Source organism: Ascaphus truei, chromosome 3 (assembly GCF_040206685.1).
Source record: "Ascaphus truei isolate aAscTru1 chromosome 3, aAscTru1.hap1, whole genome shotgun sequence".
NCBI lineage: Eukaryota > Metazoa > Chordata > Amphibia > Anura > Ascaphidae > Ascaphus > Ascaphus truei.
This window is the reverse complement of record NC_134485.1, coordinates 332,611,684-332,683,772: the sequence shown is the minus strand read 5'-3', so window position 1 is coordinate 332,683,772 and position 72,089 is coordinate 332,611,684. Positions and strand designations below refer to the sequence as shown.

The 72,089-nt window shown below is 45.4% G+C and overlaps 1 protein-coding gene across 4 annotated transcripts; it reads right to left on the bottom strand.

Annotated features, from left to right (window-relative positions):
• Positions 1-14,705: 14,705 nt before the first annotated feature.
• LOC142489915 (inhibin beta E chain-like) lies at positions 14,706-51,218 on the bottom strand. 4 transcript variants are annotated; one of them, XM_075591522.1, is made up of 3 exons: positions 51,089-51,218; positions 44,010-44,369; positions 14,706-16,384 (listed from the first exon to the last, which is right to left on the bottom strand). In XM_075591522.1, the coding sequence occupies exons 2-3, from the start codon at positions 44,359-44,361 to the stop codon at positions 15,651-15,653; spliced, it is 1,086 nt and encodes a 361-aa protein (XP_075447637.1). In that variant the 5' UTR covers positions 44,362-44,369; positions 51,089-51,218; the 3' UTR covers positions 14,706-15,650. The 4 variants fall into 4 exon arrangements, with proteins under 4 accessions (XP_075447637.1, XP_075447635.1, XP_075447633.1 ...); XM_075591520.1 differs by lacking the exon at positions 51,089-51,218 and adding an exon at positions 44,876-44,951; XM_075591518.1 differs by lacking the exon at positions 51,089-51,218 and adding an exon at positions 44,791-44,924.
• Positions 51,219-72,089: the final 20,871 nt, after the last annotated feature.

Here is a 72,089-nt window from a genome sequence, read left to right as displayed (position 1 = left end):
GCCCCGTAGAGCTTACAATCTATGTTTTTGGTGCCTGACGCACAGGGAAATAAAGTGACTTGCCCAAGGTCACAAGGAGCAGACACCAGGAATTGAACCAGGTTTCCCTGCTTCAAATTCAGTGCCAGAGTCAGTGTCTTTACTCACTGAGCCTCTCCTGTAACCCATAATGCATAATTGTCACGGGAGACGAGACAATTATACCTTTATACTGGGATCATATCACTGAGCAAAACCAAGAAGTAAAACAAATTGCGATTTATTCCTTTGAAACAGACATACACACAGTGGATTACAATTATGCAGACGAAAACAAACTTACTGGGTGTCTGGGGGAACAAAATAGACTTTCCTAGCCCTTTATAGTCCTTAAAACAAAGTTTGCAGTTGACCGGGACTTGTCTCGAAGTGTCCTGAAACTCAAATCTGCATGAAGTTCCACACGCCACCGCTGGATAAACTCCGCAGCGTTGAAATAGGTTGACTGCGAGTAAGTCCCAAACCACCTAGAACAAATCGGCATGTAGTTCCAGCCGTGATCGCTATGTTCGATTTATAGAACCTGGCCGCAAAAAGTCGTGATTTAGAAAATATTTCAGCTCAAAATCCTGGAAGCCGCCTCGCTGCTATTTCTCACAGAGCATCTTTTGGTGGTTTTGAATTTGCCGCTGCTGTCTTGGTGCTTAGAATATCCTGAGCCGATAGTTGCTAGGTTTCTTATAGGATTTCAGTCCCATTCACAGAATACCTCAACCAATAATCGCGTGGGAATATTTCCACCAGCCTATCAGCGATTTGCCGATACCCTGAAGCTGGGTGGGCACAGATCTCAATTCTGCAAAGGTGCATGCGCCAACCTGGAACCTCTGCCACTTAGCATATTGAACCCCCCACTGGGCCAGGCTCCTCAATAGTCTGGAGCCGGACAAATGGTCGCCGGATAGCCCTTATTCATATCAGGACATGGATACTCAAGCATAACTCCGGTACTCCGCCCGCCCTAACACCTTGGCATCTCTGAGACTTTCAAGTCTGGGACTCCAGCAGACTCAGTGGCACCAAGCCTGGTGGCCATCTGGTCTCTCGGAACCAGGGACTTGGAAATTCCCCAGTTCATATACAGTGCATAAAACATAGAACTGGGGAATTTATACACCAAGTTAATAAAAATATCACAAAATTCTTCTAAGTCCATCGTCCCTTAGGATCTACTGAAAAGACATGCATGCTCATTTTCAGAGCTCCATGACCTTCCTATAATAAGTTAGCTAAAAAGTTGCTTCAAATAACGCTTAGGTTAAGTTTCAGAGTTGCTTCTAAGGCCTCGGACATGGTGATAAGAAGAGCGCTGAGCAGCGCTGATGCTCATGCTCTCCTGCTCAAGCAGGAGCTTTTATGTGTCCCTGCATGAGCGTCAGCGTGCGCACTTGTGAGCCCGGTGGGAGCCGGGCGGGAGGCGGGAGGCAGGAGGCAGGGCTAGCCCGCCGACATCACGGACTGCCATTGGCTTTTGGCAGTCACGTGACTGGCCTTGCGCTTCCCTCAGTGGGAAAACTTAAATGTGTCTGTCAGCTGCAATTCCACATGCCTCCGCACGCCTGCGAAAGCGTGCGGAAGCGCCGTCTAAAGTCGTGCTGATAGGGATAATGTTTCCCCTCAGCGCGGCTCACCACGGTCTTTTTGACCATGGCCCTGGCCTAATGTACCGAAGCTGGACTTATAAATAATTTCACTCTCACAACCTCATGGATGGTTGGAGACACTCCGAAACTCCGGGCCTGGTGTGCGGGGCACATACTGGGGGGGACTCCCACTAAACAAGGGACTATACCGGGGATACGCGTATCCCTATGTCCCCTTTTACATTTCTAGTCTGTGCTGAAGCAGGGCATCCTGGCGGTAAGTCACGTAACTAAACGTAAATCTATATTGTCGCATATTTTCCATACAGTGCATGGCAGTACATATACAACAGACAGGCCCACGTGCTGACACTCTAGGACCTCAAAACATGGATCAGGGGCAACCAAGTGGGTTGACCTTTATAAGTGAGCCTGGTTACCCCCTCACCATCACACTAATGATATTGCTAAATTATGTGCGGCATGTCCTGAATGCCAGCTAACCAGCCAGAAGGGACAAAAACCAATCCCCTTGGTTGCTCTACACTTGGTCTCAGTTCCCTTTGAGAGGATTGGAGTAGACTTGGTAGGACCTCTAGCGCCTACTGCAAAGGCACACAGGTTTATTCTGGTAATAGTTGACTATGCAACAAGATATCCTGAGGTGTTCCCCCTGGGGACAGCAACTGCGAAGCAAGTAGCCAACAAATTGTTGTAGCTGTTCTCACCGGTTGGATTCCCCAGGTTATGTTGACAGACCAAGGTACAAATTGTATGGCTAAATTGATGCAGGATATCTTAAAATTACTAGAGGTCAAGTCAGTTCAGATATTGGTCTACCCTCCACAGACTGACGGATTGGTGGAAAGGTTTAACCGAATTCTAAAAGGTATGTTGAGAAAATTTGTTGATTCAGAAAAGAGAGCTTGGGATGAACTTCTCCCCTTTATGCTGTTTGCATTGTGGGAAGTTCCCTAGGCCTCCATGGTATTCTCTCCATTTGAACTCTTGTATGGCCGCCAACCCCGGGGTATCCTAGACCTCCTAAAGGAGTCCTGGGACGAACAGCGGTCCCTTTCTAAGAATACCCTGCAATATGTGTTGGACCTTAGGAAGCGCCTAAATGTGGTTGGACATTTTGCTAGGGAGAATCTTAGATCAGCCCAAGACAGTAAGGAGAGACATTACAACCAAAATGCTTGCATGAGTGTGTTTCACCTGGGGGACCAGGTGATGTTGCTATTACCCAGTCGTGAGAGCAACAACCTAGCAAAATGGCAGGGCCCATTTGAAGTACTCCACCGCACGGGTGATGTGGTTTACGAGACCTCTCAACCAGGGTCCAGGAAGGGTAAATGTAACGCGTAGCTCACCAAAAATGAAGCGCGACCGCGGTGCTGAGGTAGGGAATTGGTTAACGCCGACCCACAGCCACGCGGGCGCGCGTAGGATGTAGAGTAGTCGTTCAAGCTAGGTCAGAGTTATAGATTGGAGAATGTATAAGTACTTGCCAGGTCTGGAGTGGAGAGTTGCGGATCTTCGGAGTGAGTAGCCAAGTTCGGGATTGGAGAGTAGCAGATCGTCGGGGTATGTAGCCAAGTTCAGGATAGGAGAGTATCGGATCGTTGGAGTACTTAGCCAAGGTCAGGACTGGAGACAGGAGAATGGTCATTCGTAGCCAGATCAGGAGAGGAGAGGTGCGGAATCCAAGAGACAAGCAGGGTCAGGCAACAAGAGGTAACAAACAAGACAAGGTCACAGGAACTAGAATGCAGCAAGGCACAGTGTCACAATAGACTATGCTCAGCAAAGACTAAATGCAGCACAAAGATATATAAAGGAGAAGCCTCCAATAGCCAGCCAGGGCGGAACCAAGAAGAAGGCCTCAATAGGCTGCTGGTGCACGGAGCCGTGCCCTAGGATGCAGCCTAATCAGGGATGGGGGCAGAACCGATCGTGTGCCGACTCGCGCGTGTCACGGAGGTCAGAGGGCGGAGACTGTGGCGCGAATCACTCCCACGCTGGTCCTGGACATCATTAGAGCGAACGGGGCGGTACCGATCTGCGCCGATCCGCGCTCGTCATAGAGGTCAGGGGGCGGAGCCGAGGCACGCGTCACTTCCACGCCGGTCCTGTCCATCACTAGATCGGGGAGGCTGGATGAACGCACCCATCGTGCATCAGTGCGGGGGGCGGAGACAGAATCCACAGACGGGGAATCAGACCGAGCAAGATGCGCGTGCAGTGGGACCACGAGACTGCGCATCCCGAGTGTCTGCCACGGAAGGGCCGCTGAGTGGAGGAGACGGTCCGCGACCGCCAGGATGGCGAATCCTCACAGTAAACAAATTTACCATGTGAACTTGCTGAAACCCTGGAAGGCTCTGTTCATCCACCCGATGGAAGAGGAAACGTACCTGGGTCCTCAGCCCCCACAGGGAAACACCTTTGGTGACGATCATATCCCTTTGGGTAGCCAGTTGTCCTCTGAACAGAAAGGGGACTTGTTAGAAATATTTAAACATTTCACTAATGTTTTTTCTGATTTACCAGGGCAAACAAATTTAGTTTCATAGAGACAACATCTGGGGTAAATGTACGTTCTCCTCCTTATAGGTTTCCTGAAAGCCTTAAGGCCTTGGTAGAGGAGGTAGAAGAAATGTTAAATTTGGGCGTGATTGAGGAATCATGCAGTGAGTGGTGTAGTCCAATATTCATGGTGCCTAAACCAGATGAGAAGGTAATATTTTGTGTGGACCTCCGAAAGGTCAATACGGTATCCAAGTTTCATGCATATCCGATGCCAGGGGTGGTCGAGTTAATTGATGCCCTTGGTACAGCAGAGTATATATCCACACTGGACCTAACAAAAGGATACTGACAAATACCTTTACAGGAGGAGTCCAAATGTAAAACCGCCTTTGCCACTCCCATAGGTTTATTCCAGTTTGTGACAATGCCATTTGGACATCATGGAGCCCCAGCCATGTTCCATAGACTCATGGATAAAGTGCTGAGATCTCATAGGGCTTATGCCGCAGCTGACCTAGATGACATTGTCATATATAGTAAACACGGGCGGGCCCATCTAAATAGGCTTGAAAGCGTTCCTCAGATCTCTAAGAGAGGCAGGGCTCACAGCCAACCCTAAGAAATGTGCCTTAGGTAAGGCGCAAACCAAATACTTAGGTTATGCAGTGGGAGGTGGAAAAGTAAGGCCACTAGCTGACAAGGTAGCTGCCCTGAAAGAAGTTCCGACTTCCCCGAACAAAAACGCAGGTGCGTTCTCTGTTGGGTTTAGCAGGGTACTATTGGCGGTTCATTCCTAACTATTCTGTAGTTGGGGCACCATTAACAGACCTCTAAAAAAAGTGTGCCCCTACACAAGAGGTATGGTCTAGGAAATTACAGCGAGCCTTTGAAGAGGTAAAAGGGTGTCTATCTGAGGGTCCTGTCCTTAGAAGCCAAGACTTTAATAGGCCTTTTATCATGTAGACCGATGCATCAGAGATAGGACTAGGAACAGTGCTGTCACAACAGTTTGAGGGGGTAGAACATCCAATCCTTTTCTGAGTAGGAAATTGTTCCAGAGTGAAAAAAACTACTCAGTGATTGAGAAGGAGTGCCTCACAGTAAAGTGGGTAATTGAGACCTTGAGGCATTACCTGGCAGGAGTTCATTTTACCTTGGTGACAGACTATGCTCCATTAAATTGTTTACATTCAATGAAAGACTCCAATGCTAGGTTGACCAGGTAGTATATGGCCCCCCAACCCTTCTCGTTTGAGATTCAGCACAGGCCTGGAAAGGAAAATGCAAACGCTGATCTCTTCTCTAGAGAGGGGCGGCTGGTCGGGCTTCAGCCGTGCGTGGCCATAGCCACACACACTATCAGGGGAGGAATATAACAGAGTGACTAGAAAACACCAGCCCTATGTGTAGGTCTGTAGTACAGCAGTGACCGGATTAACTTTCACCTTGGAAAAGGTTGGCTTAATTGGCAGGTCCCAGTAGCCTCATTAAGGAGCTTTAAAAACCCAGGCTTTACAGACATACAAGGTATATCTAAACCAGTAAGACACACTGGAACACTGGAAGAAAAACTACTTGCTATAAGGGCTGTTGCTGTAATATATCTGTGCTTATTTACTACTCTGGACTTTGAACAGCCCTTGTTGGGAAAAGGCAAAGCCCTGCTAAGGACTTATGTTTCTATTTGTTTATGTTTGCTGAAAAGAAGCTGTATTCTTTTTGTATGCCATATTTTTTAGGCTAAATAAACAAGCCAATTCAGAAACCCACGTGTTGTTGCATTGATCCTGCAACAGGATTATTTTCTGGATTTGGATTTCTTGTTCACTGAACTTTACTGAAACTGGTATGGGACATTTTTTCTAATACCCAATTTATTTAATTTGCACTATCACTTTTTACTTGGAGTCATTAGACTGGATATACCTGACACATCACTTTAACACCACACTTTCTACTGTGCAACTACACATTTGTAGCACACTGGTTCAGCGCTACTTTTTGTGTATATACAGTATACGTGTGGGGGTTTTTTTTTAAAGTCTTGGAAATGTAATACCTAAGGGGAAGATTTCCGGCGCATAAGGATTACGCATTACTAACCAAACAGTATGTGTGTATATATATATATATATATATATATAGAACAGACGACAGAGAAGCCCAATGCTACATCCAACATGACAGAAATACACAGTAAAATACTTATATATTCTCTTGAAATAGGGTCATTTAGTTTAACCCTTTGGCCAAAGCGTTGTAAGCTTGCGAGCCACGTCAAGGCAGACACCTGTTCGCAAGTCCTAACACTACCAGATAAAATACTAATATACCTCTATTAGGATTAAAATTCTCATTTACCTCTATTAGGAGGGAGAAAGACCACAGTGGGTCTATATCCAGCAGAATGAGGAACCTGCAAACAAGGGAAGTGGGGAGGGGCGGGCTTAAAACCTGGGAAGGAGGAGCCACTAACCTCCACCAGCTGGAACAGCTGAGAATGGGTTAACAAAACACAGAACCCCAGCAAGCTCTTTTTGGAAACCCCTGAGCCCCCACAAAATATATATATGTATATGTGTCAAAATGCAGTGCTATTGAGCGTGGCATATGTATAGAACAGACGACAGAGAAGCCCAATGCTACATCCAACATGACAGAAATACACAGTAAAATACTTATATATTCTCTTGAAATAGGGTAATTTAGTTTAACCCTCTGGCCAAAGCGTTGTAAGCTTGCGAGCCACGTCAAGGCAGACACCTGTTCACAAGTCCTAACACTACCAGATAAAATACTAATATACCTCTATTAGGATTAAAATTCTCATTTACCTCTATTAGGAGGGAGAAAGACAACAGTGGGTCTATATCCAGCAGAATGAGGAACCTGCAAACAAGGGAAGTGGGGAGGGGCGGGCTTAAAACCTGGGAAGGAGGATATATATATATGCACACACAAATCCAGCAAGCTCAAACGCCCACACCCACCTAATCTTGACTATATGTAATGTCACAGAGTGCCACTGGGCTGTGGCAAGTGAATATAACAAAAGACAAGGGGTGCCCAGTGCTACATCCAAATGACAAAACATACATGGTATAATTACAAGAAATAATGCTTCAGTACTAATATTAATGCTAATACTAATAATAATAAAATATGTTTTTTTAGTTAGATATTTTGGCCAAAGCATCATAAATACACAACAATATAGGAAGCGCTCTAACTAAATAAAGTCCAAACTTGAAAAAAATAAAAATGTGGTGCAGCATGAAAAGTCGAAATTGTTCCCAATTCCCAGCAGCAACAGATGTCCAGGATAATCAGCACACCTCTTGGGAAGAAAAAAGAGAAAAAAGAGCACAATAGGGAAGCAAGTTCACAACACAGTGCTAAGATTATAGCTGGTGAGATATGCACTTACATTGCAGTGCCTGTCTCAGGCATGTAATGGTATCTTTACGCGTAGGGTTGCCGGGAGGACCAGTTTCATTGAGGCACCAGGAACCGGAAGTGACACAGAATGCCGAGCAGTGCGGCGAGTGACTGTCGCGGACACCGGAGGTTGCGGAACCACATGAACTGGTCTGTGCCCATATTTTAAACCTAGCATACAAACGGGTGAATCATCTGATTAACCCTCCAGGCGCTCAGAGTATAGCAAAGTCCTGCTGGTGAAAGATAAGATAAATCTTCTAGACCCAGGCCAAACACAACCTTAGTATAGTGAGATGAAGCGTGTAATCATTCCCCCCAGCCGGCTCGCCGTGAGCACTATGAGGTTGGGACATGGGAAACTCACGTGTAAATCCTTGTTGTAGAGCCTGTGCGGGTCTTCCCAGTATGGTGTGTCTGCTTCTCCCGGCCGAAGTCAGGGTGTCTCCGCTCGTGTTCTGGCCTCTTCACCGCCAACCCGATACCCGCGGACGCGGAGGGTGGTCACCTGACCGGCGGCTTGGATAGTACTTCCTGATGACGTCACGGTAGACTCGGTGCAGGAAACCGCAAGCCAGCAGGAACTCAGCGTGCAGACGCTTGATGCAGCAATATGAATGAACTTCTCCAAGAGAGAAAGATGCGTCGCACAGCACAAGTCCTCTTGACGCGTTTCAGCCTGGAAGGCCTTTGTCAAAAGAGTGATTCGCTTGCATCACAAGACATCCAGTTATACACCAGCAAACCTATGACAGCTGTTCAAATTAATCAGCACAATGAGTATCAGGTGTTTAGTATAATAATCATTGATCACTTCAATATGGAACATAGAATCCGCATAGTCAACATAGATGTCAGATGAAAAAAGTTAAAACACAAAAATACATATAAAATGACCAGTCATTGTGACCAAAAACATAAACATATACATACATCAAGACGTTTCTTATTGGTATATAAATGACAGGTCAATGAAACATAAAATCTATACTCCTTGGGCTTATATAAAGCAAAAATCATTCATTTATATTTCATCATAGACCCAGATGAGTAATATTGGAGAATCAGAAGGCTGTGACAGGATGGTTCAAATATATATTTGATGCAAGCGAATCCCTCTTTTGACAAAGGCCTTCCAGGCTGAAACGCGTCAAGAGGACTCGCTTGCACCTTGTGCAATAAAGCTTACTTTTTAACCCACATCAGCCTTCATCTACTTTTGTGCTGTGCGACGCATCTTTCTCTCTTGGAGAAGTTCATTCATATTTTAAACCTGTTGTGTTATTCCTGATTTATATATAAACGGAATTTTAAAGAAGTGCTCTGAGAAATCGTGATGACTTCATGGTGGTGAGGACCTGAGACATGCCTGAGACAGGCACTGCAATGTAAGTGCATATCTCACCAGCTATAATCTTAGCACTGTGTTGTGAACTTGCTTCACTATTGTGCTCTTTTTTTCTCTTTTTTCTTAGCACGAGGTGCACTGATTATCTTGGACATCCAAAGCATCATAAGCCTGCACACCAAATCGTCAAGGTAAACCATAATAAGTGCAAGTCCTACACTACACTGCATTCTGTTCCCTATACCTCTATGAGGGGGAAGAACCATAATAGATTCCTTACCTGCAGAAAAATGAGAAGATCCACCATTAAAAAGGGGGAGGTGACGTGAGCTCTGGGGGAGGTGCCACAACCTCCATACAACTGATTCCTGTCATTATATATATATATATATTACAGTGTTCGACAAACCTATACATTTGCACGCCTCGGGCGAGTGGATTTAACATCATGGCGAGCGCCAGTTGGCCCAAGCAGGACACGTGTGGTACTAGGTGGCAAGTAGATTTTTTTTGTTCGGCGAGTAGATTTTTTGGTGATTTGTCGACCACTGTATATATATATATATATATATAAATATATATATATATATATATATATATATATATATATATATATATATATATATATATACTTGATTAGGATATTGGTAGATTGGTTTACCTTTGAGTTAATGTATAAAGGGCATCCCACAGACATGGTACCTATGGACTTTTAGACTTTAGAGGGTCTGCTTTTTATTGATATTATAATTGTAATTTTTGGTACAGTGATTATATAGAGAGATACAGTATGTAGTTAAATCTTTTTCTGAAATAATTTTTGGGATAAATATTTCTGGATATACCCTGATGAAGTCAAGTCCATTGGCGAAACGCGTTGGAAGGAAATACTGTTGAGCTGATACAGTGAGGGACTGACGAGCGCATGGATGGGGGGTTGAAGAGGAGTCTGGAATGCAAATCTCACGTGGAACACAGAGTGTGGAAGTCCATACCCAGGAGAGGAGCCAGCTGGAATGCAGCGAGAGTTCACACAGTGTGCTAGACAAGTGGAGAACAGCTAATCATCACACTACAGACCAAAAATTAGAGGGTAGAGAGACAACATTCCTCCTGAAAAAGCGCTGCTATTTATGCGCATACAAAGAGTTTGTCTGTGAGTGGAACCATTACTATTGTTCTTCTATTATAATCTATTTTTAGATATATTACACTATTTTTGTCTTTATTTCTCTCCCCTTCTTCATATTGTGCTATTTTGGGGGATATACAAGTCCCTGGATGCACATTTAGTATCTACAACCCGATGAACAAGGATAATGAACCACAGAACTGGAGCACGCGACAGCCGATGACCAAGGGACCTGTAATTGTCTATGAGCAAGTGGATGTGTAATAGTAGAGTATTGGATGTGATGTGCCCCCAGGTTTTAGATGCTGGGGTCATTACATCAGTTCGACCTGTATTTCTAACTGATTGGGGTATGATTTTATATATTTCCTGTTTTTTGGAAGCTTTACAATTTATAGATACATTTTTAGATTTCATTGGAGTTATTTACTGAAATAACCCTGCTGCAAAAATGGAGCAAATTCAGTTAACCAGATTTACAAAATGAATATCTTCAATTGCTTTAAATTGGCATCTTTTTCTTCGACGAGTATGGTGCTATTTTGCACTGGTTGTAAACCTGTTGTGCCCCAGAGAGACTTTAGAAAATATAACTCTATGGGGTATATGAATTAAAGCAAACGTGGAGCAAGTCAGGGGCAAAACAATTGCACCATACAGTATGTAGCAAAGAGTTACTAACCCCCCTGTGGAGACGTCATGTGTTGGAGACACCATATGCACCTAGGCGCTTTTCACCAATCGGCTTCATCGGGGTGCTTATCCATTCCATATATTTAGTGGAGCAGGACATTCTACTTAGTATCCATACAGTATATATCAAGAAACCGAATCCCATTGATTTCAATTGAATTTTTGTTCTTTGATACATAGAGGTATATGTATCAAGGCAAAAGTGGGGCCCTTCTGGGGCACAAAACTGCACCATACCTTGTATGTATCAAATAATTTTTGTTTTACTTTCTTTGATGCATCTGAAATAATAATTTTGCACACAGATTTGCCCCAATTTTCCCTTGATACATATGCCCCACATAGAGCAACGGTTTTGCCCCCAAATTGCTCCAATGTTGCCTTTATACATACAGTACTGTATGCCTCTTTGGGTTTTGGATTTAATACAGGCACAATGGACATGTTGGCACACAATACCAGCGCATTGCTTATGCTCTGCTCATATCTCTCAGTAAATTTCACTCTCTCGGCATACAGTATAGCTTTATTCAAAACAGTGTACAGCTATTATTCCACTCTAGTGATACTAAAGCAATTTACTGAATGAGTCTCTCTGCATCTTTGTCTTTTTCAGCCAGTCTCAATAACTCTTGGCCACCCCTGCTAAATCCATTTTATTCTGCTTTAACCAAACAGTGCCCTCTTTGCAGGGTAGGAAACGTTTCAGCCGCTTCCTTGTTTGCACAATTCTGAATTGGCTCTGAATTTTGAAGAAGGCTCTTTTCTCACACACACCAGTCTAGTTTTCCTGAATATCTGTAAATTAGGAGACAGTCAGATGTTATATCTTCCCTATGCATGTGCCTTCACTTTCATTCTGACAACAGTATGCATCTCTCTATGCAATATAATTACTTTGGTGTTCTTAGTGGGTCTCTCTTACATGGTGTATGTGCTTCTTTACACTTCTATGCTATCATGCCCTTATAAAAGTCTGTGCTAAACAGATCTGGGGATTTATATGGTGTATATTCAGTGTAGAATTGCTCATACATACAGGGCCACCAACAGGGGGGGGAGAGCCAGGACAAGTTTCCCGGGCCTGGTGGCTGCTAGGAGCCCAGCCAGCACTACAACTATGGGCCCGGCCTCTGGCCAGGCCCGATTGCCAGTGCTCTCCCTCAGGTGCAGGCCTCTTCTTCACTCTGTCCCACGCCGAGCTTCCAACGCTGGCATCTGGCGTCAGTGTGCCGGAAGTAAGCTGTGCCCCAGCTTCCGGTGCACGCCGGGCATGAGAGAGAGGCCCAGCGAACCCTGACATCGGAAACTCAGCGTGGGACAGAGTGAGGAAGAGGACCCAACATGCAGGGCCGCCTGGCCTGACCATCCACAAGGTAAGTCTGAATATTTTATATGTATTGGGAGGTTGGGGGTATTTTTTATATGTATTGGGGGGTATTTTATATGTATTGTAGAGGGGTGGGGGTGTATTTTATATGCATTGGGGGGTGGGTGTATTTCTATATATATATCAGGTGGGTGGGGGTTGTATTTTTATATGTATTTGGGGCGGTGAGTGTATTTTTTTATATGTATTGGGGGTGTGTGTTTTTATATGTATTCGGTGGGGTGTATTTTTTATATGTATTGCGGGGTTGGGGGTATTTTTTATATGTATTGGGGGTATTTTTATATGTATTGTAGAGGGGTGGGGGTGTATTTTATATGCATTGGGGGTGGGTGTATTTCTATATATATATCAGGTGGGTGGGGGGTGTATTTTTATATGTATTTGGGGCGGTGGGTGTATTTTTTATATGTATTGGGGGTGTGTGTTTTTATATGTATTCGGTGGGGTGTATTTTTTATATGTATTGGGGGGCGGGTGTATTTTTTATATGTATTGGTGGGGGGATTTTTTATATGTATTCGGTCGGTGGGGGTGTATTTTTTATATGTATTGGGGGTGGGGGTGGATTTTTATATGCATTTGGGAGGTGGGTGTATTTTTTATATGTATTGGGGGGCGGGGGTATATTTTATATGTATTGGTGGGGGGATTTTTTATATGTTTTGGGGGTGGGTGTATTTTTTATATGTATTGGGGAGGCGGGGGTATTTTTTATATGTATTGGTGGGGGGATTTTTTATATGTTTTGGGGGTGGGTGTATTTTTTATATGTATTGGTGGGGTGGGGGTATTTTTTATATGTGTTGTGGGTGTATTTTTAATATGTATTGAAGGGGGGGTGGGGTGTATTTTTAATATGTATTGGGGGTGGGCAATATGAATTTAGGGGAGTGGGTTCTTTTGGTATGTATTTTGTGGGGGGAAGGAGTGAGAGTGGGGTAGTTGACGGAAGGTGGGGGCGAGTGAGTGAGGAAAAGAGGGAGTAAGAGTGAGACACAAGGGAGAAAATACATGCGAGGCTGGAGGGGGAGAGTGAGAGGGGGTGAGTGAGGAAGCGGGAGTGAGACGCAGGGGAGAGAAATACATGGGAAGAAGGGGGGAAATAGAGGGGACTCGTGAGGTGTGAAATTGGAGGGCGGGGGACTCGCAATATTGCCGGGGGGGGGGCGGGGGACGTAACTCTAGTCCTGGGCTCCGGGGAAATCTGTCTGCGGCCCTGCATACATATATATCCATCTCCTAGCTGTAGCTGTAAACTGGAGCAAAACTGGACAAAATACTACATTTATGGTGGTATTTTTTTTTTGCTACAGTTCTACAACTGGCAGAATTTGATAGATAGCCCCTAAAGTAGCAACAATCAGGGCTATATATCAATATCCAAAACTTCCCATTTTGCCATTAAATGTACAGGTTTCAGTGATTTATTTAATTTAAAATGTTTAACTTATATGACATGATGTATATGTTAATGTATTCAAATATGTTACTTTTTTTGCTTTATCACAAGATTCAGAGAGTTATTTAGAGAAAAAGTAGGGAGGGCTAGGGGAGAAATGATTATATGTAATGTTACAATGGTATGCATTCATTTGCTGGCTGGAACTGTTCCTGACTTGTTAAAGATGTCCCTTACATTTGATGCAGACACTGAAGGACTGAGTAACTAATTCGCTGCATGACGTGAATATAGCTTGTGTGCATGGCCCCCAATGTTGTGACACTTGGGTACACGTGCATATTTAAATCTGCTGTTGTTTTCAAACACATTTCTGTCACAGACTTATTTTAGCTGCAAAGGATTGCAAGATAAAAAATCAGTTTGCAAAACAAAATACATCAGACATCTGAGAAAAACACAGACGCACAAAGACCAGAGCTCTTTGGAATACAGAATAGTCAACTGCAAACAAGTATCTGCCCTACAGAAAGTAAAGTACTCATAATCAAATACAGTTAATTGTGAAATGAACAAAGGATTACAAAAGTATAAAATCCACTGCAAAATACAGAATGCTGTTAACAACATATGGAAATGAGCACTAGAGAATCCATTACAAAACGCTGTCAAGTAATTTCTTACAGGCACCAAATCTACCCAAACAAGAATACATTGTGAAATTGAACGAATTAGGGTTGGTTGAATAATCAGAACTGTAAAGTAATTCATATATTTTGCAAAGGAGCAGATAGTCGGAAATATCACACTATTTTAATTTGTTCTGAATATGTGCACAATGCAGTGAAACAGCATTGTACACATTATTATTCTATGATTGCATAAGCTTAATGTTATTCTCATTGCTAAATACCAATGGGATATGCAAAATGCAATGCATAGTTTTAATTGATCAGTCTGATTAATGAAATGCAGAGAGGATGTATTTGTGGTTAAGGCACGGGCATCTGGCATCCACCGGTGCAAAAAATTGATGTGCGCTCAAACATAGACTGGTAATAGTACAGTTATTGGTTATGGAGTACACATTTTTCACTCATTGTGATAAACTTTTAACACCAAAACATAAGACCTCAGATGTAACTAAATGATGACAGGGTTAATTTTATTTACTGAGAGCAGCATATGCTTGGATGTACATGCATGGGACGGAGTTGTTGTGCCGTTACAACTGCTTATGTGTTATAACTGCAGGTGTCAACACAAGAAAATAAGAGTGTGTGTTATCACAGATTCTGTCCTACTATTAAAATTCTACCAATGAACACTTTGCCCGTGAGAATGTCACTTCTATTATGACTAAGCTCTATTACTGTATGACCCTCTCCAATCCCCTACTATCTTAGTTTTTCTCATCAATACATTATTTGCATATATGGGCTTGTAGCTAGATTTACTAACCAATATCTGCACAAACATTTTTGCCTATGCAATAATTTGCACAGGCAAAAAGTATTGCGTGGGTTTGTGAATCAAGCCACTTGATCAGATCTAAACAATTTAATCTGAAAGCTCCAGCACAGAGGGGAAGAATGCCTGTGAGCTATAATACAGTAATTATCTCAGCTCAGCGATGTAGAGGCTGTAAATAGGAGGTCAATGTTTTGTATAATGGTGTGTAGCCACATTGCAGGATGCTTGAAAACAATCTTAACTCCTTTTCTAGCTGTTCTTGTAATAATACTTTTACTTTAAAACTGTGATTGATTCAAGATTTGTGTTGCTATACTGATAATGGTTTAGATCCTCTGGCTCACCTGCATTTCCCTGTTAAGCAGACAACACTTGTCTAATTGACACGATAATTATAGGCCACAGTGACTTTGAAGAACATTTACACTGTTTTCAAGATCAGTTCATCAGAGTAAAATAGTCATACTAGTCTTTCATACTACAGAACTTGAAAATAGTTTCTGGTGTTTTGAGTGTCAATGTGGCCCTCAAGTGTCCATAAAGAAGAAGATAGATGGTTGCCACAGGAAGCAGGACACTTGGAAGGACCCTAACCATCACAAGTTGTAGAGGACCGGGCTCTAGGTGCAACCACAGCTTTCCACTATCATGTCAGGAATGTCTGTCTTGACAATGGTGTTGTAAAGATCAAAGTAGAGCACGGACAGAGGCCTTCGCTTGATGGGGATACAGCAGGAGCTAAGGCTAGCATACACATTGTTGGCCTTGATGAGGCTGAAGATAGCTGTATGGCTGGATGCAGCAATACCGGGTACTCTGGCCAGGTGAACAGGACACCTGCCTTCACAGAGGTTCATGTTGTAACCATCTGGACTAATAATCCAGTCACTCCAGCCAATCTCCTTGAAATCAATATAAAAGTCCTTTCGACAGCACATGTTCGAATCACTGCTACATTCTGTGCTGCGTCTGTGGATGCGAGGACTTTCTTTTTGGTCACGAGCTCTTACAACCAAGAACGGACGCTGGGCATCACTGATATTGGCCATCAAAGGTGGATCCTGGCAATCAAAACACTCCAGCTCTAGATATATATTTTCTTCACCATCACCAAGAGCTCTCCTGGTGAGTGAGGGCAGGGGAAATGTGTACCAATTGTTCCTTACGACTTCCACTTGAACTATGCCTTTTGACGACTGCTCCCTGGACAGAAATGTGGTTACTGTAATGGTTACCTTCCTGCCACGAGTTGCCTGAAGATAGAGCCAGACATCTGCATGATGGATCTCCCGGTGTTTTTCTTCTTTAGCAGAGAGATGGAAGTGAAGGAAGGTTCGAGAAGCCTGGGAGCTATCTGCACACAAAGCAATTAATAGGATGATGACAGGAATTTACATCAACGATTATAGAGCTAAAAACTGATATTGTGGGGGTGGAGCAGACTATATCTCTGAGGTTATTTACAGATGTTTGCCTGACTTACTGTCTCTGGAGCTGACAGTGAAGGCTGTGGCTACATGTGGGGGGGGGGGGGCATTCTTCCAAACGGAACCTCCCAAGGAGGGGTTTCCCACTGCCAGCGAGAACATTAAGTCTGGCTACATCGGTATACCCTCAGCCTACCTGCATTCTCCTCACTCCTTTTCATGACCTCCTTCAGTACTTCTCCAGCACTTTCCCTTTGGGTGGTCCCTCTTTGCTAAGGTTTAATTCCCGTTAGGTATAACCAAGTCCAATATCAGTTACTACCATTAGCCTGTAAATATTAGATATAACAGTATTACTCTGTTACCTCCCTTTTAAAAGGGGCCCCCAGAGTAGACAATTGCCCCTTGGGTCCCTACAATCTCTGGGGTAATTGTACGTTCACTGGAGGTTAACTGTATATTAGAGCCAGCTCTGTATGTCTTCACCACCTCTGATACTGGAACCAGCATCAGAGGACAGAGAGCCAGCTCTGACACAGGGGAACCCTCATCAGAGGACAAAGAGCCAGCTCTGACACAGGGGAACCAGCATCAGAGGACCGGGAGCCAGCGCTGATCTGCATATGTATTATGGTCACAAAAGTTAGAATGAAATCACTTGTTTTTTTTCATAATCGGATGCCTCTTGTCAGGGGTTGACCCTGTCTAGCTGGCCACTGGCTAATAATGGGTTACCATTTTACAAAGTCATAATTTGTGTATTTCATGTATTTGTATCACCTAGTCTAGGTTGGCTAGTTTTAATTTGCCTTTGTAGATAGTGACCATTATACAGTATACTGTACATAGGAAAGATATGGCAAACGCCAGCCTCGGTGATAAAAATCAGCCAGGTATTGGAGCTTGGGGAAGAGCACATGAATAAGTAATTTTGCAATAATGATTTACTTGTATTCTCATTTGCATATGCCACATATATTCATATATTCTCTGTAAAAGGCCCCTTATCACTGCTTTATTGCTGACGATGTGGCTTTACTAAATATGACCTTAATATCCCCTGATATCATCAAATTGTTTCAAATATTGACCTATAGTGAATCTAGTGTTAGCCCAGCATACTGTACAGGCATACCCCGCATTAACGTACGCAATGGGACTGGAGCATGTATGTAAAGCGAAAATGTACTTAAAGTGAAGCACAACCTTTTTTCCACTTATGGATGCATGTACTGTACTGCAATCGTCATATACGTGCAGAACTGATGTAATAACACATATGTAACAGGCTCTATAGTCTCCCTGCTTGCGCACAGCTTTGGTACAAGTACGGAGCCGGTATTGCTGTTCAGGACGTGCTGATAGGCGCATGCGCAAGCTGTCGTTTGCCCATTAGGCGATATGTCCTTACTCGCGAGTGTACTTAAAGTGAGTGTCCTTAAACCGGGGTATGCCTGTACATTAGAGGCTGTAGGAAGGATTTGTATAAAGCATTTAGCTTATGGTCCTGACCCCAGTTCCACTGCATGGTTTCAATGTCATTTAACTCCTCTGCTGCTCAGCAGGACATTGCTCTTGCCGAGATCAAGTGATAACATGAGTCTGAGTAAACACCTTTTTTTGCACATTGTCACATAACAGTTACTGTAGTTGTGCGATATTTCTGAAGATGCCATCTCCTGGAAATAACGAATATCTATTTATACCTATTTTCTACAGAAGCTTTAGACTGCTAAAAGTTGTATATATTTTTTTTTTACCATTGGTGCATTCGTTTAAATGAATAACATTTTAATAACATTACGTTGATACTATCCAGCATTGTGAAATTAATTTTGGGGCTACAGTATATGCAAAAAATGACAACATAATAAGCATTATTAACGTTGGTAAATTTGTCTTAGCCTTGCAAGTGACCCTTTTGGTACATGAAGCATCAAAAGTGCAAAGGAAAACAGCTCTGAGCAAGGACAGCTATAAAACACAATGTAGTGACTCGGGAACTAACTACAGATACAGCCAGTATTATTTTACCCACTGATAATGCATAATAGTGTGTTATAATGCAGAATAGTGTGTTATAATGCAGAATATCACAGCGTTTCCATAGAATTCATAGTAGTTAACGCAGAATATCCCACTATAATACGCCAGTTGAAGCAATAACCCTTGCTACGTCTGTACATTACACAACTACATATTATTAATGAGGTAATGATTATAAACTGTCCTATCACTAGTCCTAAGTCTTTATGCAATCCCTTCTGATACTTACCTTTTAACCCAACAAATGCTCCCTGTCTTAGGCTCCCTGTGTCTTTATGGTCCCTATTCAATATGTTGTGAAACTGCCTTCCCCGGCTAGAGAGGAGATCATCTCAATTGAAATGAATGGGAGTAACATCTCCAGCACAGGGAGGTATCATTACAGCATGTTAAATAAAGGCCTACATGCTTTCCTTGTACCTTCTCATGATCCTCTACTGCCCCACTCCATACTCTGCTGGCGGGAGGATACCTTAAAGCAGGGGTGTGCAAACTTTTGCAGCTGCGCCCCCCCTGCCTGCTCGCGCCCCCCTTACTGTACCTCAGTTCCCGGCGTCAAATGATGCCACGGGGTCATGTGACGTCACGTGACACGCGGAGTCATTTGATACCGCGTTGCCATGGCGACGCGTCAACAGCTGTCTGAATCTCGTTAAGTAATAGGTTGCCGGGGCCTCACGCGATCCCCCGGCATTTAATTTAAATGCAGGGGAAGAGCGCGGGGCCTCTGCAACCACTGCGCCTTCCTAGAAACATCTCTCACCCCCAATTTGCGCACCCCTGCCTTAAAGAACTCCCTCCTAAGGCTAGGTCCCGGCTGCAGACGGGTCACAGCCCCTTACCTACTCAGTAGCAGGCCCCGGTGACTCTTCGCTTCCTGGCCCTCTTCGTGCTGTGACGCGTCAGCCAGCAGGGGATAGAGCTGGATTGTGTTCCCGTGCGGCGACGCGGTCACATGGTGCACCAGGGAGCCAATCGGAGGCTGGATCCGCATCAGCCAACCGAAAAAATGTTTTTGTACTTACAATCATGTATATTGTGTGACAAGGTGAAGCTGATGGAATCTGCTACACAGCTTGTGATTAATGTGTGACCAGGAGGGTACCTGAAATAATTGCTGTGTCTTTTTGAAACGCTATTAAACGGATCTTGAACAGTAAAGCAGACATTGAAGAAGTGAGGCGAGATGTTACATGCCCGAGTGCTTTATTGCAAATCCAATCTGGGATGCTGAAAGGGATTGTGGCCGGGCAGATAAGCATCTGAAGTAGGGTTTGGACTTTTCTCAACACAAAAAGGAGAATAAAGATTATGTAACTCAAAGTCCTTGTTACATTAGGACTGGTACAGGGGAGTACACCATTAAAACACATGGTGTCATGGCTCTGCCCCCACCTTGGCCACACCCACCTGTCCTGTTTTGGCCACGCCCCCCACGCCTGAGAACTCTGCCAGGTGCGCGCAGCAGCCTCCAGCGGGGCCTTAAACCAAATAAAACTATCTCCAGTAACATTTAAGTGGGCTCAGCTGGGTTATTGATTCCTTTTTGACCCACTGCTGACACTGATATTGTTCATTTATTCTTTAAAGTTAGAATTTGGAGAGCTTTGTTTTCTTTAGGGACAGAAAACACCTGATTGACACTTCCCCATTCAGAGGCCCCTATGAAATTCAACTGGGATCGCACATTGAAAGCAACAACTTTTGTGCTGATGAAAGGAAAGACCTGGTTGGGCCATTTGAAACCATGGGGTCATCATTGGACTCCCAGGAGGCCACAGGCAACCTGACCGTCATTCAGAGATGCTTGACCAGTCTGTCTCATAATGAAATGCCCACCAGAGTGATTGTGATTTATAGTTCAAATCTGTTCACTGCAACTGTGGGTTTGCTGAAACTATTCCCTTAGTCAGGTTTATATGGAGCTAGCCTACGTTTATAAAATTAACATTTTATTCCTGACAAATGTTATTTTGTTTACAAATGTTCACAAAATCTATTTTGTTGACAGAATGTTCTAAGATATTTTACTAAATCCATTTTCTCAACAAAATCTATCTTGTCAACAGTATACTGTCACGGCCCCTTTTATTCTGAAACATCTCCGATTTTGTTTGGGTATTTTTTTCGAATGCCACGCACTTCACCGCATTCATGCCGAGCCAGCGCTAATACAATGCACGCGGCCGCGGCTTTAAATACCGGAAAATGCCGCATCAAACACTGCATCTGCCCGCGGTTTTAAAGTTGCGCTGAAACGGCCGCACGAGGCTAAAGGCGGCCGCCACTGTAACTGGGTAATGAGTCATTTCATATCTATTGTTGTCATATACATTTTGACATTTAGGATATTTCCTAAAAAAACAAAACAGTTTTCTTAAAGCTGCAGTTCAGTCTTTTTTTTTTTTTTTTTATTAATTTTTTTACTTCAATAGTTTCATGTGGGCAATCTCTAATTACCTAAAGAACTGCATAGCTGCCGGTCAATTCGTTCTCCGTCTATTGATCGGAAAAGTTTGGCGACATCTTTAAATATGGGGAATGTAAATCATTGCTATAGAAACAAGCATGCTTGTTAAAATAGAATACAAGAAAATTGGTCTTTATAAGTTGTTTTTTTTTTAAACAGAAAATGCTAAAAGTATTTTTTCTTACTACAGAACTGATTTATTAAAAACAAAAACACACATGAAGGATATTGACTGAACTGCAGCTTTAAAGAGGCATCCATGCAGGGGATTTGTTTTGCAAATTGATTTTCTTTTAACATAGGATTGAAGCAGGGTATTTCCGGAGCTGAATCCCATCATTTTCCGGGGACCCCATGCTTGTGAAGATACAGACCTCCAGGAGGTGCTGGTAGCCGCTCCGCTTGGCTAGCAGCGATCACATAATGACCGCTTTTGAAGGCTCCCGCACCCTGTGGGCCAATAGGAAGCCGTGATGTAATCTGGTGAGGCTTCCCATTGGCCCATTTGATCTGGGGCTTTAAACTTTGCAGAGATACCGCACCCCTTTCAGAGGCCTGTATCTCGGGAAGCACGGGGTCACATAAAGAATTCTGTTAACAAAGCAACTTGTTTCTCATTTGCACCAGATAATAACTTGTTACTTGTAATTGTTTGAAAATATTTTCCATTCTGTGCAAATAGTTTATTTTGTAATTCCTCCCAAAAATCGTGTGAAACATTTTTTCAACACAACCTATTTTGTGAACTTCTTACTTCATTCTGACATAACAAATGTATTAATATTCTTATGTCGTTCTGTCAACAACATACATTTTTTGAAAATGTCTCATATCATGTGGATCAAGCACAATTTGTAAAATATCTTGACTGTAAATAGAATATATATATATATATATATATATATATATATATATATATATATATATATATATATATAAAAACAAAGGTCATAATATCATATTATTATTTTGAAACTTGTCAACACAATACATTTTACTGATAGCACATTAATGTGCTGACTGTAATATTTTGTTGAGGGTAACTAAGGGTAACTCTCCCCCCCCCCCGCCCCCCCCCCCCACCTCTTTGTGGGTTTACTATTATACTACAAGGAGTTAGTGCTAAGCATGTGGATGCTAAGCTCCTCACTGTGGTGACGCTGGGGTATTGTATCAGGAGGGGTATAAAAGAGAGAGAGAGTTTTGGAAGGTTAGGTTCCAGCATGAGAGGAAGAACAGAACCTTGGGAAGTGAAGGTAGGAGATATGTTCCCACAGTTATAGTACAGGTCAGGCCCACCTTTTATTGTGTTCCAGTTAGGGACAGTGCCCTATAAGTCAGGATCCTGTTGCATGGCCACAAGAAACAAGCATGCCCCAGGTTGGGAATGCAGATATGCCATTGTGGGCAAAGCACAGAATGCCTCAGCTTGTCAGAGGATCAGCCCTACAAGCGAATCCTCATCTACAGTACTCATCATCCCTGAGGAAGTGGCAGTTCCAGAGCACGGCTTGCATTAATAGTAACATTCACAGAATAAGCCAGGATCTCAGTAGTGGCCTGCAGTAAAGGGGGCCCATAGGATGTTGCTAAAAAGGGGGACCCGGTCCACAAGATGAAGTCAGTACAGTAACAAGTGAATGCACCTGCCATGAGTATTAAGAGTGGGTGCTTAGGGAAGAAGTCTGTCAAGAATGATAGCAGTATGGATGAAATATAGTACAACCATGTCAACCTAAAATGTAACTGTGACTGCAGTGTTCCCAAAGATTGAATGTGTATTATAAAAACTCGTGGCGCCCATCTTTTCCACCGCCCAACCACCACAGCCAGCACCCTGAGAGAAGGTAAATAATTGCTGGGGAACCAGGCAGGAAGGGTTAAATTAGTATGAGATATTATGTGCCATTTTATGTTGTACGATTGAGCATTATGCTTTGAACCTAAACTGCAAATATTTTACATATATCTTCATAAAACATAAGTAAAGATGCTAGATAAGTTGTTGCATGGATGAGTGCTTTTATTTAATTACACGCCAGTATATGGTGCTAAGTAGGACTGCATAAGAAATATGTAATATTGTTAGTGAAACTGCTTTAATCAGATCTCTCTCTTGCACTGATTTATGAATAGAGCAAGAAACACCCTATAATGTCCTTCTGTCCTTATTTACTGACAACACCTTTCTAACTTCTGAAGACGCATAGTGAGACGGATTCAAATAAGAATTATATACATACAATATTCAACTAATGTATGCAAAATATTCAAATATATGTCAAATAACTATTATTTGAATACAACTCTCTCCACACATGCTAACATTTCCTCCCTGGCAATCTGGATATTTGGGCGCACCTTTACAATGTGAAGGATATGTAAATGAAAAAGTAGTAGTCCTGTATAACCCGACATACCATCGAATGTCGGGGTACACGGTACCACTACTTTTTCATTTAAACACCTATACTTCAGTTTTCATTTTATATAGAGGGACTTACGCTTTATTTAAGAGACTTTTGCCATTAGATGCTAGAGAAAAGGCTCAGTGAGTAAAGACACTGACTCTGTGAACAATGACACTGAGTTTGAACCAGGGGAACTTGATTCAATTCTTTGTGTGTGTACCTTGTGACCTTGGGTAAGTCACTTTATCTCCCTGTGCCTCAGGCACCAAAAACATAGATTGTAAGCTCATCTGGGCAGGGACTGTGTCTGTAAAAATTCCTGTGTACTGCCCACTATACTGTAATTGTGAAGCACTTTGAGTCCCACTGAGAGAAATATATGAAATAAAATTATTATTATTGTTATGTTTGTTTGTAGAGCATACATATTGTATAAATATTTCTAAAATACAGATCAACAAGCTTTATCTTGATGTGTAATACTGTACATTTAATTTTTTCTTCTAACCTTTGACATTACCACTACTTTTTTAGGCAACTTTGACCTCTGCCTAGACGGTATCACACTCATCAAGAAAGTGCACTTATCCAGGGCAAGGGCTGCACAATGAACTTGACTCAGACTTCTGGGGTCGAGAGGTCGGCTTATTGAAGCTGCTGGAGAGGGTACATGGAGGACAGGACCATTACCCACTACTTCTTCTGGTGGTGCCCACCAATCTCCATTTGTAGTGGACGAAGTTCCTTCCAGGGGATTCTCACAATTCTCAGGGGATTCTCTTCCATTACAGCATTCGGAATTCCGCTGGGATCTTCCTGTTCGCTTGAAGGCATTATTGGTGATGGTTCCGTTCACTTTCCCCCACGATAGGTAACAAGTGATTCAGATACCAGACCTTTACCATTCCCTCTGAGTCTCTGATGCGATATACAGGGACACCAGGTATCTGCGACTCCACCTCGAAGGGAGCCTCTCACCAGTGGTCCGCTAACTTGTGATTCCCTGGTATTCCTAAATTCCGCAGAGAACTTTGTTTCCAGGCCAAAGTTCCCTGTAGCATACCTTATGGTCATACCTCCGCTTGTTATTTTCGTTCAGCTTGGTCGGTGGCTCTTTACACCAACTGATATGCTCTACAGAGGTTATCCTGGAGCCTTTGCACACACGCCGAGCATCATAAATTAGGGTGTGTACCGGGGGATTCATGCCTTGTGCAATTGTAGGCATGTACTAAAGGTTCGACATGCTTGCTCCAACCGGCCTTCTCAGAGTCCCATAGTGTTCCTAATACTGTATATCCAGTAGGGTTCGTTGAACCATTTCGGAAGGGTATCTCCTTCTGGATGGTAGGGGGTGGTGCGAGACTTCTCGATATTAAGAAGCTGCAGGAGTTAATAGGCCACCCCCCTACCCCCTCTCATTTCCCCTCCCCCCCTCTCATTTCCCCTCCCCCACCTCCCCTCCTCCCTCTTCTTTCTTGCTTTTTTCTCCACTATCCTTGATTTTCTCCGAGAGAGATGCTCGGAAGTGGCTGCTTCCTTAATAGGTTGTTAAAATTTAAAAAAAAAATATATAACAAATGTTCTGTAGAATTCAACAGATGTAAGTTAATTTATAAGAAAAAGAAGACAACAAGAGTATTATTTATGTTGTAATATTTTTTCTTTTTAAACACTGAAGTTGTAACAGATGTATGTTAAAACCTGTTATTTGATGTCATTCTCTCAAAAAACAATAAAAAAATTGAAAAAAAAAAAAAAAGAAGCTTCAGGAGCTCTTTGATCAACTTGCTCTCAAAGTCTCTCTATTAATCAGAGTGCATCCTTTAGGTACTTCTTCCACAGTACTTTGGCTACTGTGAGAGCTTTCTGGTCCTTGGTGGGGAACGCTTGAGCGTATCGGGTGTAATGGTCTGTTACTAAGAGAACGTTCCCAATACCCTTCGAGTCTGCCTCTATACAAAGGAAATCCATGCAGACTAGGTCCATGGGACCAGAGCTCTTTAGATGGCCGATTGGGGCTGCACATGTAGGCAATGTCTTCCACTGTATGCACCGCAGACACCTCCGGCAATTGTGCTCCACCGATTCCCGCATCTTGGGCCAGAAGAACCGATCTCTTATAAGTCCGAACATTTTATTCAGGGTATTTCTAGTGTAATACAGCTCCCAGACCGTTGAAGCTGGTGTCCACGTGCTGGACGTACGGTTGCGCCAGGTCTGCATAGGCCAAGACAGGAGCTTCAGTGAGGCTCTTCTTAAGCTCTGTGAAAGCCTTCTCCCAGGTGGAAGTCCATTTCTCCCCGTACGGTGTTCGCGGGTCGCTGCTTTGTGCTTCGGTTATTCTGGGTAGATTCTCAATGGTAGTATCCGCAAAACCCAAGGAAGGATCGGAGCTCCATCACATTCTCTGGTCTGGGCCAGTTCACTACTGCTCCAACATTAGCGGGGTCCGTAGCCACCCCTTATGCAGACACGATGTGGCCCACATACGTGACTGAAGTGCGGCAGAAGCCACATTTGTCTAAGGAAATTTGTCAAGCCTTCTCTTCCCAGTCTATCCAGGACCTTCAGAAAGCGTTCTTCGTGCTCTTCTAACGTCCGCTCGAACACGATTATATTGTCCAGATAGACCAGACATTCATGGTCCTTTCCATTAGTCTCTGGAAAGTTTCAGGTGCACCACAGATGCCTTGGGACATTCGGGTGAACTGGTAAAGCCCAAGGGGGCAGACAAATGCTGTCTTCTCCTGGTCTTTGGGGCTCATGGGTACGTGGTAATACCCCAACCTCATGTCCAGCATGCTGAACCACTAGCTGCCGGATAAGGCACTGAGGATCACTTCAATCCAAGGCAATGTATATTGATCCGGAACTGTGCGGCGATTCATAGTGCAGTAGTCCACACATAGGCGCACGGATCCGTTCTTCTTCCGCACTACCACAATAGGGGTGGCATAGGGGCTACGGGGTTCTATTACGATGCCTGCCATCTCCATCTCTTTCAGGACGTCCCTCACGTCCTCCACATTTCTGGAAGCTATGTGTCTGGAACACTCCCGGAATGGAGTGGCATAGTTCAGTCGGATCGTATGCTGAGCACTCTTGCTGCAGCCCACATCCATTTCACTGGTGGAGAACACCTCCTTGCACTCCGCCAGCTTGTTGCTTAGCCATTTCTTCCACTCCGATGGAAAGGACAATAACCCGAAGTTGAACTGCAATCCGGGAGGGACTTCCCGCGTAGTAGCCACGTTCACATGAGTCAGGGATTCTATTTGAGTAACAAGGTATATTTGACCCAGCGCTTGACCGACGTCAAACCGTATAGGGTGGGGCGAGATGTTCTGTATGGTCACCTTGAACTAATGAGGAAGTGAAGACTTCCACTCCTTCATTTCTGGGACCACCTTGAACCCTCTCTTGGCGTCCTCTTCGGGCGTGGTCTCTAGTGAAAAGTACCAGTCGGCTTTATCGCGGCCCGGGTAGTTAGATACGGCGGCCATGTGTCACTCCCCCTGGTGGAATCTCTGTCAACCCCTTCTCAAGGTTGAAGAATTGTCCAAATCCTTCTTGGGCAGAGCTTCTGTAACACTTCTCCTTGAATACTGGATGAATCTGAGACGATAGGGGTAATTCCCCGGCTTTGTGCAGTTAGGCATGGATCAGGGCGTGCACCACGTCCACATTGGTCCCCAATATGATGGGGGAATTTGGATGTTCCTGGGGTTCGGGACATACCAAGGCTTCCACTTCCATGGGGTGAATTTTGTTAGTATTAAGCTGCGGTATATCCAACCGTACTTAAATCACACCATCACAGTCTTCGCTACTGAGGCCCCACAACTTCATTTTCTCTGCCGATTGCATAGGCAGATGCTTGAGGTGCAGATCGTAAAATGGCCGGTAGATGATGGTCACTTGAGACCCTGTATCCAGCAATGCGAAGGAGTAGATACCCTCCACTAGTACTCGTACTATGCCGCAGGTCCCTCTCGATTGTGGGCATCCGAAGAGGGTGTACTTTCTTTTTCACACAACTGTATATAACTAATCTTTACTGTACACAACACTAAACACAGATAACACACAATATCAGGTATCAACAGTATAATACAGTGACCCCAAACACTGAGTGGTTCTCCCAAAGTACTGAGGGTGCCGTGGCACCAATAACCCAATGTGTCCGTCCCAGCAATCCCACCCAAATGTGAGGTAGCACTACCCACTGCCTGGGTACTCCAGTACCGGGTGCGGGAGCTTTGAAAATCAGTCATAATGTGAATTCTAGAGTGGCTACCAGCTATGGAGTAGAGTTGCTAGATGGCTTCTATAAAAATACTGGACACAATAGTGAAAGGTGCGACATGCTTGAGACACACACGCTTGCACAGTCTTCGCTACTGAGGCCCCACAACTTCATTTTCTCTGCCGATTGCATAGGCAGATGCTTGAGGTGCAGATCGTAAAATGGCCGGTAGATGATGGTCACTTGAGACCCTGTATTCAGCAATGCGAAGGAGTAGATACCCTCCACTAGTACTCGTACTATGCCGCAGGTCCCTCTCGATTGTGGGCATCCGAAGAGGGTGTACTTTCATTGTCACACAACTGTATATAACTAATCTTTACTGCACAAAGCACTAAACACAGATAACACACAATATCAGGTATCAACAGTATAATACAGTGACCCCAAAAACTGAGTGGTTCTCCCAAAGTACTGAGGGTGCCGTGGCACCAATAACCCAATGTGTCCGTCCCAGCAATCCCACCCAAATGTGAGGTAGCACTACCCACTGCCTGGGTACTCCAGTACCGGGTGCGGGAGCTTTGAAAATCAGTCATAATGTGAATCCTAGAGTGGCTACCAGCTATGGAGTAGAGTTGCTAGATGGCTTCTATAAAAATACTGGACACAATAGTGAAAGGTGCGACATGCTTGAGACACACACGCTTGCTCGGGACACACCCACACGCTCGAGGCACACACACACACAACTCTCCTATACATGCTGTTTTTTCCTCTCCTTGCCCTGTCCCCTCCCCCCCAAGCTCCTGACATCTCATCCTGATTGGATGCTGCTGAGTAATGCAGCCAATCAGGATAGAGGAACCCCTTAATGACAGTCCTGCTTGGGGAAATCCCACAGCCCCCCAAGCCATCAGGTCACCATGTCCAGAGAGGTAGTACTGGTATACACATACATGTCCAGTATTAATGCTCATTTTTTACTTGACAGAGTGTCCAAATACAGCACAGTCTGGTTCAAAACTGTACGCCTAGCAACCCGACTATCGAGGTAAGTATTTCCAGAAGCAGGGGGTTCCTGGAGCTTAAATTAATGAGGTTCAGCTCAGTAGACCCCCTGCTTCAAACCTGTAAAAAAAACGGGGGGAAAAAACCTCTTAGATTTGCCTCTTTAACACTATGTTAACCTAAGTAAACGTCAGGTTGTTCGTAACGCAGTGCTACTCCTTTAAATAACGTATGCTTACATTTTTCCATTCGTTAGTGCTAATGATATGCAAAAGAGGCATTCCCCCAGGACGGGAGTTACGCCTCCTTTAAGAAAGATAAGAGTTACGGGAGCTATTTTCAGCAAATACAAGGCAGTGCTGATTTAATGGAGCTTAGGGCATCTGAACCTTAGGCTCTTATTCAATATGATATGAAGCTGCTTCACTGTTCTCGAGAAGATTTAAATCCCATACATTTGAATGGAGCTGATCTTGTTCTGCACTGAGAAGTGGCTTCAAGGCATATTAAATAGTAACCAGAGAGAGAATTGCAGAGATGTGGCAAAAAAGGGGTTCCTAGGAACTCTTGGGTTCCGCAGGCATCCCTAAAGGGTCTCGTGCAATTTTCAGGTCATTTAAAAATTGTACCAAATATAGAAGAAATTACAATGCATCTGATCTCAGACGCACTATAAGAGAGGGTTGGGGTTCCTTACAATGCATCTGATCTCAAACGCGCTATTAGAGAGGGTTGGGGTTCCTTACAATGCATCTGATCTCAAACGCGCTATTAGAGAGGGTTGGGGTTCCTTACAATGCATCTGATCTCAAACGCGCTATTAGAGAGGGTTGCGGGTCCTTACAATGCATCTGATCTCAGACACGCTATTAGAGAGGGTTGGGGTTCCTTATAATGTATCTGATCTCAGACACGCTATTATTGAGTGTTGGGGTTGCTTACAATGCAGCTGCTCTCAGATGCACTATTAGAGAGGGTTGGGGGGTCTTTACAATACATCTGAACACAGACGCACTATTAGAGAGGGTTGGGGCTCTTTACAATGCATCTGATCTCAAACGCTCTATTAGAGAGGGTTGGGGTTCCACAGAATTCACAATATAATTATAGGGTTTCTTAACCAAACAAAGGGGGAAAAACACTGCCCTACCTAAATACTCCTCTAACCACAAGTATATGATGAGATTAAAACACTAAATATGGTCAATTTAAAAAATGGTTACGGGGCGTGTCCACGACGTCGGCGAGGATGGCTGTGTGAGAGGAGAGCTCCACAGACCCTCGTGAATAACCACAATCAGAAGCGCTTCTTCCCCCAAATTTTGCGACTCAAAATATTCCCCCTGGACTGCTGCACACTCAGCAATGTCGAATAAGCGGAAGGCTCAACCGACCCAAGGGGTCACAAAGTTCTTTTCTACCTCACAGCAGAGCTCCGATGCGGGTACTAAAAACCAAGATGGCGCTGCCCTATCCAGCGCACGCGGCCCTAAGCAATCGGCACCCGGCCGGGACCAACCCGAGGAGAACATGAGCCCTGAGGAAGGAGTTACTCGAGGATACATGCAGGAGTTAATGGCCTCAATGCTCGAAAAATTGCACCTTTCTTACAAGCGGATTTAAAAGCTGCGGGAACAGAGCTGAAGCAGGACATAACAGGCCTGACCGAACGTACCTCAGAACTCAAAAACAAGATGGAGGAGTCACTACAATTGCAGGCGGCGGACGATTACATTTCCCGGCTGGGAATAGAGATAAATTGCCTGAAAGACAGCCTGGAGGACCAGGAGAACCGGGACAGGCGGCAGAACATAAGGCTCCGTGGTGTCCCGGAAACGGTTCTCCCTGGTCAGCTTCAAGCATATCGCTTGGAATTTTTCTCCTCAATCTGTGACGACCTAGACGACAAAGACCTTGAAATGGACAGAGCGCATCGCGCCTTGGGACCGAGATCGGACGATCCTAACCACAAGAGGGATGTGATTGTCCGACTCCACAGGTACTCCACCAAAGAAAAACTGATGGAGGCCTGTCGCGAAAAAGAACCCATTAAATTCAAGGAAGACCCCCTAGAAAGTCTAAAGTCACGATTAACCGCCGCAGAGAACTACGGCCCCTGACTCTTTTACTATGGGACAATGAAATAAAGTATAAATGGGGGTTCCCGTTCAAACTTATTGCAAATAAAAATGGAAAATACCTCAGCATCAGACACCCTGAAGAGATGTGCAGTTTGCCCGCGCGCTAGGTCTGAACCCCCCTCCAGCATGGAATGCCGAAACCCCCCGGTCCCAGAGAACGGAGACCGAAGAGGCACCGGTCAGAGCCTCAGTGAGACTAGCGGGACAAAGACAACAGAAGAATAAATAAAGGTCTTTCTCTTTCTTTTTTTATCCCTCTTCCATACTCACCGTTTAGCCCTGTTGGCTACTGAGATCCATGGAACCAGGAAGATACCGATCGTTGAGCCCAGATGCGCCCGCCTGGAGGAAACACGGAGTGACCTAACGATCAACAGGCTCGGAGACTGAGATCACCCCTGGCGATGTAAATCTGACTCCACAATCCAGCCAAACATTTAACCGGAGAATGCAGTCTTAACGCGGGAGAGAGGAGAGGAGCCAGTGGAGGCGAAGCCCCCCCTTCCCGCTGCCTTCTCCCGGCGGGTCGACCTACCTTGGGCGGAGCGGCTGGAGAGGTTGAATCCCCGGATTGCCTTGACGGAGGAGGAATACTGGCTAATACCCACCCGTGCTTGGGCTGCGGGTGGGGGGAGGCAGAGGCTTTTTGAGGTCGGGTGGGTGGGGGTCTGGAGGTTTTTCGTTCCACACTCACCATATGGTTACCTGAGCAGTCTGGCACCCCTGGCCTGCCTTTCCGTGGGTAGCGAAGGATATATGAGGCCCACAAAAACACCCTCATCTGCTCGGCAAAGAGCATCGCAGAGCTGTGATTACTTGAAGCCCTGCTGTCCTGATCTACCCGCTTAGCCACTGCCCCGGAGCATTGAGAGACCCCACTGTGGAAAGAATGACTGAGTTTGGCCATCGGAGGAGACTCAGACTACCAAAGGTTTTATCAGGGTCTTACCGGGCCCCAGTTAATAATTAGGAGCACTAGTATAAATAAGTTTTGTCTGTATTGCATAGCCGGCGCTCCACAGAGTATAATTAGGATTAGAATAATAATTACAGACATTCCTATAAGCAAGTCCTGTTTACTGTATATAGTCTCTGTTTAATGTTATACTGAGAAAGATATGTTCCCCACTGTCCCTCCTCTCCTCCCCCCTTCCCCCCTCCCCTTTCCCTTTCCCCCCCAACCCCCTCCTCCCCCTCCCTCTCCCCCTCCCTTGTCCCAGACCCTCTTTCCCCCCCTTCCCTGCCTTCTCCCCCCCTCCCTTGCTTTCTTTTCCCCCTTTCCCCTCCCCATCCCTCCCCCTATGAGATCCATCAGTAAAGCTATACCACAATGCATGGGATAGGGGGAAAAGTATTGGATTAGCATGTTAGAGGGTCTTGACCCCTCCTGTGCCCACCGGCCGTTGTCGCTAGACCCACCCCCGAAAGGGCTTCAAGCCCAAAAAGCCGGTCGACCAAATGACTGGCAGTACTCTTCCATGGTCTAGCTTAGACCTACTTTCTACTACTCTCCATCTGCTGGTTCTGTCCCAGCAGGTCCTTCTTTCTTCCTTCCCCCCCTCCCCCCCCCCCCCCCACCCTCCCTCCCCCTCCCTCCTGGTCCACCAGACCTAACTTATGCAAGATGCTCACTTACTTTATGTGTTTGCTGGAGCAGAACCTAGCTTCTAGGTTGATGAATCAGGACCTCCCCAGTTGCAAAGGAGAGGTCTCAAGGTCCCGCACAACAAAGAGATCCAATGGCTAGTCCAGCCACAATTAAGATAATTTCTTTAAACGTGAAGGGCTTACAAAATAATAGAAAAAGAAGACTAGCGCTTCAAGAAATGAAAAGATCAGGGGGTGATATTATATTCTTACACGAGACCCACTTTACAACTCAAGATCCGCCCAATTTATTTTAAAAAGTGTTCCCAATGAGCTTCTTCGCATCGTTTAGTAGTAAAAAGACAGGAGTCTCTATTCTGCGCCATTCAATCATGTAAAAACAACAGTGGTCCCAGAAGGTAGATTTTTAGTGGTATATGGCTCACTTTCTGGTTCGGCGATCACCCTGATCAATATATATGCACCTAACGAGAACCAAACAGAATTCTTAAAAACAGTCCTCGAAGGTGGTTGACCCTGGAAATTTGTCATCGGTACTGATCGGAGGTGACCTAAATATGGTTCTAAACCCCACCAAGGACAAATCATCCACAGTGGACCGCCCCCACTCTGCCCACTCCCAACAAACTGGGAAAAGGTTCAGGGGGATAATTAACGATTTCTCACTGATCGACATTTGGAGATCCCAACACCAGGGCCAAAAGGATTATACTTTCTACTCATCTCCTCACCAGACCTATTCCCATATAGACTAATTTTTGGTATCCATGAATGTTCTAGAGGCCGCCTCAATTTCAGATATTGGTCCAATTACTTGGTCGGACCATGCACCTATCATTTTAACCCTCACCGTCCCATTTGTGAAATCAAATTCCTATAACTGGAGATTAAACTATTCCCTATTGAACCATCCTGAGATAGAGAGAGAGATCAAAACAGCAGTCAAGGACTATTTTTTCTTTAACTCAGGATCGGTCACATCTCCGGCGACCTTGTGGGAAGCCCATAAGGCTGCAATCAGAAGTAAGTTTATCTCCATCGCATCCCATAGGAAAAAGGTTAAACTAAAACTGCTCAAAGATTTGACAGACAAAATTATTAAGCTAGAGCAACAACATAAATCTAACCCATCAAAGAAAATTTATAAAACTTTGACTACTGCTAGAACTGAATTAAAACAGGTCCAGTTGGAGGACGTAGAAAAAGCCCTCAAATGGACCAGCCAACCGTATTATGACAAGCGCATCAAGGCCGATAGACTCTTGGCTAGCAAATTGAGTACAGAAAAGGTCTCAAATTACAGCGATCAAAAATAGGTCTGGTGAGATACCATATAATGATAAGAAAATTGCAGAAGAGTTCACAAAATTTTATACCAAATTATATAACTTAAGAACCCAAAATGGATACTCTGAACCAGCAGCGTTGGAATCCATCGCAAAGTATTTAGACAGCTGCCATCTACCCACATTAACAGAAGAGGAAAACTCTATACTTAATGCTAAAATATCAAAAGAGGAATTGGCAGAGGCTGTAAGAGTATTGAAAGTGTCCAAGTCCCCCGGCCCTGATGGATTCACCAATGTCTATTATAAGATATTTCTACCAATATTATCAACGTATCTATTAAAAATGTTTAATTTTTTTATGTAAGGGAACCCGATTTCGACATCAATGTCCCTAGCTAATGTAGCAATTATACACAAAGATGGAAGAGACCCGATGCAATGTGGAAGTTATCGTCCAATCTCCCTTTTAAACCATAACCTCAAATTATATAGTAAAATTTTAGCAAATAGGCTGAACCCTATACTACCCAGACTAATAAACATAGACCAAGTAGGGTTTGTCGCGGGCAGACAAGCCTCAGACAACACCCGCAAGATAATTAATATAGTTGATCATGTGCACCTCACAGGAACTAAGGCAGCACTATTAAGCCTGGACGCAGAGAAGGCGTTCGATAGGATTGATTGGCTATTTTTAGATAACACTTTACGAAAATTTGGCTTTAAGGATACATATCTAGAGGGTGTCCGTAGGCTTTACCATGACCCATCGGCTATGGTGAAACTACCGGGGGGCAGTTTACAACGATTCAATATAAAAAACGGCACAAGGCAAGGTTGCCCCCTATCCCCCCTCCTCTTCGCTCTGACTATAGAACCTCTAGCATCCAAAATACGAGAAAATGTTGATATCCAGGGCATAGAAATTGGGAATAAAAAATATAAGATATCCTTGTTTGCTGACGATATAATTCTAACTCTGTCCAGACTTCAAATTTCCCTTCCCAACCTTCAAAAGGAATTACTGGACTTCGGCAAAATATCAGGATATAAAATCAACAATGATAAATCTGAAGCCCTAAACCTAAACCTACCAGAGCCAGAGGTGAAATTACTCAAACTAAATTTTAATTATAGATGGAGTTCTCATACATTAAGTATTTGGGAGTAAATGTACCAAGGAACTACCAATCTCTTTATCAACACAACTACCCGACCCTTTTCAGGAAAATCAAAAAACGATCTGGATAAATGGGAAGGTTACCAGATATCATGGATCGGGAGAATGATTTCGGTCAAAATGAATATACTCCCCAGATTATTATATTTTTTCCAGACACTCCCGGTCCATGTACCCGGCTCAGAATTGAAAAACATCCAGAAAAGGCTGTTTCATTTTATTTGGCAGGGCAAAAGACCCAGGATTGCTAGGTCAGTTCTGTTATCATCAAGAGCGAGGGGAGGCCTTGGAGTCCCAGATATCGCAAGATATTATCAAGCTACTCAACTAAGACAGGCAGTAGTATGGAATGCTAACCCGGGTCAATATTTTTGACTAGACATAGAATCACAATATGCCGGAACGCCTTCTCTGCCAACATGCCTTTGGACCCTGAACAGAGGAGACACACAAATCTGTCAATTTAAATTAGGAGCGATGAAGCATACTTGGGAGATCTGGATGAAATCTAAATTTAAATTTAAGCTCACAACCACCAATTCGCAACTCACCCAATTTAAAAAAAAAAAAAAAATTCCCCCTGGTTGTGAACCCAGACAATTTGACCAATTCAAATCAAAGGGTATCGGGGTGATCACTGATCTATTGAGCCTCGGAAAGTTCCTAAGCTATCAAGGACTAAGAAATAAATATGAAATTTCTGAATTGGACACGTTTAAATACAGTATCTCCAAATTCGACACTTTACACAGAAAATATCCCCGACATTAGAATTTCCCTCTCTCACTAATTTTGAGAAGCTGTGCCGCAACACTGCTCATCAAAAAGGTCTAATAACTAAAATTTACGCTGAAATGGAGATGTCAGCAGATCCCCCTGTCCACGAGTATATGCTCAAATGGGCAGCTGAATTGAACACAGTTATAGACCGAGAGGACTGGGAAGATATATGGGAATCTGCCCCAGGAACTTCCAAATGTACCACAACGAAAGAAAATATTTACAAAATATTATTCCACTGGTATTTTACCCCAGTGAGAATAAGACAAATCTACCCTCTGGCCTCCGATTTGTGCTGGAGAGGCTGTGGAGAAAAGGGCGACATGGCCCACATTTGGTGGTCGTGTCCAGAGATTAAGAAATATTGGCTCACCGTACAAACTATAATAAAAGAGGTCACGGACCTCACAATACCCATTGACCCACTGACCTACTTGCTGGCCAGGCCAATGGAGAACATTGACCGACCAGTAAGGAAATGAATCTCCTTCATTCTCGCAGCGGCTAGGTGTGCAGTGGCTGCCTCATGGAAGAAGGTATCAACCCCCTCCAAGCAAACAGTGAAAAAAAAGGATTAACGAGGTAATGCTCATGGAAAAACTGTCAGCCTTTCTAAAAAGAACTACAACGACTTTCTATAAAATCTGGGAACCATGGTTGATCTTACCAACAAGGTAAAGACCTCCATAATTGAAAGAGGAGGTGACTCAGGCATCTGGGATGATAGGTGCTGTGTTGGTACCTGGTGGTTGGGGTGAGGGGTTGAGAGGCAAACCCCCTGGTTATTCACCTCCACCCCCATCCCCCCTCCTGCCTTATCCCCCCCCCCTCTTTCTCTCTTTCTCTTCCTTCTCGCCTTTCTTTATTCGGTCCACTAAGTGGATCAGAGGCCTTGCAAGGGTCTACTCTATCTTCTTTATTAAAAAAAAAAAAAATACCCTGTATGAGGCTAAGGATTAAACATTATGGGGCTTATGCAGAGAGGTACTGTTCAAAAAAGGCTTAAATTCGCCGCAGGATTGGCATTTAATGTTGTGCTATGCAGGGTACTCCGGTAGCGCGGTGTGCATGATATTGCTAATTAGGCCATTCTGAGGCGCGCGGTATTTGCCCACAATACAGTCAACTTTTGGCGGGCAAAATTTCCCCCGAACACGCCATTTAGTAGCTCCGATTGGCGCGTTCATGCGCATCGGAGCTACTGGAATCGTGCGTGTTTTAGCATTGGCGAAATCACGCTTCTCGCCACACGTCTGGCGAATTTGAATTGGCCCGCCAAGTTCTCGCCACTAACTGCCTAAATGCGGACATTTTGCCTCTATCCTGGCGAAATTTACCTTCACGTACCTCTCTGCATAAGCCCCTATGTCTGTACAATGTATATATGCCTAATAAAAAAATTTGAAACAAAAAAAAAAATGGTTACAAAAACAGGGCAGGTTCGCAGAATCATATGGATATGTCGAACTTCAGGAACAAATTTTTGAGTCCAATAATAATATGAGCCAAACCCCAAAAAAAGGCTCAACTTCAGACTAATCTTTTTACTTTTGTTTTATTTATGGATCATTTTTTTTAACTGGGAAAACTTTTGGCCTTGCAAACAGACAACTTGTGAATTTGTGCACAAAAGTGAAAAGAAATGCCCTGCTTATTTTGAGGGGGGGGGGGGGGTTCATATTTTTTTTTACAAATCCCAGACCAATAAAGTGCTGGCAAAAGACAAAACCCAAAACATGTTGTTGGACCTACGCAAAAACACCAATGAATATGTCCACCCCTTTATCCCAATATGACAACTTGCAGGCATACCCCAGTTTAAGGACACTCACTTTAACTACACTTGCGAGTAAGTACATATCGCTCAATAGGAAAACAGCAGCTCGCGCATGCACCTGTCAGCACGTCCTGAACAGCAATACCGGCTCCCTACCTGTACCGAAGGTGTGAGCAAGCGGGGAGACTATAGAGCCTGTTACACATGCGTTATTTACATCAGTTATGCACGTATATGACGATTGCCGTACAGTACAGAGGCGGCACACTTTATTTGACTGCGGCTCGTTCCGCAAGCCGGGTGATGTCCCGGCTTGCGAGCCGCAGCCCCTCGGCGTGCCGCGCATCACCGATGCGCGGTCACGCGTCATCGGGTGCCTGCGCCCCCTGCACGCGTGCACAGAGCTCCCCGAGGGAGCCCTGGTGTCCCGCGATGTGGGGGACGGCGGTGGGGGGTTCCGGGGGACCCGGCGGACCCGGAGAGGGGAAGGGGAAGCCCCGATCGGAGGACCGCTCCTCCGAGGCTTCGGCGCGCGCCCGGGACATCCCGGCGCGCGCCCGGTTACTGTCGCGGCCGAGACCGGGCAAATGCTCGAATAAACTCGGCCGCGACAGTACATGCATCGATAAGTGGGAAAAGGCAGTGCTTCACTTTAAGTACATTTTCGCTTTACATACATGCTCCGGTCCCATTGCGTACGTTAATGCGGGGTATGCCTGTATTGTGTTTTTGTCTGGATCTCGCATGTATGCTAGACTAAATTAATCAATGCCACAAAGGTTGAGTATTAAAGCAACTTCTACTGTACTTATCCCTATTGTCCATTCTCTTTTTTTTTTTTAAATCCTCGTTGGTGGAAAGCAGGGGGTCTCCTGAGCTGAACCTCATTCATTTCAGCTCCAGGATCCCCTGCTCCCCGAGATACCTACCTCGAAAGGGGCCGCCGGTATCTCAATTCTGTTTAAAGGTCCCGCGGGCCAATAGGAAGCCACAAGGGATGCCCGTGAGGCCTGCTGGATCTTTAAAGAGACATTTTTATTATTTCGGGAAGCAGGATGTCCTCGAAGCTGAAATGAATATGGTTTAGCTCCAGAAAAGTGTTTTCAAATAAATATTTATCTAAAACTGAAAATACTAGGGTTATGTCATCATGATTGATGTCAAGGGTGCGCAAACTCTTCTCCCTGCGTCCCTATGCCTTCTCTCACCCCTTGTTCGCGCCCCACCCCCCTGCTCGACTCCGGCGTGAAATGATGACGCGGGGGTCATGTGATGTCACGTTGCGCAACGTGACCTCGAGCCGGGTTGCCATGGCGACACGTCGCTGGAAAGTTAAGGTAAGTAAAGTTACAGAGGCCTCGCGCGATCCCCGCCATTTACTTGACGCCTTCGGGGAAGCGCAGGGCTTTCTGTAACTGCTGCCCACCCCTGACATTTTTCCCCCCCTTAAACTAGCTATGGACGTAGCCTGACTCACATACCCTGGAGCTGCAGGAAAAAATGCAGAATTTTCCTTTGGTTGCGGGGAAAGTGACAGACATGGAGAGCCGCACTTTAATTAAGTGGCTGCTTTCCCCATGGTCAGGGATTGCTGCAATCAGTTTACCCCAGCAGCAATCCCTGGCTGCAAAGCAAGTTAAACGAACTATTATAGCACTTTAAATGTAAGAGATAGGGATGGGAATTAGAGTGGCATTTCCTTATTATGACCAATAGATGGCACTAGATTTTACAACTTTTTATTTGTATTTTATATGTAAAGCATGTGACTGTATAATTCTACATTCTTACCTAAGATGGCAATCGTTTGGTGCTCCTGTTATAAATCCTGTTATAAATCTATCAAAATCGTAAATGTGTGCCTAACATAATGGCTGCTTCAATGTAACTCAGCAGCTACAATGTATCCTTATATTACTAAGGTCACATTATCTATTGTCACAATTTACAGCTCAAACTCCTGGGAATATGTGCAACAAATGATCACAGACAGGAAAGTGTTGCAAATATCTTGCACTGCTTGGGAGGTTGGCTAAAACCTGCTATAGAAATCAAAGGACGATTTAAAAAAAAAATAATTATAAATGGTTGAAGTGTTGATAAAAAAACAAAAAAACAAAAACAACTATTTTCTAATACTACAGAACTGATTAAAAAAACTTTTATGCTTTCACGTTTTGCACAAGGAGTTATTGATGGTTCTTTCTGGGGAGGTTAGTATTGGTTGGTATTTGAGCTAGAGTTGTACACACAAGGAAATAGGTGCCTGTGATTGTATGATCATCTACCCCAGTGATTTTCAACCGGGGTTCTGCAAGCACCCCTCAGGGGTTCTGCGGCCGCCAGGAGGAGAGAGCTGGGACAACTCTCCCATGCTGTCCCAGGCCCGGCGACACCACCACATAGCAGTGACCCGGTGGCTCCAGAGCTCAGCAGCAGCAGCGCCCGGTCACAGCTATCCTTCCTCTCCCTGCCGGTGCCAGAAGTCGCGTCAACTTCTGGCTCACAGCGGGGAGAGGAAGGATCAGGCAAGAGCGCGCAGCTCCCTTAAAGAAAGAGAGGTGTGTCAGTGTCAATGTCAGTCTCTGTTTGTCACTGTAAGTGTAAGAGTGTAAGTGTAAGGCCCGTAATATAGTGGGCGTGCTTGCTGCGCCATGCGCGCGCGGCACTTATAATTGGCTGTGGTTAGCCAGTCATTCTATGCTAGGGCCGCTATGGGCCGCTATGCGCACGCACGGCAGTGAACGTGGAGCTGGCCGATAGGGGGGAAGACTGTGAAAACTATGTTTTCGCGCCCCTACCGCTCAGTCTGTAATGTGCGTATGTGTGTGCGTGTGTGCGTGTGTGCGTGTGTGCGTGTGTGCGTGTGTGCTTTCTGTAGGATTTGTTTGCCTTGGTAAACCTGTGGCTGTTTTTAATGGGTTTTGGTGCTTTCACTAGATAACCCTCATATGTTGGATTATGTAAAAATCATTTTCGGCGCCTTCCTTCTGCGCTTTTCCCTGCATGAGCTGACAACTGAAATGAATGATGGGCTTTGAAAAGATGACAGAAAAGACACCGGGGAAGATCCAATAATATCAGCAAAACTATGCGCAGGTATCACACTGAATTAACCCTTTTCGGGATGGTTTAGTGATGAATCCCTCCCTGAATCCTTCCAAGCCTGTCGCTCACAGCAGCACGGACCGTACACACAAAAAGTGTGCGTCACGTGCACGAGCGTTCGCACAGGCGCGCGCCCACTATATTACTGGCCTAAGAATGACAGTGTCTGCGTAAGTGTGTCAGTGTCTGCGTAAGTGTGTCAGTGTCTGCGTAAGTGTGTCAGTGTCTGCGTAAGTGTGTCAGTGTCTGCGTAAGAGTGTCAGTGTCTGCGTAAGTGTGTCAGTGTCTGCGTAAGTGTGTCAGTGTCTGCGTAAGTGTGTCAGTGTCTGCGTAAGTGTGTCAGTGTCTGCGTAAGAGTGTCAGTGTCTGCGTAAGAGTGTCAGTGTCAGTGTCTGCGTAAGAGTGTCAGTGTCTGCGTAAGAGTGCCTGCGTAAGAGTGTCTGTGTCTGTGTCTGTGTATGAGTGTCTGTGTCTGCGTAAGAGTGTCTATGTCTGTGCAAGTGTCTGTGTAACAGTGTGTGTAAGTGGAAGAGTGTGTATCTGAGAGGGGGAGTGTGTGTGTGTGTACTTTAAGTGAAAGAGAGGGGGAGTGTGTGTGCGCAAGTAAGTGAGAAGGGGAGTGTGTGTGCAAGTAAGTGAGAGGGGAGTGTGTGTGTGGGACCGTGTGTGTGTTGGGGGGGGTGAGAGTGTGTGGGGGGAAGGGTCTGTGTGTGTGGGAGAGTGTGAGGGGGGAGAGAGACAAGGGGAAGGGGGGGAAGAGAGACAGGAGGTGAGGGTTGGGGTTTCCCAGAATTTCAAAATCGAATTCTGGGGTTCCCCAACCAAAAAAAGGTTGAAAACCACTGATCTATCGTGTATACTGTATGTGCCTCTACTATAGGAAACTTTGGTGACAACCTGAAGCCTGAGTCCAGCAGTCATTAATTGGACTTAAACAAATTCTCTAGTTTTTATTTCCTTGGAGAAACATTACTAGAAAACATATATTTTTTAGAAATGGCCACCATGGCAAAGAAGAGCTTTATATCATAGCATCATCATTACAACTACAGAGTTACTGCAGAAGATACAGTATATATACGATTTATTATTAACCACTCATGTGCTCTATCTATGGGCCACATACGTACTGTATTTTACACTGCAAACTGGACACAATATGCAAATTGCTTCCTAGTGACTGTTTGACATGTTGTGTCTATGTATCAAAGTTATTTGCATCAATTTTGCTTGCTGGCATTATTAAGGGTGTATGAAGAGTAGTGTTTAGGGCAGGTAGGGGAGAAGTTGGTTGGAGAAATTACATAATGAGATGTTTCAAAGATAAAGTCAATCAGTAGTGCAGTTTTGTGTCAATTAAATCTGCCAGGTCAGGACTGTTACTAACCTCTAGCTTTATTTAGATAAAAATAGATATGTACATTTTAGCAATTGAGTTACAATGCTTATTACTTTCCCCTTATTGTGCCTCAAGAACCGAACTGTTTATGAGAGAGCACTATTACATCTTACGCCCGTAACATAGTGTGCCGCCGCGTGCCTGTGGGAACGCGCGTACACGTGATGCACACTTTGTGTGTATGCTGAGCTGTGAGCGACAGTCTTGGAAGGTACTGTGTGTTTGTGTGCGTGTATGTCTATGTATATATATATGTATATGTACTAGCGTATGTAAATGTGTTTTTACCCCAGCATGAATTAGGGCCGTTATATACAGCATGCGGCCGTGCGGCCGTGCGTTCCTATGCGAACGCGCGTGCAAGTGCCGCATGCTTTCCGTGTATATAGAGCCGGGAGCTGCAGGTAGTGTATATGCGTGTATGTGCATGTATATGCGTGTATATGTTGTGTGAGTGTAAGTGTAAGGGGAGTGAGTGTAAGTAAGATTTTTTTAAATTAAAAAAAAGTTTAATAATTTTTTTTTTGTGTGTGCATACATTACACACACACACACACACACATATACATACATTTGAGCGCAGGCAGCAGCGCGAAAAGATGAATTTCTTCATTTTCGCCGCTGTCTGTTGGCTCCCCTCTCCCTGCCGTGCACGCACGCTGCCCTTCTACTGTATAGAAAGGCTAACTAACGTCAGCCAACTAAAAATCCGCGTGCGCGCACGGCGTAGCACGCGTCCGGCACTATAGAACGTGCCTAAGGATGTATTTTATTTATTTTACTTATAAATCATACAGAAAATCTTTCTAAACACCACCTACATACATATATACATACACAAACATACATACATACATACATACATACATACATACATACACAAACATACATACATACATACATACATACACAAACATACATACATACATACATACATACATACATACATACATACACAAACATACATACATACATACATACACAAACATACATACATACACAAACATACATACATACATACACAAACATACATACATACATACATACATACATACATACATACATACATACACAAACATACATACATACATACATACATACACAAACATACATACATACATACATACATACACAAACATACATACATACATACATACACAAACATACATACATACATACATACATACATACACAAACATACATACATACACACATACATACATACATACATACATACACAAACATACATACATACACACATACATACATACATACACAAACATACATACATACATACATACACAAACATACATACATACATACATACATACACAAACATACATACATACATACATACATACACAAACATACATACATACATACATACATACATACATACATACATACATACATACACAAACATACATACATTAACAGCGGCGGTAGCGGAGCGAAAACTTTCTTTTCCCAGTTTCCCCCCCCCCCCTGTCGGCCGGCTCCACGCTCACTGCCGTGCACGCGCGCGGCTCTATTATAGAAAGGCTGACTAACCACAGCCAACTATAACTGCCGCGCGCACGCACGACGCAGCAAGCGCGCCCACTATAGAACAGCCCTTACGCTATCTTTACTGCAGAAAACCCCTAACCTGCAGAAAACCCCTAACTGCTAGAGGAGCCAGCAACTCTCTGTCAGCAAAAGGGTTACATTCCAGGAACTAGCCATCCCCCTTTACTGTCCTGTAATACATTGCTGCCCCTAACTCTAGCTAGAAGAGACAGGGGGCCATATTTACTAAGCGCTGCTATTCCACAAGACACCCTTCCAGCGACAGGAGACATCTTGTGGTCCATTGAAATGTAAATAAGATGCCTTATTGCACAGCATCTCTTAGTAAATATGGTCCGGTTTGTAATGATCTTTCTTGGGTGCTTCCCCCCTTCTCTCGTAACCATAGGTAATACTGTGAGGGAACTGTGAAGGCAGAGAGGTGATGGGCTAGGAGCTCCCTGTCTTATCCCTTAATAGGTACCTACAAAGATAATGATGTACTTATAATGTTAAAAACAAGAGCATCACGCACCTATTTCAGCAAAGCTGATGATTTCATAGGCTAGATCACTGTCTGAGCCAGAATCTCCCTCCACTTCTCTTTCCTGTCCTGGCAATTTTACAGAAGAGTCTTCCTCCGACCTAACGCTCAGCCTCCGCAATGCCTGGGCTAGAGTCTCTCTGGACATGGTGTGTGAGATGTTTGGCCGTTGCCTGAGGTGAAGTTTGCTCAGGATGTTCTGCTTGGCCAACTCCAGCAGTATCTCCTTCTCAGTTTGGGCTTCCAAACGATGGCTGAACGTGCTACAAGCTGAGCAGACTGGCTCTCCCAGGGATGCCCGCATGGCGACCAGCAAAACTGGGATGAAGATTCGGGCAGTCATGATGCCGTCTGCAGAGAGGGAAATAAATGGGGGAGCGTAAAACAGATTGAGAAAAACACTGGAGATAACTATTGCCTGTTAATCAGTGACAGAGCTCACAACCTATTCCCTGAACATAGAGATTTTAACCCGAACAGTGTGGGTCTTTAGGTGACCGATCCTACAGTGTAAAAGCTTACAGTGTGATGGAAGCATAATTGCTTCAAGATGGAGAACTTGTATGCAGCATCTGAACTAAGGGAATGGATGCTGTATGATTGCGAGAATATCTAGCCTTCTTGGTTTAGCTTTTAGACAAACATCATCAGAAAGAGATAAAATGATGTCAAAGTCAACATGGGGCACTGACTGGGAAACTTTCCTCCCCAGAAAGCAAACCCACCAAATTACCATCTGATTTCCATTTTCCCACGACAGGTAATATCAAACCTGAAAAATCCCCTGAGAATCTGTTAGCAGCTCTGGTTGGGACAAGCGCCCATCATGTTAAAAGGAATGAATTGCACCCATTCACCAGTAAAACCCGGGGAGTTGATGCCTTTGCTCCCTTGCTTCCCTCTGCTTTTGTCAGCGGAGTTGTTTGAGCTTGATGGGAAAAAAAAAAAGCAAAATCCAAAGTGCAACGTTTTCTATTCCCTTGCCTTTAAAAAAAAAATTAAAAAATAACCAAAATCACTGTGTTTCTACAGTCTGTAAACAGTGCTGTTTGCAATGACCTTTGAAGGCTTAACGCATTCTATGCTTTACATTTGCAACGTCACTGATTTACTCTTTTATCGTGGCAGCAGATTGTGTTTAGACACCTGCAGCTTTTTCTTGCATATGCCTCTTCATACAGTTCAGCAATCAAAAAAAAATACATATAAGCATATTTAATAATGCCCTCCGCAAAAATAGAAGATCCTTAAAGGTGCATTTCGATTCCAATAAATGATCTATCTTACAAATTAACTCCATGGGGTGAGCCTTTAAAGCAGATTACAAAATTATTTATTTCTAGTTTTTTGTTTTATTTATATTCTTATTTTAAAGGACCATGCATGCAGCAGAGCAGCGGTGCGTAAACTGGGGGGCGCGAGACTGCCTGCAGTGGGGGCGCGTGGTTTACAGAGGCCCCGCGTGCTTCCCGAAGGCACTTAAATTAAGTGCCGGGGGAGCAGCAGGGCCTCTGTAAACCTTTATTTACCTTGGCTCCACACGCGTTGCCATGGCAACGTGGCGTCAAATGACGCCGTGAGGTCATGTGACGTCACGTTGCTATGGCAACGTGATGTCATGACGCCGGAGCCGAGGTAAGAGGGGATGAGGGGGGGGGGCACGGGGGTGATCAGAGGGGCGCAGGGAAAAAAGTTTGCGCCACCCTGCAGTAGAGTGTTCACATGGCAACTCCTGCTGTCTGTACTAAGTTGCTCCACCCAATCAGGCAGCACCGAGCTGTGTTCCATGCTGACTTGAAAGAGACTTATCAAAAAACAATGTCATATCAAGAGCCTCCAATTTAAGGCTCTTTGAAGTCCAATGATGTTACAAAGTGTAATGGGCTCAGCAGTCATGTTAACTTTGGTTTGAAAATCAATGAGTAACAAAGATTCAAAGCAAAGAGAGGTGAAACCAGACCCCATACTGCTGGGGTGAGCAACTCCAGTCCTCAAGGGCCACCGACAGGTCAGGTTTAAGGATATCCCTGCTTCAGTCAATGACTGAGCCACTGATTGAGTCACCTGTGTTGAAGTAGGGATATCCTGAAAACCTGACCTGTTGGTGGCTCTTGAGGACTGGAGTTGCCCACCCCTGCCTTACTACATAATATGGTGAAGAAATCTTAACAAATAAATTAATAATCATGCAGCGGTAACTGCACCATTAATGTGTCAAAACTAATTTCTACATTTGACAAGTTGTCAGATTTATTTTGATTATAAAGCTACCAACTTCTGGAAGGCTCATTTGGGACTGGGTTTAGCAAGCTAGCAATATATTAGATCTATCTCTGGGGCAGGAGTGTGCAAACTGGGTGGCGCAAGATATTTTAAGGGGGACGCAGAGGGCACCGAGAGCGTTGGCAGAGGAGGGCAGCTGGAGAAGAGGACGGAGGGCCGCCAGAGTCAAGCAGGGTGGCAGAGGAGTTGGACGGCAGGGGCGAAGAAGGGTAGCAGAGGACAGCCAGGGAGGAGCGCGTCCTAGCGGTCCGACCTGGAAGTCTTCACTGACTTTTGGTGTCTGACGCTGCTACAGCGCACTCCTCCCCAGCCATTCTCCTCTGCCCCTCTGCTCCGCTCTGGTGACCCTCTGTCATCTTCTCCCAGCAACCTCCTCTGCCACCCCCCCCCCCTCCTCCATTCCTGCAGTCGTCCTCCACCGAAGACAGGTAGGCATTGTTGAGGGGGTGAGAAGAGGAAGTCATGAGAGGAGGAGAGGGGTGAGTTGAGGAGAGTGGTGAGATGAGGAGGTGATGAAATGAGGGGTGAGATGAGGCAGAGAGGAGGAGAGGGGTTAAATGAGAAGGGATGAGGAGAGGGGATGGATGGGAGATGAGAAGAGGGGATGGTAGAGAGAGGAGTGGGTTGAGAGAGGTGACGAGAGATATAGAGGGTGAGAGGACGATGTTGAAAGATGCAAGTATTTTTATGTATTTGTATTCACATTTATATTGTATAACGATGAATAAAGTTTTTTCATGTGATTTGGATTCCATCAGGCAGGGGGGGTCGACTAATATCACGTATGAAATGGGGGGCTCGACGTAAAAAGTTTGCTTACCCCTGCTCTAGGGGACTGCCCTAAATATGTTGCCTGTGCGTAAGGATCCGTCATCGCTGCCCCTTCCGTCGCGCTCCCAACTTACCCAGACCCACGATCGGTTGTCCTGCCTCTGCTGCCTCCTGCAGCACATCTCGCAGACCAGCCATTACCAGCTTACCTTCTAGGGGCGTGTGCAGATCTCACTCGGCACTAAATGCCGTCCCCGCTGGTCCCGCCTCCAGGCATCGCTCACGTGGTGACATCACTGTCGCGCAGCGCACACCGGCTATGCGCGGCACCCACGCACGCCATCAGCCAACCACAGCCATGCATACTAGGGAGTATGCTTCCTCCTCATTGGCCTGTCCTTCCTATATATGCTCAGCCTGCCCTCCGTGACATTGGCTGAGCATAACCTTGTTTATGTGCGCTGTGTTCACTGCAGTCCTACCTCCTGTCTGAGCCTTGCCTGTCTGGTCCTGTGTTGCCTACCTTGCTTGTTCTTTGGATTCCGCATTTCTTTGTTCCTGACCCGGCTTACCAACGACGATCCGTACCTCTCCGCTCCTGACCCCGGCTTACCCACAACGATCCACACCACTCAGCTCCTGACCCCGGCTTACCCACAACGATCCACACCACTCAGCTCCTGACCCCGGCTTACCCACAACGATCCGCACCTCTCCAATCCCGACCTTGGCAAAAGTACCTGCAACGATCCGCACCTCTCCAATCCAGACCTCGGCAAGTATCACTGACAATACTAAACTCTCCTACCCCTACCCGGCAACCTCGACCAATCTACACTCCAGACGCGGCCTCGCGGTCACGCCTTGTTTGTGGTGAGCGCATCGTTACACTGTGAAAAAGAAAAAATGTGAACAAGCGCTAAAGATTAAAACACCAATGTGACAAGTAAAAATACAAAATATAATGGCTGCCTAGTAATACTTCAAACAATCCAGGAGGAGCAAAATATAGGGAAATAAAAACAGAAAACAGTGCAAATTTAAGTGCAGACGTTGAGACTCTGATGGAATAATAATGACAATATCTTGGCTCTGTCGGTCTATCTACTCACAAGATGTAAGTGGTAAGTATGCAGTTGGCAGATTGGGCTGCCACCCCAGGTAGTAGCTGTATATTGTGGATATCCCTCCAGGCTTATCTCGTCAGGGTTACCATGGTGTACATATGGGAGGAAACAAAGCTACATAGCGCGATCTGTCTTTCCAAAAACTTTATAAAATGAATATGAGCATATAAAATGTGCACTTACAATGTGCCAGAATTAAAAATGCATTTATCACAATCACAGTGATTCTAGGGGGTTTTATCCGATCTCACCGCCTCCTCTCTGGCTCTGGATGTCAGCCGTCTGCAACCTGGAACGCTCAGCTCCGTTTCTCCTCCGGCGCGTGTGACGTCACTGCTCAGTGGAAGGTACAGCTACGGATCCCTCACTAGACCAAAACACCACTCTACGCGTTTCGCCCAGCGTTCGTCCTGACGAAGCCATTGACAGCTTGCTGAGCTGGGCGAAACGCGTAGAGTGGTGTTTTGGTCTAGTGAGGGATCCGTAGCTGTACCTTCCACTGAGCAGTGACGTCACACGCGCCGGCGGAGAAACGGAGCTGAGCGTTCCAGGTTGCAGACGGCTGACATCCAGAGCCAGAGAGGAGGCGGTGAGATCGGATAAAACCCCCTAGAATCACTGTGATTGTGATAAATGCATTTTTAATTCTGGCACATTGTAAGTGCACATTTTATATGCTCATATTCATTTTATAAAGTTTTTGGAAAGACAGATCGCGCTATGTAGCTTTGTTTCCTCCCATATGTACACCATGGTAACCCTGACGAGATAAGCCTGGAGGGATATCCACAATATACAGCTACTACCTGGGGTGGCAGCCCAATCTGCCAACTGCATACTTACCACTTACATCTTGTGAGTAGATAGACCGACAGAGCCAAGATATTGTCATTATTATTCCATCAGAGTCTCAACGTCTGCACTTAAATTTGCACTGTTTTCTGTTTTTATTTCCCTATATTTTGCTCCTCCTGGATTGTTTGAAATACATCTTTCTACTTGGAACCCTGGAAACAGGTTCTACCAGAGGGTTTGAGCAGGGTTTATTATTTGAGCACTAATATTAATTTTTTATTGCACTTGCACGTATCACTATTGTATATATTTAAGTTGTTAGCGACTTATATTCACTTATTCACAATATGCCTAGTAATACTGTCAGTACTAACAGAAAATACTTGGAAACAAAGAAAAAAACCTGGCGCCAAAAGTTCAATGGATAATCCTGTACTCCTCAGGGGATCAGCACACTTGCTTGACAGGCCATGTAAGGGAAAAACAGACACAGATCATAGTGCAACTCTGCAGGGTTAAAACAGGTGTACACTACACATACAACATAGAGACTCCTAGTGACTATAAAAACTATTTATTAAATAAAAAGAACTATGCCATAAAATGGTAGGACAATCAGGAACACCGCTGGTCATCCAGGTGGGAAAAATCAGAGCCCTACTTACAAGCAGCAAGGCATAAACTCGCAATGCAACATAGAATCCTCTTGGTGCTGATGATATCTTAGCAGAGATGTTATTCCTGCTGCGCCACGACTCTCGTGCTGACCCTCCCTCCAGGGGTTACCAGGAACAGTGACAATGACGGAGGCCCGCTCGTGGGGCACACAGCTCTACTCCACGTGAGGCCGCTCTCCTCACTTCCTCCTCCGGTTCCACAAGCTGTCTCTGCGCGCCAGCGCGCGAGTGTGCCCGTGCCCTTAAAGGGACAGTACGTGCGTCCTGTATGCCAAGGACTAACAGCTGCAATGAGGCTCCAATCGAACCAAGTGTCCCAAAATAGTCCAGTACCAAAGAGGAGGAAGTGAGGAGAGCGGCCTCACGTGGAGTAGAGCTGTGTGCCCCACGAGCGAGCCTCCGTCACTGTCACTGTTCCTGGTAACCCCTGGAGGCAGGGTCAGCACGAGAGTCGCGGCGCAGCAGGAATAACATCTCTGCTAAGATATCATCAGCACCAAGAGGATTCTATGTTGCATTGCGAGTTTATGCCTTGCTGCTTGTAAGTAGGGCTCTGATTTTTCCCACCTGGATGACCAGCGGTGTTCCTGATTGTCCTACCATTTTATGGCATAGTTCTTTTTATTTAATAAATAGTTTTTATAGTCACTAGGAATCTCTATGTTGTATGTGTACTGTAGACCTGTTTTAACACTGCAGAGTTGCACTATGATCTGTGTCTGTTTGTGTTTTTTCCCTTACATGGCCTGTCAAGCAAGTGTGCTGATCCCCTGAGGAGTACAGGATTATCCATTGAACTTTTGGCATCGTTACACTGTGATACAGTACCAGACTTGTCTGCAATGTGGGAGCTATGGTAGCAGGTTCTGACTCAGGCATTATAGTTCCAAAGTTTATATCCTGGTACAGAAAAGAAAAGACTCCCACACAAAGGCTATAATAAAAAAGAAGTCTTTATAAACTGGGTTACGGAAGGAGCTGGTTGGTGTTATTGTTATCCCATGAACAATTATAAACAATTACAAAACTCCTGTGGCCCCTGGTACACTCAAGACCAGTGGTCTAGCATTTATCCTAGAATGTATATCCCGTCATGCAAATGGTGTATTGCATGAACAGGACCTTGGGTGCATTACAACAACTTGAGAACTTTGACACCCTGGAGCAGACTCTTGAGTACCTGCGTTGCCAATATCCTGAAAGCCACGCCAAGGTACGTAGACCCACACTAGCACAGTGGCAAGAGCTTCTGGAACACACGCATAAGCTAAAACTAATGTATAAAATGCCACTGGGGCATCACCCCATCACAACTACCAACAGAACATTTTTTACCTGTAAAACAAAGACTGTTTATAAAGTTCACACTACAGCCTTCTATGGTTTACTCACAATTCTCTCTTTCAGAATTATTTACCTGCTTCCAGCCTCCAATCCTGATGTTCCCTGATCTGCCATGGGCTTCACCAAGGCTTCCAGCAACATATCTCCTACAGCTCTGTCGCTTATCTGGTTCTCCCCTGGCTTATGACTGCAAGCTCAGCTTCCTTCAGCACTGTCCTAGCCATTGCTGTGTCCCTCAGCCCTCTGGCACTTGCCATAGAAATTCAAACATTGGTGGCGCCTCTCCTTCTAGTGCTCTGGAGACTTGTGACCCAAAACCAACAAAGAGGGTCTGTTACAATACATTATCTAAAAGAAAACTATTCTCCTGTACTATGTACAATTATTCTTCATTCACTTGTACTAAAGACTGATACTAACAAGGCATGCTTGGGGTAAATGAAAATATTTGATTGCAGTGATATGATTGTAATGAAACTGTATTGTACTGAACATTTCTTGATCAATGTGATGGGGTGTACATATCAATCTGACTAATCTCTGACAACATCAATGATTTACTATCCCACCTGTTTCTTTTGCTTCATGTTTAATGGGACAATCCATCCTAGGACCAAAGGGAGCTATGCCAGACTAATTTCATGTAGCAATTTATGTCTTTTTTTTAATCCAAATCAGAACCCTACAAGTATTTGTAATTTATTTTAAAGTTAGACTTGGGAGGGGTTTGATTACCTCTGGCTTCTCCCAATGTGTAATGTCACTGTGTGTTCAGCTGGTACAGTCAGTCCACCCTTTATCTTTATTTATTCTCTGATAAGGACGGGGTGGGATAAGGGTAAAGAAAACACTTGATTGACAAACACTTCCCCATCCAGAGCCCCCCCTCCCCCCACCCCCCCCCCGAAGAAATTCAACTTGTAATTAATTTCCAAAAACATGAAAGCAGCCAAATCTTTGCTGATAGCATTGTTAGAATTGTTTAACGAAACCACTTAGGCCCCGCCCACACAGCACGCTACACAACGTGCGCGTGCTTAGGTGCGCGCGCCTTCGTGACAGATGCCTGGCGGCCAATGGTAGTGTTCAGTATTGAAACTACCATTGGCTGCGTAGTACGACGTCGATGCTGCTGCAGTCTTTTCAATCTGTGATCTCCGGCTGCAGCAGCGTGACGTCAATTTCAACAGCCAATCAATGCCCAGACGTTTACATTGATTGGCTGCTGAAATTGTGGGGACGGCAGTGGGCATTGGGGTCGGGGCGGGGGACGGAACGGGGGATGGGGGTTTATTTAAAATAAATAAATAAAATAAAACTAGCTTCGGGGTCACGGACACACACCCAGGTCCTCGCTGCGCACACCCCCGGTCCCCACTGCACACACCCCTCCCCCCCCCCCCCCGGTCTGAAGGTGAATTTTGTTCACGCCCCCCACCGCGACCCAACTCCTGCAGCTTGAGCAGAAATCGCTAGGCTGCAGGAGCGCGCGGCGGAGGCGCGCATGGAAGCGCACGGCCTTAGCAGGCAGTGTGAGCCCGGGCTTAGGGGCCTATTCTCGTAGCTCCGAAGTGTGACAAACCACTGCTAATGTGCCCTTTAGGAGCGGATTGGCGTGCTTTTATATACTGTAAACCCTTCTCGCATGTCCATGTCGAAATGGCTTTTTTTAGAAGCGGTTTCACTCTGGCTCTGCCAATCAGATCGCTTTGCCAAAAAGCCTCCAACTCCCATTTTTTGCCTAAAACTGCTATTCTCTCATAGCTTCATTATGCAAACCTCTTTTAAAATCTCACATTTTTTCCCCCGCCACCTCAAGGGTGGCCAGATAGCCTCAATAGACGAGGTTTCGCATTCTAAGGCTGTCCGTCACAAATTTGGGTTATGCGGTGGGAGTTTTCAAATTGAAAACTCCACCGGCGGCAAAGTGCAGCGTTGTCGCTGCGACATTTTGCCAGCACAACCCAAATTGACATTTGGGGCTACAGTCGCGTGACGCGAGCTGGTTCTGCCAATAAAGACGAACCAGCTCTGTGACGCGGTCGTTACATGCCCCCGCCACGCCCCCAAACGCCGAGATCTGGCTCCTGCAGTTTGAGCACAGGTCGCAGTGCTGCAGGAGCAAGCGGCGGGGGCGCGAACGCTAGCAAGCAGACGTAGCAGCCTGTCTGAGCGAGCCCTTACAAGTCACAGTAGCAATTTCTTGACTGCAGAACATGAACTGACTTATTGTACATGTTATTAAGTATTCTATATGAATTTTAGCCATTTTACACTAAAGCTTAACTCATGATGTACATTGTAGAATAATTTTGTCCACTAGAATAATATTAATACACCACAAAATGGTACATAGAAACTTGCAGCCCCACTAATATTACTAATACTAATAAATAATAATAGCAATGCATATTATATTTAATAATAATACTAATAAAACCAATGCTGCACATATAATCTTTGCAAGTACAAGCTCCTGCACTATGTATTTGTAACGGGTATTCCCTCTATCCCAATCACAGATACAGTGTGTGTGGGTGGAAACCTATGTGTTACCAGGTGTGGTGCATATACCTGTAGGTTCACAAGAGGCCTGAGCCTCCGCTTGGTGGGAACCTGGGGTGAGTCCGTCAGCTCGATCTGATTTACAGTGCCTCCACCTGTGCAGGATTCTAGAAATGTAGAAGGTTGCCTACACAGGACCCACATATACAATAAGAACATACAGTACACGAGGATGTATATAACCAGTTTATATATATGCAGGCAATAACACACACATAACATTCCCCATAGGGAGTAACTCCACAGTAACTCAGTCCTCACAGTGTTTCTCACTCCACTAGGAGTGTACCTACCCCCCACCGTTTATCCCCACACCGTGTCCAGGGCCTAACCCCTTTGTCCCGTGGTCAGCGCTGCCACTATGTGTAAGGATAATGATTATGGTATATGTTGATGCACTTATGGGGGTACCTGCCGAGCGCTCCTGCACTCGGGCCTGCAAGCAACTTCGCAAAGGATCTGTCGCTTGGTGATTCCATCTGATCCTGTGTTTCCTCGCACAGGGTCCGCCAGGGGCGATCCCACCCTGGTGATAGTCTCTGTCTCTGGGGCACAGACTTGAGCCCAAGTCTCTTTTCAGGAAGCGCAGCGTCCGCTGTGTCCCTATCTATCACTGGTACTACTGTGACAGGGTCCCTAACCTAGGGCCTGTCCCTGTAGCACCACAAGCTGGGGTGAGTGAGAACCTACTGCTGCGGCCGAGTTTATTCAAGCATTTGCCCGTTCTCTGCCGCAGCAGTAACCTGGTGCGCGCCGGAGGGTGCCGGGCACGCGCCGAAGCAGCGGAGGAGCGCCCTCCGATCGGGGCTTTCTTCCTCCCGCTGCCGGGTCCGCCGGGTCCCCCGGAACCCCCTGCCGCCGTCCCCCACATCGCGGGACACCAGGGCTCCCTCGGGGAGCCCTGGACGCGCATGCAGGGGGCGCAGGCACCCGATGACGCGTGACCGCGCATCGGTGACGCGCGGCACGCCGAGGGGATGCCACTAGCAAGCCGGGAAATCTCCCGGCTTGCGGAACTGGCCGCACTGCAATAAAACGTGTCGCCAGTGTATCTGGGGCCTAGGGGGTTATCTGGCCTAATGCAGTGGGTCACAGACCCTTGCACTCACCTCCTTCCCCTAGCTCTCCTGGTTCAGCACTGACTAGCGTGGGCTCAGCGCGCGAAATGTATCAAGTCAGCCTCTCTGCAGAGAGATCCTAAGCCCTATTGGCTCCCTGGTGTCACGTGGGGTGCACAGAGGCTCATGGGACTCGTAGTCCCTGCTTAGAGCCTTCCCTGGTAGGCTAGGGTTTCGCGGCTCTCCTCGCGCTTTCCTCGCGCATGCGCAACTCGTCCGGCCGCCCGAGCACTCACTGCATATTCACGAACTCATTCGCAATAGCGGCGCCCTGCACGGGAGCCGCCGGGAACCTCCAGAGCGCCGAAGCACTCCTTGCATGGCCCCCACCCTCCAGAAGTGCCGGCGGGTCTGCCGAGTGACCCCCGGCAGCGGAGGTAACGAGGAGAGGGGTCGCGGGACAGAGGGGACCTGGCTACATCCTCCCCCTGGTAAAAACCCCAACGCCCTCGCTTGGGATACAACAGAATATAACTATGTACAGAAGTTATATAATGAAAATTATATAATAAAAATTGCAACAATAAATGCGATCTTAACTTATCATCTCTAGATCAGATTGCACATTTCAGTGAACATCACAATGACGGACTGCATTCTGCTGCGAGCCCACTGCTGAGCCTCATAATGGGGTGCCCCAATTTGATCATAGGTTACCCGGTTGGGAGGGTACCTTATTCTTAGGCTTCTGCGGAGCTGTTGTTCCGCAACTCCCTCTGGGGAGTAATAAGTATAGTCCTGAGTTTCAGCCTCTTCCCTTGAGGGGAGAAATGTCTCTGAAAAGTCTCTGTTTGGCACAAAGCACGGGCTCTGTGGATCCAAAGGCTGGTCTGTTGGTGTCACCGTAGTAGCCGTTGGCCTACGGGGCCCTTTACCCGTAGATCCTCCGGGAGATGCCCCTCCATTGGGAAAATCCCTTTGAGAGGGTCCTTCCATGGGATCTTCCAGAGTCTCAAGATTGGTAGGGTCAGGTACAGTCTCTTGGCCAATCTCTGAGGAATCGGACTCACCGTTGAGCGGTGTGGCCAGTATCTCTGCTTCCTCATTTCCACTTGTGGAATGGGGAGAAGATGATTACGGTGCCATACCTTTACCCGGCCGTCAGTGTCTTTGATGCAATAGACCGGGAGGCCAGGCATTTGAGATTCTATTTCATATACCCCGTATCTCCATCGGTCAGCCAATTTATGCTTGCCCGTGACTCCCAGATTGCGAAGCAACACAGCGTCTCCAGGACGAAGTTCCCGATATTTGACCTTATGGTCGTATCGCCTTTTATTGTCAGCATTCAGCTTAGCTGTGGATTTCTCAGCCTGTTGGTACGCCTGTTGTAAGCTGTCTTTGAGTCGTTGCACATATTTGAAATGGGTAGCATTGTGTATCCCATCCGTCGATACTCTAAGATGTACATCCACAGGCAGTCTCGCCTCTCGCCCAAACGTGAGGAAGTATGGGGAGAATCCAGTTGACTCGTGTCGGGTACAATTGTATGCATGCACCAGGGCCTCCACGTGTCGACTCCATTCAGTCTTCTGAGCACTCTGTAGAGTACCGAGCATGTCCAGTAAGGTTCGATTAAATCGTTCGGGCAACGCATCTCCTTCGGGGTGGTACGGGGTCGTTCGTGATTTGGCAATGTCCAGCATTTTGAGCAGTTCTCGGATCAAAGTGCTCTCAAAATCCCGACCTTGGTCTGAGTGAAGGCGGTTTGGAAGACCGTAGTGCACAAAGTACTTCTCCCATAATATTTTTGCCACCGTGATGGCTTTCTGATCTTTAGTGGGGAAGGCCTGGGCATACCAGGTGTAATGGTCAGTGATGACCAGCACGTTGGATATTCCTCGACTATCAGACTCAATGCAGAGAAAATCCATTCACACAAGGTCCATGGGGCCAGAACTTTTCAGGTGGCCCATAGGTGCTGCTCTAGTAGGCAGGGTCTTGCGTTGGACACACCGAGTACAACGGCGACAGTGTTGTTCTACGGCCTCTCGCATCTTCGGCCAGAAAAAGCGGTCTCTGACCAACCCAAAGGTCTTCTCTACACCAAGATGTCCATGCTCATCATGTAGGGACTTCAACACCATGTATTGCAAGTTCTTAGGGAGGACTAGTTGTCGTCTATTAGGGTGGTTGTGGTATTGCACCACTCGATAGAGTAAGCAGTTGTCTATTTCAAATTTGTCCACTTCCCGCATGAGCAACGTGACCAAGTCCTTGGGAGCACGCTTCAAGAGAGCTGGATTCCTCTTTTCAACTGCTTGCCTAATAATACTAACTACAGGATCCTGTATTTGGTAGTCCACTAGATCTTTCCACCGCAGCACTTTGTCATGAGTTATATTCATTCCTTTCAGTTCGCAGTAGGCTGTGGGGACGGCCTGCGACTGGCATCCCAAGGAATCTGCAACCTGTAATTCGGAGAAGGCCACTAGGTCGTTGATGATGGCGGCAGTGCTACACATAATTCGCACCCCTGGCCCTGGGAGTTCTTCCCATTCCTCATCATCTGGAGTAGCACTTAGCCCTGGTCTTCGGGATAGGGCGTCAGCTCCTACATTCAATGGCCCCGACTTATACTTCAGGGAGAATTGGTAATTGTTTAGAGCTGCCAACCATCGGTGCCCTGCTGCATCCAATTTGGCCGTGGTATTGATGTACGTGAGGGGATTGTTATCCGTCCTTACCTCAAACATAACACCGTACAGGTAGTCGTGAAGTTTTTCCGTGATTGCCCATTTGAGAGCCAGGAATTCTAACTTGTGGACAGGGTATTTCTGTTCACTGGGTGTCAGACTGCGACTGATGTAAGCCACAGGGCGAAGGCCCTCGGGGTTCTTCTGGTGCAAGACGGCGCCAAAGCCATTTGACTGACATCCACATGCAGAACGTATGGTTGTTCTGGGTCAGCATACGCAAGCACCGGCGCTTCGGTCAGACTTTTCTTTAACTTCAGGAAGGCCCGTTCACACTCAGGCGTCCATTTATCGCCAAACGGTTGATGGGCCGACGTGGCCTTCCTTCCTGTATCTTCGGGGTATATCTTCAACAGATTGTTCAGGGGTTTAGCTCGACTAGAGTACCCTTCCACGAAGCGATGGTAATACCCGCAGAAACCCAAGAAGGATCGCAGCTCCGCTACATTCTCGGGACGAAGCCAGTTCACGACCGCTTCGACTTTGGCTGGGTCGGTGGCGATTCCTTGAGCTGACACGATGTGTCCCACGTAAGTCACCGAGGTGTGACAGAAGCGACACTTGTCGAGGGACAATTTCAACCCTTCTTTCCCAAGACGGTCTATCACTTTCAGCAATCTCTCTTCGTGCTCTTCCAGAGTTCTTCCGAAGACAATGATGTCGTCCAGGTAGACTAGACACTCCCGAGGGTTCATGTCTCCGATAGTCTTCTCCATTAGTCGTTGGAAGGTAGCAGGAGCCCCACATATACCTTGGGGCATACGAGTAAATTGGTAGAACCCCAAGGGACAGATGAAGGCTGTTTTCTCCTGATCCTCTGCGTTCATGGGTACCTGATAGTACCCGGATCGTAGATCGAGCACGCTGAACCACTGGCTTCCGTTCAGAGCACTCAGAATCTCTTCAATGCGAGGAAGGTTGTACTGGTCCGGGATCGTACGGTTGTTCAGAGTCCGATAGTCGACACACAGCTTTACGGACCCATTCTTCTTCCTCACCACCACTATGGGAGAGGCGTAAGGGCTCCGAGACTCCGTCAATATCCCAGCGGTCCCCATTTCTTGCAAGACGTTCCTTACATCGTCCACATCCCTAGGGGCGATGCGACGAGAACGTTCACGGAACGGAGTGGCGTCATTCAGTCTAATGATATGTTGAGCGCTGCGACTGCACCCCACATCCATCTCAATCGTTGAGAACACCATCCTTCGTTTATTCAACTGGGCTGTCAGCCGCTCTCTCCACTCAGTTAACAACGTCGACTCGCCGAAGTTGAAGTCCAAATCGACTAACCGCTCATTTGCTGCTGCCGCATTCACCTGGGGAGTGGTTTCCACATGGCTGACCGGATATATGCAACCCAGACTCTGTCCGGCATCAAGTTCCATCAGGAATGGAGAGATGTTCTGCACATACACGTAAGTTCGTGGAGGAACTTTAGTCGTCCACTCCCTGACTTCGGGTAGTACCCTATACCCTCTCTGAACTTCTTCCTCGGGGGTCTTCTCCAGAGAGAAGAGCTGATCATCCTCCTCTCGTTCGGGGTAACAGCACCAAACGGCCATTCTTTGCATTCCCCTTGGTAATATGGTCGTCAGTCCGCATTGACGATTGTAGAGATCCCCGTGACGCTCCAAGGCATATACCCGTTTGCACTCTTCTCGTAAGACGGGATCTAGAAGCGAATTGGCTAGCGGCAACTCGTTGGTCTCTTTCAAGTAGGCTCTGTTTACAGCTTGTACTATATCAGTATTGGTTCCCAAGATGATTGGATACTTGCACTGGTCTTGTGGCTCCGGGCATACCATTGCCGCCACATGCATGGGGTGTTTCTTGCCAGTGTTCAGTTGGAGTATTTCCAGTTGAACCCATGCAATCCCATCGATGGGGTACTCTTCATTACTTAACCCCGTAACCTTCATATGTTCGGCCGACCTCAGGGGGCAGTGTTTAAGGTGCTGGTCATAGAACTTGCGGTATATTATGGTCACTTGTGACCCCGTGTCCAGTAGAGCCGATGCGTAGATCCCTTCCAGTACAACAGGCACGATGGCCGCAGGGCCTACTTGACTGTAAGCTTCCCTTGGTGAGGCGTCATCACTGGGGCCGGAGTCAGAAGGGGCATCTTCGGTTCCAGAAGAAGGGGGTTCTGGGTCAGATTCCACCATGTGTACGCGGCGGACCATTGACCGGGCCGATTTCCCTCTATCGGGAGGGTTTTCCCCTGGATGGCCCTCCATTTCTGGACAGTTACTGGCGAAGTGGCCCTTCTTACCGCAGTTATAGCACAAAACCTCACGCCATTCCGGATGAACCTTAGACGGGGAAGGTGGTCTGTCGGTGGGTCTTGGCTTGTACCCCTTGGACGGGGCAGCCGACTCTTCCTTCTTCTCCATAGAGCCCTTTCCCTTTGAGACAGAGGGGCTCTTAGGTTTTGTGGTAGAGTGTAGCATTGCATGTGCTTCCTGCATTTTCACTTGGCGCAGCAACTCGGTGAACGTAGAGGGACCCCCGTCCATTATTTTGCTGCGGAGCAAATTGGCTATGGGGTGAGTGGGGCTTGATCCCCTTAGGTACTGCTTATGAAGCGCTTCATCCATCCCAGAGGCAGGTATCAGCTTACGATTGAGTAGGATTCCCAAGACTAGCTGCAGGCCGTGTATAAAGGCCGACAAGTCCTCTCCCTCCTTCTGATAAAGATTGAAGTACTTTGTCCAGATCGCTCCTTCATCTTCTGCTAGTCCGTATGCTTCCAACAGGAACTCCACCATCTCCAACGCCGTCAACTCTGGGTGTTGGTCCCTGTGGATGGTTACATTGGTAGAAGCGGGAGGCCTGAGACACTCCATGATACGCTGCCTTTTTACGGTGTCAGTGCACGACCATTCCTCCACGACTTTTAATGCATTCTCCCTCCAAAGGCCTATCCCTTCCTCCCTCTGTGGTGTTGGAAGTACTCCCGAGAAAGTTTTGAGTTTCCGGTAGCTTTGGGACTGTGCGGCCATGGTGATGGCTTCTACGAATTGAGGGAGTGTCACCACCATTACGGAACCTTCATTAATTACCGTACTGTCTCTGATAGGCCGGGAGTTCATCTCACGGAGGCCGGGTGTGGGTGAGGGGGGCGGACTGTCAGCCCAACTAGTGGCCCCCGTGAGAGCGCTTGGGGTAAAGGAGACTTTGGGTGGGGCGCGGTCTACCCGGTTTGGAGTACTTGACACTGGTGTAGTTAGTGGCCAAGTACTGGCGAACGGTTCATCGGGAACCTGAGTGGGACCCCTTGATGAAAACATTTCCCGTATGACTGGTAATTCCGAGTATATAAGGGGGTAACCTTCTGGTGGGCACTCGCGGGCTATCAGAGTGTTCGCGGCCGTTTCTTGGCATATGTCCCTCCCCACAGTGAATAATATGGTGCTCCTATTACAAGTAGAGTCGTACACCCTGCCACGGTGCCATACTTTATCTGGTCCTAAGAGCTTCCTCAGCGAGTCCCGGATGTCAGTTTCCGCCACTAACGCTGGGACGTTCCCTACGGCCACGACGTGACTAGGTGGTTCCTCGACGGAGGTGCCCACTCATGGACCTCTTGACGTGAGGGAATTACCATGTTGCTGATCTCTTATGATACTGTTTTGAATAGGGCACCCCAGGTCTGAATCTCACCAGCGCCTCCAAATGTAACGGGTATTCCCTCTATCCCAATCACAGATACAGTGTGTGTGGGTGGAAACTTATGTGTTACCAGGTGTGGTGCATATACCTGTAGGTTCACAAGAGGCCTGAGCCTCCGCTTGGTGGGAACCTGGGGTGAGTCCGTCAGCTCGATCTGATTTACAGCGCCTCCACCTGTGCAGGGTTCTAGAAATGTAGAAGGTTGCCTACACAGGACCCACATATACAATAAGTACATACACGAGGATGTATATAACCAGTTTATATATACAGTATGCAGGCAATAACACACACTTTCCCCATAGGGAGTAACTCCACAGTAACTCAGTCCTCACAGTGTCTCTCACTCCACTAGGAGTATACCTACCCCCCACCGTGTATCCCCACACCGTGTCCAGGGCCTAACCCCTTTGTCCCGTGGTCAGCGCTGCCACTATGTGTAAGGATAATGAGTATGGTATACGTTGGTGCACTTATGAGGGTTCCTGCCGAGCGCTCCTGCACTCTGGCCTGCAAGCAACTTCGCAAAGGATCTGTCGCTTGGTGATTCCGTCTGATCCTGTGTTTCCTCGCACAGGGTCTGTCAGGGGCGATCCCACCCTGGAGATAGTCTCTGTCTCTGGGGCACAGACTTGAGCCCAAGTATCTTTTCAGGAAGCGTCCGCTGTGACCCTATCTATCACTGGTACTACTGTGAAAGGGTCCCTAACCTAGGGCCTGTCCCTGTAGTACCACAAGCTGGGGTGAGTGAGAACCTATCTGGGGCCTAGGGGGTTATCTGGCCTAATACACTGGGTCACAGACCCCTGCACTCACCTCCTTCCCCTAGCTCTTCTGGTTCAGCACTGACTAGCGTGGGCTCAGTGCGCAAAATGTATCAAGTCAGCCTCTCTGCAGGGAGATCCTAAGCCCTATTGGCTCCCTGGCGTCACGTGGGGTGCACAGAGGCTCATGGGACTCGTAGTCCCTGCTTAGAGCCTTCCCTGGTAGGCTAGGGTTTCGCGGCTCTCCTCGCGCTTTCCTCGCGCATGCACAACTCGTCTGGCCGCCCGAGCACTAACTGCGCATGCGCGAAACTGATTCGCAATGGCGGCGCCCTGCACGGGAGCCGCCGGGAACCTCCAGAGTGCCCTGCATGGCCCCCACCCTCCAGAAGTGCCGGCGGGTCTGTTGAGTGACCCCCAGCAACGGAGGTAACGAGGAGAGGGGTCGCGGGACAGAGGGGACCTGGCTACATATTTTTTGGAGGGAGGGGGGTTGAAATGGGGGGTAGATAAAGTGACGGTCAAAGTCACAAGGAGATCAAACCAGAATTTGAACCAAGCTCTGCTGCAGTGTCATTATTTGCAGAGTTAGCGCAGTTACTCACTGCACCACTCCTTCCATGCACCATAGCAATGTGAAATCACCAGTGGACTTATTAAAAGTCACATATCCTAATTAGCTGCCTATTGACACCCTCATCAAACACTTCATAAACTAAGCCCTGCTTGTATGCCCTAACGTGGAACACAAATGTTCATATTTGACAATCAAATAAATAGGTTTTAACAGTGCAAAGGGCAAAGGTGCAAGTCTTTTAACCTTCTGTAGGTGTTCATCAACCCTCAACCAAAGTAGAAATATCTTATTGGTTACAATCAGTGCATATATACTTATTGACGTTTTCTATACAGTACTGTACTAAAGGTTGCATATTAATAACTACCTACTATAATCCCTACGCTCACACACATTTTTAACTCCTCCCTCTGCTCTGGAACCTTTCCATCCTCCTTCAAACATGCAACAGTCATACCATTACTCAAAAACAGCAAGCTTGACCCTACCTGTCTTTCTAACTATCAACCTGTCTCCCTCCTGCCTTTTGCCTCTAAACTCCTTGAACGTCTTGTATTCTCTCGATTGCTCCATTTTCTCAACACCTATTCTCTCCTAGACCCTCTAAAATCTGGCTTCCGCACTGCTTACTCCACAGAAACAGCCCTCACTAAAATAACTGACGACCTCCATGCTGCCAAAGACAGAGGTCATTATACTCTGCTCATATTACTCGACCTCTCTGCAGCATTTGATACCGTGGCCCACCCTCTTCTGCTTCACATTCTCCATACTCTTGGTATTCAGAACAAAGCTCTATCCTGGATCTCATCCTACCTCTCCCATCGTACTTTCAGTGTCTGCTATCACCTCCTCCTCCTCTATTGATCTCTCTGTGGGGGTACCCCAGGGCTCTGTCCTGGGACCTCTTCTCTTTTCTCTGTACACACTCTCTCTAGGTGACCTAATAACATCTTTTGGGTTTAATTATCACTTCTATGCTGACAACACACAAATATACTTTTCAACACCCGACCTTACACCTGCTGTACAAACCAAAGTTTCTGAATGTCCCTCTGCTATATCTTCCTGGATGGCCCTCCGCCGCCTTAAACTCAACATGGCTAAAACAGAGCTCCTCCCTACTACCTCCTTCCACATTACTGTTGGAACTACGATCATTCACCCAGTAGTCCAAGCACGCTGCCTAGGGGTCACACTCGACTCCTCTCTCACATTCGCCCCTCACATTCAAAACATTTCTAAAACTTGTCGATTTTCCCCCCGCAATATAACAAAGATACGCCCTTTCCTCTGTTGCTCGACTGCTAAAACTCTGACTCAGGCCCTCATTCCCTCCCGTCTTGATTACTGTAACCTCCTGCTGTCCGGCCTTCCTGCCTCTCACCTGTCTCCCCTACAATCTATCCTAAACGCTGCTGCCAGAATCACTCTAATCTTTCCTAGATCTGTCTCAGCATTTCCCCCCATGAAATCCCTCTCCTGGCTTCCGATCAAATCCTGCATCTCACACTACATTCTTCTCCTCACTTTAAAGCTTTACACTCTTCTGTCCCTCCTTAGATCTCAGCCCTAATTTCTCGTTATGCACCATCCAGACTCTTGCGTTCTTCTCAAGGATGTCTTCTCTCTACACCCTTTGTATCTAAAGCCCTCTCCCGCCTTAAACCTTTTTCACTGACTGCCCCACACATCTGGAATGCCCTTCCCCTCAGTACCCGACTAGCACCCTCTCTGTCCACCTTTAAGACCCACCTTAAGACACACTTGCTTAAAGAAGCATATCAATAGCACTGTGGATATTCTGAACACATGATACATAAAGCTTGGCCCCCTGCAGACGCACTTACCAGAACTCCCTCCTACTGTCTCTGTACGTTCTCCCTGCCTACCAATTAGATTGTAAGCTCCTCGGGGCAGGGACTCCTCTTCCTTAATGTTACTTTTATGTCTAAAGCACTTATTCCCATGATCTGTTATTTATATTATCTGTTATTTATTTGATTACTACTGTGAAGCGCTATGTACATTAATGGCGCTATATAAATAAAGACATACAATACAATACAATAACGCCGCAGAGAGGGGGAGAGAGAAAGGGGGAGAAAGAGTGGGGAGAGATGGAGGTGAACAGAGAAAGATGTGAAGAGTGAGAGAGGGGGAGTGAGAGAGAGATTGAGAGGGGGGAGAGAAAGAGGGGGAAGAGAGAGTGGAGGGGAGAGACAAGGAGAGAGAAAGAAAGGGGGGAGACAGGAGGGAGAGGGGCATAGGGGGAGAGGGAGAAAGGGACAAAGACAGATGGGGGAGACAGGAGGAGTGGGAGAAGAGAGACAATGAAGTGGCAGAGAATATGGAGGATTACAGCGAGTTGTGATCTCTGTGTTGGTGAATGAATATTGTTCATTAATGCTGTGAGCTATTTGTGAGTGTGCCTTGTCTTCTGGAACTCTTGTATGAAAGTAGAGCTGACGTTTGATAAATGGCCAATTGTTTGCTGTCCTTTAATTGTATGGTCAATGAATGATGTTTGTGTTCTCATTATTCATACAGATGTAGCAAGACTTACACTCTCCATGAACTGGGCCACAAGGGCAGTTTCCCTGAAGAGATAATGCTGCAAGGGTCCATGCTTTTGATTTTTTTTTTGTTATTTTTTACATAGGTTTGAAGCAGGGGATTTCCGGGGCTGAACCCCATTAATTTCTGGTTTGGGGACCCACTGCTTCCTGAGATTAAGACATCCGTAGGGGATGCCAGTATCTCCTACAAATTAAAATCTCCTGCGGCAGGGCCCATGTGATCGGGACATTGAAACTGCGCCAAGATACTGGAACACCCTACAGAGGTCTATCTCAGGAAGCAGGGTGTCCCCAGACCGGAAATTAATGGGGTTCAGCTTAATAGACCTCCTGCTTCAAATGTGTAACACCCCTATCCCCACCCGGCTGCAGAAGATAGGGTGTACATGCAATCAGTCACTTTCTTGCACTGCAAACAGGATTTCTACCTGCTTCAGCATAGAGTTGCTCAGCCAGTGAAACTTTGTCCCAGAGCTTCCACAGTGGATCCAGGCCAAGCTGTAGTGAGGAGTAGAATAAGTAGAAAAGGGCGCCAGGAACTTATAAAACAGGATGCTTGCTTTTATTGTCAGCAGGATCAGCATACCACACAGCATAGACACCTTTGCCTGCAGTTCCTCCCAGGACCCAACTTAATCCTTGACAGGAGTGAAGTAGGCTCAGCCCCAGGTCCTTACTTAAACATGGCTATAGCCCTGCTCCCTGCAGCATAGGAACCACCATGCCTGCACCAGGCACCTTGAACAGGATCTCCACAGAACTCACTCTCTAGGGTGGGTCCCCACCTCTTATACCCAAGGGGTGTCAACCTTTCCCCTTCTCTGTCTCTGGGCAAAACATGCTGTAGCAATCTGTCACCCCACCGGTCACATGGCCTAATAGAACTGTCCTAGCTCTGAGTCATACCTCATGTGCCTAGGATCTGCAACATTGTATCCTATCTCTGAGCCAGCTCACATGCAGGACCATGTGTAATGGTTTTAAACCCTACGCTGCCAGAGTGCAGCCCTAGCCTGCATGCTAAAATGGGCCTGGTTTTAGCAGGGGGCTACATATGTAATAAATAATCATTTAAAAAAGCTTAATTACCACGCTAGCTAACCGCTAAGGTAATGAAAGGGTAAACCTGCCACCCACCCGCCCTACCCCCAAATAAACATACCACCCTCTCTAGACTAGTGCCCAATATCTTTATTATACAAATGTGGTTAATAGTGGTTTTGAGGATTAACCAAAATAAAATACAGATATTGACCACAAAAAAACATAAAAATTACATTTTAAACATAAAATCTTTGATTCTCACTGTGGCTAACTAGGCTCTCTCAATGGCGAACCTAGATAGCCACATTGGCAATCAATATAACAGGTAGTCCTCGCTATCCAACGTTTCACTTTACAACGAATGGCATATCCAATGCTTTACAATGCAACCTTATGGGACATTTTTCGATGCCGGAATGCGGTATCCGATGCATGAATGTGTTTTCCCACGCTCACCCCCACTGATTAACATGGGACTCACTTTACAACGGTTTCACAATCCAACGCTACTTCCAGAACAGATTCAGTTGGATAAACAAGGACTGCCTGTAAGCTATACATTTTTTTTTTAAAAAGAACATTAACAATATTAAAATACATTAATAACCCCATTTCATTACCTTAGTGGCTAACCGCTAAGTTTATGAAACCCTCCTACCACCCGTCACTGGGAGGCCTAACCACACACCCTGGGTCAAGTACCCTCTTCACCCAACAAAACACCCCCCTCTCCCCACAACCACCACCACACAGTAATGGGCAATAGCCCTATTAGCCAAATATAGCTAATAGCGCTTTTGCACATTCCATAGCATACAAAATAAAACATTACAATCAAATACAAATTACATCACAATAAAATAAGAATACAGTCACTAACCATTTAATCCATTTATTGTCACTGTGGCTACCTACTGTATGCCCTAAACAGGGGCACAGATAGATTGGCAATCATGTACACAGTATAGTAAATAAAAGTAGTACTTCCCCTGCCAGGATGAAGAGCGTTCTCCTCCTCAGCAGCACCAACATCCAATAAAAGGCCGATGCCCAACCATTAAAATACATCAACTGTTCAGTAACACCTTAATTATTAGCGGGTAGAAATATAATCCAACAATTTAGGTGTCCATTGCATGGTCTAAACATGTGCCAAAATTCATGTATTGCCAACATGTGCCAAAATTCATGTATTGCCAACATGTGCCAAAATTCATGTATTGCCTAAACTAAATACTTCCTTATACGTGCATTTATCACCACCTTCACTTTATTTCAATATATTTAATTGATTTCACTATGAGTTGTGCACTGTGTTTTCTTTTCTTTGTAAACATGTATAGTCCTGAATATCGTGCCATGATTCTGTGTCTTAGCTGTACTTTTTGTTTGGGCTGCAGATAAGAGAATATTTGTGTAGACATTGTTACTATAGGTTACTGTATGTGTACAGAATGAAATGTTTAAGTAGTGGAAATGTGTTAATTATTCTAACGTGTGTCAGTGTGTGTGGTACAGATAGTGTGAGAATCTGTGGCACATACACCAACAAGAGGGGGTGGGGGGAGTTACAGTCCCCCTTTAGTATATTTTAAAATGGGTGCCTACCTAAAATGTGCCATTTCTCCTAAGTGTTAATTAGTTGAAACCACCCTAGAGCAACAGCATGTATGTATTTGACATGGCAATGGGAGTGAGAAAATGTATGCTACGTTAGTGTTTATATTTCTTTGTACAGTATATGACTTTCTTAATTGGGACACTGTACTTCTGTTATTGGTGTTCTTATCTGCTCAGTGACCAAACAGGCGATCATAACAACGCACTACCTGTTTCACCAGGACTTGGTTTTCCTCGGCAGAAAAACACACGTCGCACACCCCTTTTAGATGCCGCTTGAGGGGTGGAGAAGTCGCACCAGCTGCTGGAGCCTCAACTTCTGATGCTTCAGAGGTGTGCTGCTCTCTTTCCCTCTCTTCCTGACAACTCTTCCCGTTAACCCCTGAAGAAGCTCGATGGAGTGAAAAGCATAGGGTGGAGCCATACAGACACTAGAGGACTATCCAGAGGCTGGAGGATACTTTGGAGAAGATTCTAGCCGAGATTAAGTCCAACCTTCCCTAATAGCAACATCTGTTTACTGTGTACGGCCGTCGCAACAGAACCACCAGTGGAGGAAGCAGTGCTGTTTCCCTTTCCAGATTCTGACCCTGGGTGGTCCCAATGCCTGTTATTGCTCTATGTTTGTGAGTTTAAAATCTCTTATTTTTATTGCACCTAAAAGCAATCTGCACCATTTTTTTCTGTGTCGTTTTTGCATGTGGGATCTCTTCCCCAAATTGTCTATTCCTTCCATTCATCTGATCCAGACGAACGCCATCACCTAGGTGTCCGGATTCTACATTGAGTTGGTCACTCCTAATAACCACACTGCTTCAAACACTCACATACTGTACCATGTGAGCACGTTTCTTATAAATTATTCATCACTGCGCATACATATAGTTGTGAGAAAAAGAAAGTACACCCTCTTTGAATTCCATGGTTTTACGTACCAGGACATAATAACAATCATTTGTTCCTTAGCAGGTCCAAAAATTAGGTAGATACAACCTCAGATGAACAACAACACATGACATATTACACCATATCATGATTTATTTAACAAAAATAAAGCCAAATGGAGAAGCTATGTGTGAAAAACTAAGTACACCCTTACTGCTTCCATAGGAATTAAGATGCTAAGTAGCAGACAGGTGCTGCTAATCAAATGCCCTTGATTAATTGATCATCAGCAAGTGTGACCGCTTTAATAGAGGTTTAGCAGTTTGCTGGTCTGGAGCATTCAGGTGTGTGTTAACACAATGCCAAGGAGGAAAGACATCAGCAATGATCTTAGAGAAGCAATTGTTGCTGCCCATCAATCTGGGAAGGGTTAGAAGGCCATTTCCAAACAATTTAAAGTCCATCATTCTACAGTGAGAAAGATTATTCAAAAGTGGAAAACATTCAAGACAGTTGCCAATCTTCCCAGGAGTGGACGTCCCAGCAAAATCACCCCAAGGTCAGACCGTGCAATGCTTAGAGAAATTGCAAAAAAAACAAGAGTTACATCTCAGACTCTACAGGCCTCTGTTAGCATGTTAAATGTTAAAGTTCATGACTGTACAATTAGAAAAAGACTGAACAAGTATGATTTGTTTGGAAGGGTTGCCAGGAGAAAGCCTCTTCTCTCTCAAAAGAACATGGCAGCACGGCTTAGGTTTGCAAAGTCGCATCTGAACAAACCACAAGACTTCTGGAACAATGCCCCAGGACAGACGAGACCAAAGTGGAGATGTTTGGCCATAATGCACAGCGCCACGTTTAGCGAAAACCAAATACAGCATATCAGCACAAACACCTCATACCAACTGTCAAGCACGGTGGTGGAGGGGTATTTATTTGGGCTCGTTTTGCAGCCACAGGACCTGGGAACCTTGCAGTCATTGAGTCAATGCACAAAGGTTAGTATGGAGCTGCTCACCTATTAAACCGGAGGTCCTTAAAATGGTAGGTGCAATGGGGGGTCAATACATATGTGAAAGAGAGTGAACGAAGAAGTTCAAAGGTACCCCTATGGATGCACTCTAGACCAAGCGTATATGTTTCTTAGGCTATAAGGTAAAATCCCCTATACCCGAAACTAAAAGGGAAAACGGCGCAAAAAACAAAAAAGTTTTAATACATATTTACAATTAACAATTACACTCAAATGGATAAAATATGGGTATGAACTAAACCCATAGGAGGAGCAATTGGAGTCAGAATGGGGAATTGTGTGGACCTTAGTATTCTCTTCAGTTACTTATGTCTGAGATTAACCCCTTCCACTCCTGCGTATTATTAGGACATATGACGCTCATGAGCTAAACACATTTCTTATGCATGTTCAGTAACCAGCATCAAGCAAAGGAATGATAACAGTGTCATATATAGCAGTATACAATATTTATCAGCGGTACCACACAATTCCCCATTCTGACTCCAATTGCTCCTCCTAGGGGTTTAGTTCATACCCATATTTTATCCATTTGAGTGTAATTGTTAATTGTAAATATGTATTAAAACTTTTTTGTTTTTTGCGCCGTTTTCCCTTTTAGTTTCGGGTATAGGGGATTTTACCTTATAGCCTAAGAAACATATTTGCTTGGTCTAGAGTGCATCCATAGGGGTACCTTTGAACTTCTTCGTTCACTCTCTTTCACAGTCATTGAGTCGACCATGAACTCCTCTGTATACACAAGTATTCTAGAGTCAAATGTGAGGCCATCTGTCCGACAGCTAAAGCTTGGACGAAATTGGGTCATGCAACAGGACAATGATCCCAAGCACACCAGCAAATCTACAACAGAATGGCTGAAAAAGAAAAGAATCAAGGTGTTACAATGGCCCAGTCAAAGTCCAGACCTCAACCCGATTGAAATGCTGTGGCTGGACCTTAAGAGAGCTGTGCATAAACAAATGCCCGCAAACCTCAATGAACTGAAGCAACGTTGTAAAGAAGAGTGGGCCAAAATTCTTCCACAACGATGTGAGAGACTGATAAAGTCATACAGAAAACGATTACTTCAAGTTATTGCTGCTAAAGGTGGTTCTACAAGCTATTGAATCATAAGGTTTACTTAGTTTTTCACACATGGCTTCTCCATTTTGGCTTTATTTTTGTTAAATAAATCATGACACAGTGTAACATGTCATCTGTTGTTGTTCATCTGAGGTTATATTTATCTAATTTTAAGACATGCTAAGGAACAGATGATTGATATTATGTCCTGATATGTAAAACCATAGAATTCAACGAGGGTGTACTTTCTTTTTCACACAACTGTATATATAGTTGACAAATCACCAAAAAATCTACTCGCCACACAAAAAAAATCTACTCGCCACCTAGTACCAAACGTGTGCTGCTTGGGCCAATAGGAGCTCGCCACGATGTTAAATCCACTCGCCCGGGGCGAGCAAATGTATAGGTTTGTCGAAGAGAGAGAGAGAGAGAGAGAGAGACAGAGAGACAGAGAGACAGAGAGACAGAGAGACAGAGAGAGAGAGAGAGAGAGAGAGAGAGAGAGAGAGAGAGAGAGAGAGAGAGAGAGAGAGAGAGAGAGAGAGAGAGAGAGAGAGAGAGAGATAAAAGATATCAGGATTGCGTCTTGTTGTGCTAAACAAAAAACAGATTGTAATATATATGTATTTGATGCAAACACCAGAATAAATCTAATTGTTGGTATTACTCACAATACTACCTAGTATTAAACATATGCAAATGATAGAGTGCTCAAATAATTAACTAACACATACAATGCCAATGGATACAAATAATAAATAATTAATCAAATAAAAAATGTTGTTTAAAAGGAAATGTCCATATGAATATAATTTAAAAAAAAACAATAATGTGACCTTTGTTGGTCTACAAAACTGTTTATCCGGATACTGACAGCCTTCTTCTTGGGCACAACAACCTCCCTTGACATAACCTAATAGAAAAAGACAAGAAAAAGTGCCCGATCCTCGTGTGATAACGTATATAAAATGTTATAAAATTTGGACAAGACGATTCAAAATTCACAAAAATCCAAGTGTTACAGGCATTGTATGAGTACAACTCATGCTCCAAAACTGCTGTGAGCCGCCGCAGCTCCGCTGGCAATGCTCTGGAATGACGTCACTACTCTTTCCTGGGTGGAGATTTGCCGGAGGACACTACAATGTGTAACACCACCAACAGGAAAGAGGAGTGACGTCATTCCAGAGCATTGCCAGCGGAGCAGCGGCGGTTCACAGCTGTTTTGGAGCATGAGTTGTACTCATATAATGCCTGTAACACTTGGATTTTTGTGAGTTTTCAATCGTCTTGTCCAAATTTTATAAAAAAATTATATACGTCATCACACGAGGATCGGGCACTTTTTCTTGTCTTTTTCTGTTTTATATATATATATATATATATATATATATATATATATATATATATATATATATATATATATATATATATATATATATGGGTG

What these genes read in the sequence shown, in the direction of transcription:
- LOC142489915 (XM_075591522.1), bottom strand. Translation starts at nt 44,361, where the DNA reads ATGACTGCCCGAATCTTCATCCCAGTTTTGCTGGTCGCCATGCGGGCA. An exon ending in CATCAGCTTTGCTGAAATAG is followed by an intron (nt 16,385 to 44,009) that starts GTGCGTGATGCT and finishes CTTTGTGTGCAG; the next exon opens with ATAGCTCCCAGGCTTCTCGA.